A 59207-nucleotide genomic window follows, 5' to 3' on the forward strand; every position below is an offset into this window, starting at 1 on the left:
ATGCAGAGCGCAGCAGCAGTAGCCAGGGAGGAAGCGCTGTAGACAACATACCTCCCTGCGTTCCAAGCGCTGCTCTCTCACCGCCGGTCTCTTCCTCTCTGCCGCCTATACGATGATGCACACGCTGGTTCCTGTTAGCCGGAACCAGCGTGTGCATCATTGTATAGGCGGCAGAGAGGAAGAGACCGGCGGCGAGAGAGCAGCGCTTGGAACGCAGGGAGGTATGTTGTTTACAGCGCTTCCTCCCTGGCTGTTGCTGCTGCTGCGCTCTGCATCTGAGGGGGGAGCACGGAGGGCGGCCCAGGAGAGGGAGGGAGAGGTCGGGCTGCCCTCCCCGTGGCTCTGGCTCCCCCCTCCATTATGGGGGACAGCTACCTATCTAACCTACCCTGGGGGGCACCTACCTAATCTAACCTACGCTGGGGGGCACCTACCTATCTAACCTATACTGGGGGGCACCTACCTAATCTAACCTACCCTGGGGGGCACCTACCTAATCTAACCTATACTGGGGGGCACCTACCTAATCTAACCTACGCTGGGGGGCACCTACCTATCTAACCTATACTGGGGGGCACCTACCTAATCTAACCTACCCTGGGGGGGCACCTACCTAATCTAAACTACGCTGGGGGGCACCAACCTAATCTAACCTATACTGGGGGGCAGCTACCTAATCTAACCTACGCTGGGGGGCACCTACCTATCTAACCTACACTGGGGGGCACCTACCTAATCTAACCTACACTGGGGGGCACCTACTTAATCTAACCTACGCTGGGGGGCAGCTACCTAATCTAACCTATACTGGGGGGCAGCTACCTAATCTAACCTATGCTGGGGGGCACCTACCTAATCTAACCTACACTGGGGGGCACCTACCTAATCTAACCTACACTGGGGGGCACCTACTTAATCTAACCTACACTGGGGGGCACCTACTTAATCTAACCTACGCTGGGGGCCAGCTACCTAATCTAACCTACACTGGGGGGCACCTACTTAATCTAACCTACGCTGGGGGCCAGCTACCTAATCTAACCTATACTGGGGGGCAGCTACCTAATCTAACCTATACTGGGTGGCACCTACCTAATCTAACCTATACTGGGGGGCAGCTACCCATCTAACCTATACTGGGGGGCACCTACCTATCTAACCTATGCTGGGGGCAACTATTCTGGCTACCTATATTAGAGGCACCCACATAGCTAACCTGTACTGGGGCACCTACCTAACTAACTTATACCGGGGGCGCCTGCCTATCTAACCTATACTGGGGGCAACTATACTGGCTACCTATACTGGAGGCACCTACCTGGCTAACCTATAGCGGGGGCAACTATACTGGCTCACCTATGCCTGGCTACCTATACTGGGGTACCTATTCTTGGCTACCTATACTGGGGGGACCTATACTAAGTGCAACTAGACCTGGCTAACCTATACTGCGGGCACCCATACCTTGCTTGGGGGGGGGCGCAATTTTTACACACTCGCCCTGGGTGCATTTTAGCCTAGAAACTGCACTGCCGGTGTTTTGTAGTGCATGTGTACGCACTTTAAGTGTGACTGGATTAGCTGCATGCTTGTATCATGTGTTTAACTCAGACACTACTAAAGCCAAAGAGGTCAGTAGGACTGCCAAGCAACTGGAATTGGCAGCCTCCATATCTCTATATCTCTCTCGGCCCAGGTGTACTTTACAGCAGAATGCCAGGTGAAAAAACGAAAATCCTTCAGCAGACAATACTCCAGTAGATCATGTAAAGTACAAGCGTGTTGTGAGTTTGTAATCCAGCAGTAAGGTGTTACATTCCTAACAGCTCTGCAGCTTCTTCAGTGATCAGAACTATGGACTGGTAGGATAAATACATTACTTTATATACACGGAAGATCAGTATTGTGCTGCTAAATGAGTGTAGTTTTTGCCCAGTAATGGCCTTTAATATCTGTCCCTGTCAAATGCAAAAATAATCAGCCTGAGCCTGTGATGCTGGATCCACACCATACAATTTTTGGTAGATTTACTTGCCAGATCGATTATTTCCAGCATGTCCGATCGATCGTTTTTTTGAGCGATTTTCTGATCGATTTCCATTCGTTTCTATGGAAATCGATCAGAAAAATCGCTAAAAAACCCCCCACAAAAACAAAAAAAAAAAACTGATCGATTCTCAGATCAGACATACTGGAAATAATCGATCTGGCAGGTAAATCTCCCAAAACATTGTATGGTGTGGATCCAGCATCACACTGCTGGATGGTTTTCACAGTCCTCAGTAAAGAACGGATAAGAAACAACTTCTTTCTGATAGCCAACTATTTTTGCTGACAAACTGTGGCAACAGTATATTGGGCTATATCTGTTACAAGTTACAACATCTCTCTTTTCTGGGCATAGCACTGACATAATTACCAACATGTAAGCAGATAAAAGCAGCAGGATCAGATATGGAATAGTAGCAACAGTGGAAACATACTGTTTTGTCAGTTACTTCAAATTGCAGTTGTCATTTATTTAACATCAGTAGACCAAACTCCAGATGGCTGCTGCCCTTTCCATCACCCTCTTAAGGGGGCCATACACTAGGCGACCAACCAACCAACCAATCGACCATCCAATTCAATTATTATAATTGAATTGGATGAAAATTGGTGCTGCCAAGTGCATGCCCGACCGACAAAGCGACCAATTTCGAGACAGAAATTGGCCGCACAGTCGATCACGCATGTTGGTAAATTTCAGGCCGAGGTTGGGTGCATGGCAGTACAGCGGCCAATTTGCGAATGAGCGACGAAACCCCCACCGCTGCAATATATAAATGTATGTAATGTAGTGCATTTATACATTACCTGTCCGGTGTCGGCCTCCACGTGGTTTCCGTCCATCTCGCCGGGTTCCGCATACACGCCGGCGGTGCATAGCGTCTGACGTCAGACGCTCAGCGCTGCTAGCGTGTATGCGGCTTACCCGGCAAGATTGACGGTAACCGAATGGAGGCCGACACTGGACAGGTAATGTATAAATGCACTACATACATTTATACATTTTGTGGGCAGCGGCGGGGTGACGCGGCGGCTCAGCCGATTCCCAGATGATTTCATGCTGAAATCGGAAGGGAATCGGCCTGTAGTGTATGGGCAGCTTCGATTAGAGACAAATTTATCTCTAATCAGATTCGATTAGAGATAAATGTGTCTCTTGGTCCAATCTGCCCATATTCGTTCTAATGTATGGCCACCTTTAGGAAAGCAAAAAAGTACCAAAACACAATGTTAACTCATAAATCACAATTAGACATATCTAATAAAATCCTGACAATTCTTAATGAATACTTTAATAGAATAATCATACTTCTTTTCTAGGTGTGGTTACAAATTACATTAAAATGTCAACATTTCCATTGAGTTAATGAATTCTCTCCCGCAGAGTAAGCTGGATGATCTAGCATTAGCTCATATCAAATGAAGAATTCCTCTCTAGGCTGTTTGGCATTGCTATGGCATCCCTGAGATCGCTCTGTCTGAACTATCCTGCTCCTGGTGTCTGCTCCTTTGTTCTGCTTGACAACATGAGAGAATCTGGAGTCTCCTTGTACAGAGGGTAAATGATCAGCAGCTCTGAAGCCTGTTGGAGAGAAGTGACTTTGTTCAGGAGCTGGGATTTCTCGGGACAGTCTGCAAACAGAGGCAGTTTGGTGTCTGGCATTCATCATCCTATGTCCAGTGTCAACATTGGTCTCTGTCTGCTCTGGTTGTGGACTCCATCTTGGCAAAGTAATAGTGCATGATTCTCTTTGACTTGATGCAGTGCAAGTATTCTGAAGTTTTCTCTGGGGTTTGCCTTCTGGAGGCACCATCTGTTCCTCCTCCCTTGTGGTTTGGGTTCTTTGTGCCAGTGGTGATATCCGAGCAGTGAAGGGAATTGACCGGGACTTGGAAGCGCACTGTCCATCGCCAGGTGCCACCATGGAGCTACCAGTCACCTAAGAAGAAAGACAAATATATGATGTACTGTTCAAGAATAAATGGAAACCTGTATGTGGTGCAAGAAATATGGAGACTGACATTGCTACCTGCGTTCATTTCATGGTGGTGGTTTGGTTTCAGGACTTTCAGAGCCACTGACCTGAAACAGACAGGCAAGCTGTACTTATTCTGCATTAGTGATGCCTAAATAAAGGCAGGCATACATCAGGAAATTATTGATCCAATCTGAACAGAGAGGGATCTGTTGATCGCCTGTACACCACAAACCAATTTTCAGCATGAAATCTATCAGAAATTGGCCTAGAGCTGCTGCCTCAGCTGCCTTGCCTGGCTGCCCCCCACCCAGTATAAAAATGTCCCTACCGGTGCCCGTGCTCTGCAAAAATCTCACCTCTCCGCCACAACAATTCCTAGCCTCCTAGGAGCACCTGTACCACTCATGGCAACTGCGGACACGGCAATGACAGTGGAAGATGCCAGGAGTCGTGCCGGCATGAGGAAGGGGGGGACCCTTTACACTCAGGGGAGGGGCTTAGCATTAGGGTGCCTTTTTCCTCCCACCCGACCATCAGACATGCAGAGCAGAATGCATAGCGGAGTGTAATCTCTACTCTCTGGCTGGTGCCCTCCTGCCACATTTCCTCAGTACGTACTTGAGTAACATTCCGGCAGGACACGGGGACAGAGACGCCACATGGCGCCATGGAGATAGAAAGATGCCCTGAAGGAGGAAAAGTACACTCTGCTGTCCACTCTGGAACAAACCAGGGGGTCGTCTTATGCTAACTCTGCACCCCATGTTACCTCCCTTAAGGGAGCTCATACAGGCACTGGTGCCATGGGAAATTCCCCCATTTGCCCCTATACATGTGCTTATGACCTGATTCTTAAGGCTTGAGCAAACTTGCATGTTTGTGTGCTGATTTCAGCAATGCGTATCAGTATGACATCAATGTGTTGCAGAAATCAGCACATAAATTTGCGAGTCTGCTCAGGACTTTAAAAATGAAAATAATGTCCTCTCCTATCAATTAAGCAGAAGATTGTTTGCCTTGAACCAGGGCCGGGCCGAGGCATAGGCTGGAGAGGCTCCAGCCTCAGGGCACAGTGTAGGAGGGGGCGCACAATTCATTCAGCTGTCATTCCTAATTGTGTATGAAGCAGAAAGAAATAAGAAAAGGGGATACATAGCAGTGACTGCAAGCCAGATAACTAGATAGTAAGGTGTTGGGGAGGTTGTGGGCCCTGTGGCCCTCTTAGTCTAATAGCAATCCGTGTGTGACAGCTGAGGTGGGAGGGATGGAGGGGCACACTTTGGTGTCTCAGCCTTGGGTGCTGGAGGACCTTGTCCCTGCTCCGCCTTGAACATCACAACAGAGTACAGGGAGGAGGAATGTGGAATTGTGGAAGATCTGAGCAGATAGGCAATAGCTTGAGTGGGTAGGGCATTGGAGCTGAACAATAAGAAGACAGAAAGGCAAGGGGTCAGGTGTTCCCAGGAGTGGACACATTAAGGAGAAGCGCTCTGCCATCTGGTAATGAGTACAGTAAATGGCCATATACAATTCACTTTTTCTCTTAAAGGGAAGGTTCAGGCTGAGAGGGAAAAAAATTAAAATCAAAATCCACTTACCTGGGGCTTCCTCCAGCCCGTGGCAGGCAGGATGTGCCCTCTGCGCCGCTCCGCAGGCTCCCGGTGGTCTCCGGTGGCCAACCTGACCTGGCCACACCGGCTGCCAGGTCGGGCTTTTTCTGCGCTCCAATCTGCGTTTCACGTGGGTGCGATGACATCATCGGATGTCCTCCGGGCTGTACTGCGCAGGCTCAGAACTACTGAGCCTGCGCAGTACAGCCCGGAGGACATCCGATGACATCATCGCGCCCGCGTGGAACGCAGATTGGAGCGCAGAAGAAGCCTGGCCTGGCCAGGTCGGGTCGGCCACCGGAGACCACCGGGAGCCTGCGGAGCGGCGCCGAGGGCACATCCTGCCTGCCACGGGCTGGAGGAAGCCCCAGGTAAGTGGATTTTCATTTTCATTTTTTTCCCCTCAGCCTGAACCTTCCCTTTAAAGGAATACTATTTGTTTACAACTTTTTTCGATGCTCTATATTAGGGCACACATTACCACAAGTACTAGGAGCAGATTCTTTCCTCACACAGCTGCACCTCTATGTTGTAAAACCATCAGGCAGTTTTAGATACAAAAGTGCCAGGCTCTGCAGGGCTAGACCATGTTCCTGCACAGAGGGGTTGCTATCAACTATTCAGTGTATAGTTCATTAACCTCCCTGGCGGTAAGCCCGACACATTGTCGGGCTAGCTGCCGCAGGGGATTGCATGGCCCCGGGAGGATTTTTTAAAATAAAAATGGTTTTATGTGGTTAAGCTAGCACTTCGCTAGCTAACCATTCCCCCAAGTGCCTCCGGTCCCCTCTGATCGCCGCCAGTATACGTACCCCCCCCAGGGATCCCGCGATGGTGCAGCCTCCCAATCAGCACCCAGCTTCGCTATGGGGAGGATCGGAGCTGCACATGACGTCATGTCCGATCGTCACCATAGCGACGAGTGAAGCAAGTTGGGAAGCTGCGGCTCTCGCGGGATCGCGGCCGAGTGAGTGTTGCTGGCGGCAATTGGGGGCTCAGAGAGGTGCCAGGGGACTTGAGGGCCACAGTTAGCTAGCCTAGTGCTAGCTAACATTAACAAAACACTTCTAGTTTAAAAAAAATCCCTCCCGCGGACGCAGCCACCGCATCTGCATACCGCCAGGGAGGTTAATCCCCTTGCTGAAAGAAACTTATTCAGATGGTGGCAAGGGGTTAAAGATTCCAGCAATGTGTGTTCCTTATCTCCTGTTCTCTGACTGATAAAGATCCTGATAATGTCTTTGTAAACAGCATCTCTCCTTCTGAGCACAGACACCACATAGCAGCCTACAAAGTAGATGCAGCCTGGAGTGTATTATCACAAGCAAGCCAGTCAGTCAGGAATAGTGTATACACATGTCCCTGCTAGTTACATTACAGCAAAATTACAGCACACCTAGCTACGTGTTACCTCCTCAGATCAGCCTCCTCCTCCTCATGTCTCCTGCATGCTGTGACACGGTGAAGTATATTTGTAAGCTGTGTGAGGAATGAAGGGTGATTTTTAAGCAGGGAGAGAAAACTGGGTAAATAAATTAAGTGCCCCTAGCACTAGTGGTAAAGTGTAACCTAATATAGAGAATTAAAAAAAAGTTGTTTTAATTGATAGTTTTCCTTTAAGTTTTCTCCAAGTACCAAAAGTAGGTAAAAACTCTTTAGTATTTTCTTGCTTGCTGGTGGTTTAAAGGGCATGTTATTCACTAGCTGTGAAAATATCACCTAGGAGAAAACCCAAGAGAAAAAGTTAATTGCATATGGGCCACAGTACCTACATGGGAGTCTGAAACTAAACAGGCAGCACTGCTGAAGGCAACACACACATTGGCCTATATGCAATTAACTTTTTCACCTGAGTTATCTCCTAGGAGATCATTTTCATCTTCACTTTAAATTAACTTTTCAGCTTTTTACAATTAAAAAAGTACCCAAAAAAAAGTGGTTAAAAAAGTGCTATCAAATGTATTTTTGTATATTTTTGCTTGCTGGTGGTTTAAAAGGCATTTTGTGACAAGTTGTGAAAATATCATCTAGGAGAAAAAGGTAATTGCATATGGCCCATTCACTTGTGTTCCTCCATTTTCTCCTAGGTGATATTTTCGCATCACTACATTTAATAAACCACCAGCAAGCAAGAAATACTCAAAATAATTTTGATAGAATGGTTTAAGCAACTTTTGGAAACTTTTTCAATGATACAATGCTGAAAATATTATATAAAGAGAAGTTGAAAATTATCTCGTAGGAGATAACTTAGGAGAAAAAGTTAATTGCACATGGGCCATTGTATCCATACACAGGACAACAGGATGTAACAGATGCATCGTTATGTCTGCTTTCATTGTCCCTATACATGGCAGAGCATCAGCAGCATCAATATAAAAATAAAATTAACGAAACAAAACACAAGGACAAAAAGGTGTTCATCAGTATGGCTGCCTCCAAAATTGTGGAAACAGAGTGCATAGTTTATCTTTTTAGCTTGTGGTCTACATATAAGAAATTGCCCTGAGAACAAGGGATGTGCATAATCCACTACATTGGAACTTACAAGATTAAATCGTATAGTTTTTTTCTTGGAGGTTACTGTCTGACCAAACACGCTGGGGCTGATTTATAAAGACAACGCAAAGAAAAATAGAGCAAAAGCAGAGCAGCTGCCCTGAGCAATCAATCAAGAATTTAGATAGTTTTCTCTCTGCTACTTTGCAGGTGTGAGACATCCTGCACATGCGCAGTGGAGGCAGGCTTGTACATGGGCGGGAGCGCAGCCGCAAACTTGCAGAGGATACCAGCTTCCAGCAGTGGTTGAGAGAAGGACGTGTGATGCCTCTGGGAGGACCCAGAGGCTTCCCTCTACTGAGGCAAGTATCAGTATTTCTCCTCCCTTAAAATTACCCAAGGTGGGGGACCTATGGAAGCTGCCATACATATTTATTTCTCTTTAAACAATACTGGTTTCCTGGCAGTCCTGTTGAGCTTTCTGGTCAGTAGGGTCCAGATCACACACCTGAAGCAAGCATGCAGCTAATCTTGTCAGATTTGTCCTATACATCTGATCTGCAGGCTTGTTCAGGGTCTGTGGTTTAAAGTATTAGGCAGGGGATCAGCAGGGCAGCCAGGCAATGTGCATTATTTAAAAGAAAATAAATAGGTCAGCCTCCATATCCCTCTTACCCCGGGTTCCATTTAAATAGATTTTAGCATGAAACTTTCTGGCAGATTCGATCAAATCAGCCAGATATGGAGAGTAAAAGTGTATGGCCAGCTTAAAAAGGCAGCCCGAGGTGAGAGGTATATGGAGGCTGCAATATTTATTTCCTTTTTCAAACAATACCAGTTGTAAGAACTTCACGTTTCACACCTGTATTCCGGCACCAGCACCCCCTTAGAGGTGCACCTCACAGAATGTGAGCTGACTCGACTCTCCTCACAGCAGGCATTATACGAGATAGAACTTCTTTAGGCTTCCAAGTTCCAAGTTGTTTATTCAGTAAACAGATATACAGATACAGTTCGTTACATCTTAGCAAAGCAGATTCTTGCGTTGCGTTGCAGCTTCGTGATTACCTTCCTGCTGAAGGTAATCAGGTCATCTTATGTCTTTACTACGTTACATCTAGACTACCTATGTACAGCATATATTATATCAGATTACATAAATAAAGGAAAGTAATTAGGGTTCCAGTCAGTAGATAGAGAGCATGAAAGTAAGAGAGCCCTCCGTTGGTAAATCATGAACCTTAATACTGACCAGGAAAGAGTTAACTGTGTCATTATCTGAACCATCTATAATTGGTTCAGATCCCTTGTGATGTCATGACACACACCTACTCAATTAATATTCTATGAGCCCCCTTGCCCCAGTTGCAGGAATGTTATGTTTTATAAATATGGCCTATGTTGATTGTTCCCGTAGTCCATTTGTCTGGGGCAGTGTAGGCCTGTGGCCTTCCTTCAGGAACATGTTCTCAGTATCTGCTTGTATCATCTGCTTTAAGCAGACCCTGAGATGCTTCTGCCTGCATCACGAGAAACTCTATTTAAAGGTATACTCTGCGAACAAGGCTTTTACCTAAAACTCAGTCCAAATAACTGAGGCCTACTTAAATTATAACACTAGTTGCCTGGCAATACCAGCCTCCTGGTCCTGTGTCTCTAATACTTTTAGCTACATTTAGCCTGAACAAGCATGCAGCAGATCAGGTACTCTGACTCCGCTAACTCAGGTATAACTGGATTAGGCATTTGCTTATTCCAGAGTTTTGACTTAGACACTACGTATGCCAGAAGATTAACAGGGCTGCCAGGCAACTGGCATTGTGTACAAGGATATAAATATATAAATAAATATATATGACAGCCATCCATATCCCTCTCACCTTGGGTTCCCTTTAAAGAGAAGCTCCGACCAAGAATTAAGCTTTATCCCAATCAGTAGCAGATACCCCATTTTACATGAGAAATCTATTCCTTTTCACAAACAGACCACCAGGGGGCGCTGTATGACTGATATTGTGGTGAAACCCCTCCTACAAGAAACTCTGAGGACCGTAGTACTCCTGGCAGTTTCCTGTCTGAACATGTTGCATTGTGGGAAATAGCTGTTTACAGATGTTTCCAACTGCCAAAAAAACATGCAGCAGCTACATCACTTGCCAACAGTAAAAATGTCACCATGTAAAAAATGTCAGAATGTAAATCAGGGATTTAAAAGATTTTACAATGGGCAAACACTGACTAAATCATTTATACTTAATTATTGTAAAAATGAAGCACTTTTTTATTACATTATTTTCCCTGGAGTTCCTCTTTAAAGAGAATCTGTAACTTTTAAAAAGTGCCCCTCGGGGTACTTACCTCGGGAGGGGGGAGTCTCGTTAGGATCCAGAGGCTTCCCCCTCCTGAGGTAAGTAGCCCCAGAGTCTCTTTAACACTGAAGAGGAGACCAGATAATCTATACATTAAGTAGTCATTTCCTTTATGGTCAGAGGTTTTCTGGCTATAATTTTCATTTATCCAGTCTGCAAAATAGTAATGCACAAAGAAAGGATTACCAAAAGTAAGATTTTGTTGCCATCATAATCCTGGGTTTGCCATCTTGTGTCACTGATGGGCACACAAGGGTAGGGCAGCAGGGGAACCAGTTGTCCTATAGCTTGCACAGTAAACTGCAGGGCGCATGCATCTTTCACCTGCACGGATACCCCCGGGGGCAGCTGTTTCAGGGAGAACTGGATGGATGTGTGCTTGGTAGAATATAAAACAAAGAAACAGAATCCAAACTTGTGACTGGTTGCCTCCATGCCCAGAATCATCTCATAAAGCTGCACAGCATCCTCATAGTTATCACAACTACAGTACAGGGTAACTCTCAGGATCTCTGTGCCATAGTGCACTCGCCTTATTCCCCACACCGGTGTGTGCAAATCCAGGCAGAAGAAATCACCACCTGGGTGAAGGATTGAGCAGCATTGTCCTAGGTTGAAATCGGCGCTAACGTTATCCCATGGTGGTAGCTGAAAGAAACTTTGGAGAAGGGCTATCCTCTCTTCACCCAGATCTTCCCGGAGGAAGAGTGTCACCGAGATCCCGGGTATTTCACACCTCTTCTTCTGGTACTCGTATCTTTGCACTGGGGTGCCTCGTTCTGACACAAGGAACAGAGGAGTATCTAAACACAGGACCTGCAGAAGTCTGTCCATTGCTTGGTGGAACACCACAAAGTCATCTTTGCCAATAAGCAAGTGTACGGTAACAGACAATCCAGTGTGGTGAGCATCCATCTATAAAGAGCTAAAAGAAAAGAAAAAATGTAAGACTTTGTAACTGCTCTTAACTACTCCTTACTAACTACTCCCAGTTAAAAGATTTTAAAGCATTCCCAAGCATTTCCTGAGTTTGGGAAGGTTTACTTTAACTGCAGAGTGCAGTAGAAACCTGTTTATCTCTGGTTAATTGGCAAATGTAATCATTGCCGGTTGAAGCTCTATGCCTGTGTCTTCACTCTGGCCCCTCCCTGTGCTGAATAGACATATTGCTCCAGAAACAGTGGAGTCACTTCAGCAGAGGGAGGGGGGCAGAGTGAAGACACAGGTAAAGAGAGAGATTCTTACATTTGCTGATTAGCCAGAGATAAGCAATCTTCCCCGGATCTTTGCAGTTAAATTAAACTATTTTATACATGGAATGCTTTCAGATGTTCTTTTATTTAAAGAAAAACTAGCAAAAGAAACTGTTCTTATGTAAACTCCACATACCTATAGAACTTTTAGCCAGCACCACTAGGAAGCTTTTCAGAAGTCTCTCATCACATCCTGTCTGAAAAAAAAAATGCCTTGTGTACCAGCAGTTTGTAACACTTTGTGTCAGCATCGGGCTAGAGCTATACCATGTAGCTTGGTTAAACTTCTCTGTCACTATTCACAGAAGAATTATTTACTGTTTGTTTCTGCCCTGCCAGCTTTCTCACAAATCATATGAGAAAAGCTGAGGGATTTTTAGATACAGAGAAGGATCTGAAGAGAAGGAACTGTACTTTTTCCTTTCTTGGATGCCCCCCCCCCCCTCCCCCCCTGTAAATGTCATTTTCTTCACGTAAGAGCACGAAAAGATGAAAAAAAGCCTTTGTATTGCTATTTGTTAGTAATTACTGGAAATCTATGTGGCATTTAGAATTTTAGTTAAGTTTGATAGTTGTCCTAACTACAAGTAGTTACTGAAATTTTAGTTTTCCAGGTACAATATTTTATTTTTAACAAAACAGTTTTTATTGTTTTTAAGAAGAAAAAGTTGTTGCTTGAATATAGTAGCTAGTAAAAGTTATACAAGTTATATTAACTTGGGTCTTCGTATGAGGTCACCAGTACAGTCTCCTTGCAGTGATACCTGTGCTGCACACTGAAGACAATAACTAAGCATCCAGGTAGAGGGATAGGAAAAGATAAGAGAAAAAGAAAGATGGAAACAAAGTAAGAAGAAACTCTCATAGCTCAGCCTCCCTCCCCCTCTCCCCAGTTATATGGATCAAGTATATGTAAACTCTTTATGGCGTTTGTGGTGCAGTTTCACGACTGTTAAGCCAGCAAACCCATACCTTGGGCATATCTGGGCAGTATCTACTCATAAGTGAATTGGTACATAGGTAGTACCTTATTAAAGTGAACCCGACGTGAAAATAAACTAATGAAAAAGAATTGTATTTATCCTCCTACTCCTAAAAATGACTTTAAATATAAAATAATATCATGGGGCATCTAAACATTTCATAGTACAAGGAATGTTCGATTGTCACTTCTCAGTGGCAGCCTATTAAGGGTCTCTAAATGAAAATACATGACCTATTGACCCTTTTCTATCTCCCTCTGTTCCCAAAAGTTGTATTCTGCAGGGAAAACTTCTATGGTGGTAATTTGCTTATCAGTAATGTTCACTATATTCCCGACAAACTACGGACAAGACAGAAGAGGTCACTTCCATGCATAAAAGTTAACTTTCAGGAAGCAAAACAAGTAAAACAGCCTGGTTATTAATAGGTTTTGCACTGTACATACAGTACATACACATGATTATGTCATTTTGCTCGGGTACTTTAGTAATCTGCATAATTTTTTAAGCTCACATTTAGCAACTGAAATTAATCATGCTCCTGACTGCAATTGCATTCACCATCCTTTGAGGAGCTGCAGTGAAGAGGCGGTGTCATACTATGTGTACATAACGGAAGGAGTACTCTGCATCTATGTCACAAGGGCAGAGCGTGTGTCTCTGCAGGAACAGCAGTCTTTTAAGTAACTAATGTAATTCTGTGAGCCAAGGAAAACCACATTTTATTCATAGCATCGCTGCATCAATAAAGTGTAGCATGACCATTGAGGGCAAATCATTGCATTAGGTCACTTCTGTGTAAGCTCTGCAGTTCTAGAACATCTTTCAAGCAGGTCTGTGTCTGGGTAGACAACAAAAAGAGAAATCATAAAACAGGATATCAATACTGCAAGGTATAATTTTGTTTGTAATTTGAGTACATACAGTATACACCAATGATATGATTCTGCCAGTACATCAGCTGGAAGATTCTGATATCCAGTTTGCTGTGCTTCCATTCCGATTGGAAACTTTCCTGTTTAGCTACAGATCTCATAGGATCAGGAAAGGCGCTGCTTCCCTTAATTGTGTTTTGCCGACTGTAAATATTTGCAGACTAAACCTAAATTGTTAATTCTCGCGCACTATTCAGATAGACCCCCAGACATTCTCTAATAATAATAATGCGTATAGAGGAATGGTGTGCTGTAACTCACAGGATGCTGAAAGCTTTCATTCCTGCAGCTGCACTAACATGCTGCATGCTAAACACAATCACTAGAGGAGATGACTGGTCTTTACATTAGCCAATAATGAATCCCCCAAAAAATACCCATTCATCCTCCACGCACATCTTATCCAGTAAAAATGCTAACATATGACTGAAACGTGTACATGTAATAAATGCGTCTGGAAAAAAGGGTGCAGGATATTGCTGCTAGTAGAATATCGGTAAAATTACTGATACTTAACTATTCAATTCTTATAGAAAAAAACTGCTAAAGATTACCAATATTTTACTATGACCTAAGTAACCCTACTCTCACACGAACCCTCCCTCTACCGATGCCTAACCGTTCACACCTGCCCTTGTGGTGCATAACTTTTAACCCCCTATCCCCATTGGTGCCTAACCCTTAATCTGTCACCCCCCTGCCTAACCGTTCACACCTGCCCTTGTGGTGCATAACCTTTAACCCCCTATCCCCATTGGTGCCTAACCCTTAATCTGTCACCCCCCTGCCTAACCGTTCACACCTGCCCTTGTGGTGCATAACCTTTAACCCCCTATCCTCATTGGTGCCTAACCCTTAATCTGTCACCCCCCTGCCTAACCGTTCACACCCTGCCCTTGTGGTGCATAACCTTTAACCCCCTATTGATGCCTAACCCTTAATCTGTCACCCCCCTGCCTAACCGTTCACACCCTGCCCTTGTGGTGCATAACCTTTAACCCCCTATCCTCATTGGTGCCTAACCCTTAATCTGTCACCCCCCTGCCTAACCGTTCACACCCTGCCCTTGTGGTGCATAACCTTTAACCCCCTATTGATGCCTAACCCTTAATCTGTCACCCCCCTGCCTAACCGTTCACACCTGCCCTTGTGGTGCATAACTTTTAACCCCCTATCCCCATTGGTGCCTAACCCTTAATCTGTCACCAGCCTGCCTAACCGTTCACACCTGCCCTTGTGGTGCATAACCTTTAACCCCCTATCCCCATTGGTGCCTGACCCTTAATCTGTCACCCCCCTGCCTAACCGTTCACACCCTGCCCTTGTGGTGCATAACCTTTAACCCCCTATCCCCATTGGTGCCTGACCCTTAATCTGTCACCCCCCTGCCTAACCGTTCACACCTGCCCTTGTGGTGCATAACTTTTAACCCCCTATCCCCATTGGTGCCTAACCCTTAATCTGTCACCCCCCTGCCTAACCGTTCACACCCTGCCCTTGTGGTGCATAACCTTTAACCCCCTATCCCCATTGGTGCCTGACCCTTAATCTGTCACCCCCCCCCCTCCCCAATTAATTGCATTATATGGATATATGGGGGTTTGGACTGCTACCCACTGTGCAAATTGTGGCACTTTTTTCCGGTTTTGGGCTGAAACACTAGCTAATATCTTGTGTATATTTTATACGCTCATCTCTGTATTTTTTTTTTTATAATGGAACCTTTTATAAGTAATGTCAGTTTAGCGTCAAAATAATCCCAGCAAGGCAGACTATGCAAAATGCTCACTACAGTGCTGCCTCCATTATGTCTATGGGTGCACAGATACAAAAAAAAAAAGGGAAGGGGTTTTTTTTGTTTGTTTTTTTTTAAAGATTATTTCTAATAGTTTTGCATATATTAAAAAAAAAAAAAAAAAAAAAAAACATTCCACAGCTCCTTACCACATGCAGGTGGGGGAAGTGTACAACTTATGCTGGGCATACATGGCATGTTTCTGGATGCAATTATGCGCCGGATCCCCGCTCGTCCACGCGTATCGATTCCCGCTCGTCCCCGCCGGCAGCGATCGAGCGGGGAATCTATCCGACAGGTCATCGGACCTGTTGGATATTATCAATCGAGCCCATCAGCAGCTCGATTGATAAGGAAAGAAAGTGCCGTGTATGCCAAGCATTATACAATAGGAAAAGGAAGTTTAAGGTACCACTACAATACTTCCTCCTATCTGTTACATAGACACAAGTGGAGGAGACAGTCTGATCAGCAATGTGATCAACTGTGAAAGAAAAAGGCACGACTGTTTGGTATAAATACTGTATGCACAGAAGAGATGACAACATTATTGGGCATAAAGGGTGCCATTACGAAAGAAAAAATTACTTGTTATATTTCCATAGTGATGGTAATGATTACTAAAACAATGCAGATAATTGTACCAGTTGTCTAGCCTCCTTAGCGGTAATCCCCAGTCAGGCTCGGGCTGGAAATATGCAGCTCAGAGTTGTAAACCCGAGCTGGATGCATGGATGGTGTGTAATGTGCAGGGCTGCTGCAGATCTATCTAGCGGTATGATTTTTAGGATCTAAAAGTGTGTCTTCTTTCAGAACCTAAAATCTGGAAATAATCATAATGCCAGGGAGGCTAGTTTCTTTGAGAGAGCGCTGTGCATTCAGCAGTAAGCCATAGCAGCTCGCCTATCTGCTATGTATGTTAGTGGCTGGATAGTGTACTGGTTAACCACTTGCCGACCGCACGCTTATACCGTGCGTCAGCAAAGTGGCAGCTGCAGGACCAGCGATGCAGTACTGCGTCGCCAGCTGCAGGCTGATTAATCAGGAAGCAGCCGCTCGCGCGAGCATCTGCTTCCTGTCAATTCACGGCGGGGGGCTCCGTGAATAGCCTGCGGCCGCCGATCGCGGCTCGCAGGCTAAATGTAAACACAAGCGGAAATAATCCGCTTTGTTTACATTGTACGGCGCTGCTGCCAATCAGCGGCCGGGGATCACCGCCATGTGACAGGGGACGTCCTGTCACTGGCTGCACAGGACGAATAGCGTCCTGTGCAGCCCCGATCACCGGGGATGAGCAGGTAGGAGAGGGAGGGGGGAATTTCGCCGCGGAGGGGGGCTTTGAGGTGCCCCCCCCCCGCAACAAGCCTGCCCACCAGAGCGATCAGACCCCCCCTGCACACCATCCCCATAGGGGGGGAAAAGGGGGGCGATCTGATCGCTCTGCATGAAACCTGATCTGTGCTGGGGGCTGCAGAGCCCACCCAGCACAGATCACAAAAAATAACGCTGGTCCTTAAGGGGGGGGGGTAAAGGGTGGGTCCTCAAGTGGTTAAGGGCACCACCTTTGACATGGGAGACCAGGATTCAAATCCTGGTTAGGGTCAGTATCTATTCAATAAGGAGTTCAAGGCAAGACTCCCTAACACTGTAGGGTGGCCTCTTGAGCACGTCCTTAGTGGCTGCAGTTCTTGAGCATTTTGAGTCCAACAGGAGAAAAGCTCTATACAAATGTTAGGGTTATATGTACATAATTTTTGTGTTTGTTTTGCATTACAGTCAGAGTACACCAACTGTACATAGCTCACTATACTGCTATTTCACCTTCTTCAGTGCCATTTCTAGTAACAAAGGAAGTTTCCCTCCTCCCATTCTCACCGCTGGGCTACAGCCCCCCAGAACCGGGCGCAGTTCAGGAAGCGGACGTACTGCCACACCTCCGCAGCCTCAACCCCAGGAAAGCTTCTGGCCCAGATTGTGCGTCATCAGCCTCTCTAAGAACCTGTGAGGACCATCTAGCTCCTGTCCTCACTTCTATATACAGCAGGTCCCTTGCAGAGGGCAAGGTAGCCTACTGCCTCAAAAGGTCTACAATCATCCATGTTCCCAAAAAGCCAGGAAACATTGAACTTAAAAGGAAGGTTCACGGTGGAGGGGGGGGGGGGGACAAAAATAAAAATGCACATCCACTTTCCTGGGCTTTCTCCAGCCCGTGGCAGGCAGGAAGTGCCCTCGCCGCCGCTCCGCAGGCTCCCTGCGCAGTACAGCCTGGAGGACGTCCGATGACGTCAGCGCGCCCGCGTGAGGCGCATTCTGGAGCGCAGAAGAGCCCAACCTGGCAAACTGCCTGGCCAGGTCGGGTGCGCCACCGGAGGCGATCGGGAGCCTGCGGAGCGGCGGCGAGGGCACGTCCTGCCTGCCACGGGCTGGAGGAAGCCCAGGTAAGTGGATGTGCATTTTTATTTTTTTTTCCCCCACCGCGGATCTTCCCTTTAAAGGACAAATGAAGCGAGAAGAATATGGAGGCTGCCATATTTATTTCCTTTTAAACAATCCCGGTTGCCTGGCAGCCCTGATCTATTTGGCTGCAGTAGTGTCTGAATAACACCAGAAACACACATGCAGCTAATCTTGTAAGAGCTGACAATGTCAGAAACATCTGATCTGCATATGTTTATTCAGGGTCTATGGCTAATATTAGAGGCAGAGGATCAGCAGGATAGTCAAGCATCTGGTTTTGCTTAAAATGAAATAAAGATGGGAGCCTCCATATCCCTCTCACTTTAGGCATTGTTCACATAAAACGCGTTGCTGTGCGCATTTCGGCAGCGTGTATAGTAGTCGATCAGCAAGAACATCAGAAGTGCATAGAGAGCACTTCTGATGTTCAGACTATGCACGCTGCGCAATGCGCTGTCGCACGCATTTTTGCCAAACCGCATTGCTGATCCCTTTCACTATAATGAATTTGATCAGCAGCACAACACACAGCAATGCGGATGGCGGGCGATCTGTGCGCTTGCGTCCCGAACGCATGGCCATACGTGTTGCCTAATGTGAATGTGGCCTTAGTTGTCCATTAACTTCAGACCTTCCCATCTCCTGGATCGTCTTGTTCTTGCCCGCCTGCAGCAATCTACAATCTGCGCAGTATAGGTGACTAAGCATAAGAATGCATTCTTCTGTGAACTAAAACCCTGGCTTTTAATTTAGCTGTAGGGATAACAGTTGTGCCTGGATGAGTAAATCTGTGAATGCATTTGTTTGAACATTTGCATGTGAGTGTGCGAAGGGTTAATTGATTTTTTCTGTTTCTAGCCACACCCCCTTCAGCACCTCCCTTTCCCTAATAATTTATTTAATGTCCTAACTAGAGGCGATGTGCCTGGATATATGTATGTTTATTCTTATCATTGACCCCTGTGGCTAGGGTCCAATTCGGTGCACTCCCCCTTCCCCTGTATGTTTGTCAGCATGCAGACAGCTTATGCTGGTGTATGCGCATGGTGCACATGGACACATAATGTTAGCTCCCTTGAGCGATTGGTAAGATGCACGGTCTTTCCCAGGAGAGGAAGTTAGGATGTGTGCTCCTAATCCATTGATCGGTTTGATGCAATGAATGTGTTTGCATGTCTGCACTATGCATGTTACAGGGCCAGAGTTAGGACACCTATGTTTACCTGGGTACTTCTGCGCAGTATAGGTGACTAAGCATAAGAATGCATTCTTCTGTGAACTAAAACCCTGGCTTTTAATTTAGCTGTAGGGATAACAGTTGTGCCTGGATGAGTAAATCTGTGAATGCATTTGTTTGAACATTTGCATGTGAGTGTGCGAAGGGTTAATTGATTTTTTCTGTTTCTAACCACACCCCCTTCAGCACCTCCCTTTCCCTAATAATTTATTTAATGTCCTAACTAGAGGCGATGTGCCTGGATATATGTATGTTTATTTTTAGCAATCTACAAATGCCCTCCTTGACCCACATCAATTTGCATACAGAGCCAACAGGTCTGTGGTGGATACCATAAACGTCAGCCTGGCATACATTATGAAGCACCTTGACAACCCTGACTTAGTCCGTCAGGATCCTGTTCCTGGATTTTAGCTCCGCCTTCAACACCATCTGTCCGGTCATCCTTGCTCAACAACCTCAGGCATATCGGAGTTGACCCCACTCTGTGCATATAGGTCAAGGACTTTCTCTTAACCACTTGCCGACCGCGCACTCATAACGCGCGTCGGCAAAGTGGTAGCTGCAGGACCAGCGATGCACATCTGCGTCGCCGGCTGCAGGCTAATCAGGAAACAGCTGTTTCCTGTCAATTCACGGCGGGGGGCTCCGTGAATAGCCTGCGGGCTGCTGATCGCAGCTCGCAGGCTAAATGTAAACACGCGGAAATAATCCGCTTTGTTTACATTTTTACAATGCTGCTAACAGTAGCAGCGTTGTACTAGATCAACGATCCCCGGCCAATCAGCGGCCGGGGATCACTGTCACATGACAGGCAGGAGCCTGTTAGAGGCTGAACAGGACAAATCCGTTCCTGTGCAGCCTCCGATCTCCGGGGCAGGGAGGGAGAAGAGGGAGAGGGGGAATCCTGCCGTGGAGGGGGCTTTGAAGTGCCCCCCCGCCACCCACACGCATGCAGGAGCGATCAGACCCCCCCCCCAGCACATCATCCCCCTAGTGGGGAAAAAAGGGGGGTGCTCTGGTCGCTCTGCCTGGTATTTGATCTGTGCTGGGGGCTGTAGAGCCCACCCAGCACATATCTTAGAAATCAGTGCTGGTCCTTAAGGGGGGGTTAAAGGCTGAGTCCTGAAGTGGTTAAACAGAACTCCGCAAGTTAAGCTTGGCAACTGCTTCTACAATGAGAAAACCACCAACATAGGTGCCCAGCAAGGGTACGTCCTGTCCTCGCTCCTATTCTCCTTGTACACCAACAACTGTACCTTATCCAGGGACTCCGGTAAGGTAATTAAGTTCGCAGATGACAATGATCATGGGCCTCATAGACAACAATGGCGAGCACACCTACCAAATACCCCCACCTGTATCCCTGGGCATGGTCCAAATACCCCGACCTGTATCCCTGGGCATGGTCCAAATACCCCGACATGTATTCCAGGGCATGGTCCAAATAGCCCCACCTGTATCCCAGGGCATGGTCCAAATAGCCCCACCTGTATCCCAGGGCATGGTCCAAATAGCCCCACCTGTATCCCATGGCATGGTCCAAATAGCCCCACCTGTATCCCATGGCATGGTCCAAATAGCCCCACCTGTATCCCTGGGCATGGTCCAAATACCCCGACATGTATTCCAGGGCATGGTCCAAATAGCCCCACCTGTATCCCAGGGCATGGTCCAAATAGCCCCACCTGTATCCCAGGGCATGGTCCAAATAGCCCCACCTGTATCCCATGGCATGGTCCAAATACCCCCACCTGTATCCCATGGCATGGTCCAAATACCCCCACCTGTATCCCAGGGCATGGTCCAAATACCCCCACCTGTATCCCAGGGCATGGTCCAAATACCCCCACCTGTATCCCAGGGCATGGTCCAAATACCCCCACCTGTATCCCAGGGCATGGTCCAAATACCCCCACCTGTATCCCAGGGCATGGTCCAAATACCCCCACCTGTATCCCAGGGCATGGTCCAAATACCCCCACCTGTATCCCAGGGCATGGTCCAAATATCCTGACATGTATTCCAGGGCATAGTCCAAATATCCCCACCTGTATCCCAGGGCATGGTCCAAATATCCCAACATGTATTCCAGGGCATGGTCCAAATATCCCAACCTGTATCCCAGGGCATGGTCCAAATATCCCAACATGTATTCCAGGGCATGGTCCAAATATCCCCACCTGTATCCCAGGGCATGGTCCAAATATCCTGACATGTATTCCAGGGCATGGTCCAAATATCCCAACATGTATTCCAGGGCATGATCCAAATATCCCAACATGTATTCCAGGGCATGGTCCAAATACCCTGGCCTGTATCCCAGGGCATGGTATAAATCTCCCCACATGTATCCCAGGCCATGGTCCAAATACACCCCCCCCCCCTTTGTATCCCAGGGCATGGTCCAAATACCCTGACATGTATCCCAGGGCATATGTAGAGGTTATGTGAGCAGACTTTAGTTTTAAAAAAATAATAATAATAAAAACCTATCAATACTTAAAACTGATCAAAGCAGAAATATTATAGTTTTTAAAATCATGAAGAAGTCTCTGATTAGAATAGATTATGCCTCATACAAATTGCTGGTGATAAACTGATCTACACTATGGCACATGTCCTTCCCACTGTGTACTTGTATATTAGCACTTGCTGCTACAACCTGCAGCTGTTCAAAACCTAACATTTCATGAAGTGTTTGAGGCCACAGGCTTTCCTAAACTATCATGTGCCGATTACAATGTCCCTGTGCTCAGCAAGAGGAATAGAACATGAGAAGACACAGTATGCTCACTGACCTGCTGTCTCTGATGGGACGAGGCGTTCATAGTGCTCCTCTATGCAGACCTTCCGTCTTCCTCAGACTAAGCTGGAAAAGGAAGAGCCCCAACCTTTCCTGGTGTTCCTATTCTGGGATAAAGACCACCCTTCTGCATGAGCAGGGAAGCCAGTCACAGCGTCTATTGTCACACAATTTATGGCACGACCATCAGTCTTCTCCCCTTCTGCTGTGCGATTCTATAAAAGGCAAATGTACCATAATAGCACTCTGAAAGCAAAGTAATAATCAGCAAGCATCAGATCCTCTCAAAACATATTTCATCTTCTGCCAGAGCGGCTCGCTCACATTCTCTCATGTTCTATTGTTAATATGGATTTTTAGAGGAACAAAATGAGGTTTTTAAATAAATACACAAAAATATGCAAAACGGATTTACACTTTGTGTAGAATGGCAATCATGGAGCTACACAGCCTGATCAGTGTCCCTGAAGATGTCAGTTTAAAGAGGTACTGTAGTGAAAATAATGTAATGAATTAAACTGCTTATTTTTTCCAGTTTTCATTTATAAAATATTTAGTCAGTGTCAGCTCCTCCCATTCATTTGCCAAGAACTTTATAGTTACCATTCAATTGTACAGTATTGGGTCAGGGATGCGCAGCCTTCTACCTATATTTTGTTTTTATAGTTACTTGTCACACAATAATGATCTATATTTTTTTTTTTTTGCCACAAATTAGGCTTTCTTTAGGTGGTAGTTTTTGCTAAGAATTATTTTATTTCCTATGCATTTTAAAGGGGATAATAAAAAAATGAACTAAAAAAACCCCTAATTTCTCAGTTTTCAGCCATTATAGAGACCTGAGTGAGGCAAAGCACCGGCAATCCAGGGATTCGTTTCCCTGTGTGTTCCAGCACTGTAGTTCTTTCACTTGTGGATACAAGATAACGCTACACCTAATTCAGAATACAGTAAACGGTACACGTAAGTATTGAGTGTAATCGTTTTACTTTCACTTTTAGGGATGCTCACCGCGTACCGCGGAATTCATTTTTCCGCGATTCCGGCTGGAATTTGGTGATTCCTTTCCATCGCATCGGACCTATAGCGGAAATTCTGCGGAATGATGCGTAATTCCTGCGGAATGCGGAATTTTGTTAGCCAATCACAAGGAAGCCCTTAGAAGAAGTTTAAAGTAAAAACAGGATTTCTTCAAGAAAAATCGGAATTTCTGCACCAGAGGCTTACAAAAACCACCCAAACCGATTTCTGCATGAAAATTGGAATTATTTCAGCACCAATTACAGTGTTAACAAAAACCAATCAATCCTATGTTAGCATGAAAAAGAGAAGAACCGAGAGCCCAATATGGTGTAGTATGTCAAGGTAATTGGATAATTAGAAAGAGTATGAATTGAATACTCACAAACCAGGGTTACCTCCAGGCAACCACTGTATAGGCAGGTGAGGAGATTAGCCTGTCCCCACTCAGGATTAAGAAGTCGCTCTCTGTAGGCTTGAAAACAAGAAGGGGTATCCCCCTCCACCAAAGGTGGATACAATCAGTGTTATAGTAGAGAACAGAGGCGCCAAAAGGATAAAAACAATATTTAAAAGTTTTAAAAAGTTGCTTAGGAGGCAGTGGTGGACTTACCTCCCACAGGCAGACACAACAAACTGTGTATTCACAAAAGGGATATTTATTGGTATACTCCAAAAAAGATCGCAACGCGTTTCGCAGGTCAAACCCGCTTCATCAGGCAATTACAGGAAGGAGCACACAACTGGGGGAAAGAGGCAACACATTTGTACAAATCCTAAACATACCGCATAAAACTAAACAAATTTTTATGTAAGGGAATTCAATAGTGTGATTTACGTGTCATAACATTACCAGGAAGGAGTGGCTAATTGTTGTATTTTGGAGGTGGAGGAGAAAGATAGTAAAAGAGAAGAAAAGGGGAAATGGGGGGGGGGGGTATTTTAGAAAAAGGGGGGGCACAAAAAGGGGAGGGGAAAAAAGGGGAAAGTTTGTTGGAGGATGGGTGGGGGGGGGGGGGGTTGGGTCACAAATTTTCCCCAAACCCCCACCCCCCCGCACCCATCCTCCAACAAACTTTCCCCTTTTTTCCCCTCCCCCTTTTTGTGCCCCCCCCCCTTTTCTAAAATTCCCCCCCCCCCCCCCCCCCCATTTCCCCTTTTCTTCTCTTTTACTATCTTTCTCCTCCACCTCCAAAATACAACAATTAGCCACTCCTTCCTGGTAATGTTATGACACGTAAATCACACTATTGAATTCCCTTACATAAAAATTTGTTTAGTTTTATGCGGTATGTTTAGGATTTGTACAAATGTGTTGCCTCTTACCCCCAGTTGTGTGCTCCTTCCTGTAATTGCCTGATGAAGCGGGTTTGACCTGCGAAACGTGTTGCGATCTTTTTTGGAGTATACCAATAAATATCCCTTTTGTGAATACACAGTTTGTTGTGTCTGCCTGTGGGAGGTAAGTCCACCACTGCCTCCTAAGCAACTTTTTAAAACTTTTAAATATTGTTTTTATCCTTTTGGCGCCTCTGTTCTAATCCTATGTTAGCAGCCATCTCCCTAGCTATCTCACCTATCCCACCATTTTGTATAGGTCCCAAAGCTTACGCGACACCTCCTGCGGCACCAAACCACTGCCAGGTCCCAAAGCTTACGCAACACCTCCTGCGGCGCCAATACCACCGCCATGGAACCACCACCAGGTTCCAAAGCTTACGCGACCCCTCCTGCGGCGCCAAAACCGCCATGGGACCACCGCCAGGTCCAATAGCTTACGTGACACCTCCTGCGGCTCCAAAACCACCGCCATGGAAGCACCGCCAGGTCCCATAGCTTACAAGACACCTCCTGCGGCGCCAAAATGACTGCCATGGGACCACCGCTAGGTCCCATGGGCTTAAGAGACACCTCCTGCTGCTACAATAAAAGTCCCATGGGCTACCATTTAGCATAAGCAAGGTTTCATTTGCGATTACTTTTTTCTGCCGGAATGCGGAATTCTGCGGAAATTCGCAAAATTCCGCGGAAATGTAATGGCGACGAATTTAGCGCTGGCGGAATTCCGCAATTCCGGCGGAACGGAATTTGCTCTTTCCGATCATACCTATTCACTTTGTAAACGAATGCCGGCGTCTTACTGACGCCGGCTTGCATTCATCACAGGCACTGCGGTCGGTTTTGGGAACAACCTTTTCCCATTCACGGAACAGTGGGATTGTGGTGGAAACAAACGTAAGCGGCGCGGCAATCGCAAGTGGCGATGTAAATAAACAGGTATGCATATCTACCCCCTGGTTGTTAAGTGAATTATCCAAGGGTGTAGATACGCGTGTATGCATATCTACCCCCTGGTTGTTAAGTGAAGTATCCAAGGGTGTAGACACGCGCACCATCAGTGGGGAAGTAGTTAAATTTGGCACAAGTGGTGACACCTTCGCTGCAGGCAGTTGCATCACTGCAGAATGTGCGTTTACTCTGTATTCCGAAGCCAATACAAATACATGGTCTATCCATATGCTATGGGAAAATTCCACATCGCCAAATAGTCTAGGCTGTGGCAATTTAAATAGCCCAGGGCTTCACCTGTAGCTCTATATCAGGCACAGCAGCTGAAGGGAGATTAGCAGAATAACAGCCAGGGACCAAGAAGACTATGGGGGGCTGGAAGAAGTGCCATGCAAGTTAAACTGGGGACCTTAGAGTTGCTTTAGGTTCCCTTGAGGCCACTTTCACACATGGGCCCATACGCAATTCACTTTTTCTCCTGAGTTTTCTCCTGAGTGATATTTTTAAATGTGTCAATAAAATGCATTTTAAGCCATCAGAAAGCAAGAAAATGCTCAAAATAATGTTGATAGTCCTTTTTATTTACTTTAGTTGAAAAGCGCTGTAAAGTTATTTTAACCACTTGCCGACCGCCCACTACCTATGGGCGGCAGCAAGGTGGCTCCCCCAGGGCCGTGTAACGCCGATCGGCGGTGGCACCTGGGAGACTAAATTAGCCGGGGATCGCGCACAGGGATGCACGCTTCCGCCGGCATTAGGCTCCGCCCACCCGCGACGTCAACCCGCCGGACAATTAGCAGCTCCGGCGGGCTGTAAATACCCCAATCTCGTGTTACCAAGTGTATAATACACTTTGTCAAGCTAACAAAGTGTATTATACTGGCTGCATCCTCCCCTGGTGGTCCCAGTGATCGAGAGACCACCAGGGGAGGAGGCAGCTGTGTATGTAAACACACACACACACACACACACACACACACACACACACACACACACACACACACACACACACACACACACACACACACACACACACTGATCCTGTTCTCCTGCCCCCTGATCGACCACAGCACCCCTCAGACCGCAACCCCCCCCCCCCCCAGATCACCCCCTCAGACCACTGTTTGCACCCAATCACCCCCTAATCACCCATCAATCACTCTGACGCTATATTTTAGATTAGGCTCTAAGTCCTTTCAAGAGGCTTTCTAACAAAATTTTCAGCCTTATTTCTTCTATCCTATAAGTTCCTATACCTGTTCTAATGTGGTCTGTCTTACTGCAGCCTTTCCTAGTTGCACAGTGGCTGTATTATCTCAGTTATATAAACTAATCTTCTTTCCTCTGACGGCTTTGTCGGGCTCAGGCACTCTGGCAAGAATGTGCTCGTCTGCTTGTGATAGGATAGAAGCTATACACACCCTCTCCACGCCCCCTGCAGGCTCTGTATGAGTCACAGACTGAGCTCCTCTCAGCCTATCACATGCCATGTCTTGTTTGTTCACACTGCCTAAAACTGGCAATTACAAGCCAGGATTGCAGCAGGGAGTGGCAGAAACAGCACAGAGGGGCCCAGGAGAACATAATGAATAGAATGGTATGCTTTTTATTGTAAGAATTTTAAAGTACAGATTCTCTTTAAAGGGGTTTAACCACCCTGGCGTTCTGATTAAATCGCCAGGGTGGCTGCGGGAGGGTTTTTTTTAAATAAAAAAAAAACTATTTCATGCAGCCAACTGAAAGTTGGCTGCATGAAAGCCCACTAGAGGGCGCTCCGGAGGCGATCTTCCGATCGCCTCCGGCGGCAAGAGATAACACGGAAGGCCGCAATGAGCGGCCCTCCGTGTTTCGCTTCCCTCGTCGCCATGGCGACGAGCGGAGTGACGTCATGGACGTCAGCCGACGTCTTGACGTCAGCCGCCTCCGATCCAGCCCTTAGCGCTGGCCGGAACTGTTTGTTCCGGCTACGCTGGGCTCGGGCGGCTGGGGGGACCCTCTTTTCGCCGCTGCACGCGGCGGATCGCCGCGCTGCAGCGGCGATCAGGCAGCACACGCGGCTGGCAAAGTGCCGGCTGCGTGTGCTGCTTTTTATTTGGTGCAAATCGGCCCAGCAGGGCCTGAGCGGCAGCCTCTGGCGGTGTTGGACGAGCTGAGCTCGTCCAGACCGCTCAGCAGGTTAAGGCTGCAGTCCTTAAGTGGTTAATTTGAAGATAAAAAATTATCTCCTAGGAGAAAACTCAGGTGAAAAAGTGAATTGCATATGGCCCTAGGAGCGTTGCAGTACGCTCCTTATCACAGTGGCAATTAGTCTCTATAAGACTGGCCACTCTATACGCAGTGCGATGTGGCGCAAATGCTTCCAACAACGCAGACTCTGTGCATTGCCGAGCAGTACCGTGCAGCAGGCATTTGCATTGGAGTCAATAGATTGTTGTAGTGGTGGTGTGGAGCACATGTGGCAGTCAGGCGAAAATCAGTGACATACTTCCTGTCCAGCAGGAAGCACATGACTGTTCAGGGGGTGGAGCTATGCATATTACTCTGTTGCCACAGAGTAATATGCAGGGGAAAATGGTGCAGTGTGATTGTCCTTTCCCCCGGCTTTCATGATGATACATTTTCTTTCACAGGTTTATTTTTTTTTGTGTCAGAGGCAAATTTATATGCATCTTTTGTGAAGGTTTCATAATAATTCTAACATTTGTATAGTTAGTACGTTTCCCCGTCTGACTCAAAGCACTTGAGTGCTGCAGCCACTATGGGCATGCTCAATAGGCCACCCTGCAGTGTTAAGGAGTCTTGCTCAAGGATTCCTTACTGAATCCGTAGTAGCTTACTGAATAAGAAGACCTGATATTTGAACTCTGGATACCTATGTCAGAGGTGGTACCCTTAACTAGTACACTATTAACACAAGCACCATTATTAAATTCTGTATATATCTGTTAACCTTTATTCTACAGGGCTGTAACTACAAAACAGAACCCCATCGCAAAAATTATACGTTTCAGGAATTACTCAAAACAGAATAACTTTAAAAGTGTTTTCTAAGGTAGAAAATAAATTTTACATTTAAAAGTAAATTTCATTATTGCAGTGTTTCAGGAGCATTTTATGGAAGATTCAGGTACATTTTAAAATGTCCACTGTGGTATTAACAGAGCATGAGAAAACACTGGCTGTACTGTACCTTTGTATAGCCACCTCCACTTGGTCAGATTAGCCACCTGACCTTCTTTCCTTCTTCTCTCTCTCCTGGAAACCAAGGCAGCTGCAAGATGTGATATATTGAGGAGACCGACGCGATATCTAGGTTATGGCGTCACACTGCCTGGCAACGCTGCCTGCCGAGAGTCTCTCCCTCATATCACTTGTGTCTACATGAAAAGGATACTGAAAAGAGATCAATTCTGTCTTTGCAAAGGACTTGCCTCCTCTCAATACAATTGTAATAAACAAGTATTTAGTTAACTTCTCAACCATGGATAATGGGACATTTAAGGATGTGTATACATGTATGAGTTCCTGCCCTATTTTTACTTTGTGTTCTAAAAATCTCTTTAGAATGAATTTGTTGTGCATGGACAACTGTTATTTCATAATATGAAATAACTACAGTAGAATCCCTTTATAGCAAACTCCAAGGGATCTGGCAAAGTAGTTTACAATTTCAGAATTTTACTATATCAGAATTGATCATACATTGAATATTCATATAGGCTCAAGGTCGGGACTTGGGAACGGAGTTTACTAGAGACAGAGGTTTACTATATCAGACTATTAGAACGAGATTCTACTGTAGTAACAATGGCATAGTTGGAAATATATTGACAGAACACAGATAACTATAGCTGGGATAACATGGTAATAACTGGTGCATGAGGTAATGCATGAAGAGAAACTTTACTAAACATAACTATGAATAAAATTGCTTATTTTTTACCAATATTTCTTTATAAAAAAAAAAACAAAAAAACAAACAAACAAAAAAACTGTGTTTTTCTTCACTCTGATTTATTAAATTTAGCACAGGTGGTGACATCATACTGCTGTGGGATGTTGCGTTCCAAAGTGAGCAGAAACACCTGGGCCCACATACAATTAACTTTTTCTCCCGGAGACAATTTTTCATCATCTGTTCAAAATAACTTTTCAGCACTCTGCAATTGAAAAAGTATCAAAAAGGAAGTGAAAAAAGTACTGTCAAAATCATTCAGAGTATTTTCTTGCTTGTTGGTGGTTTAAAAGGCATTTTATTGGCAAGGTGTGAAAATATCACTTAGGAGAAGAGAAAAAGTTAATTGGGCCCTGGTCTCCCAGAGAGCACTGGTAGAAGGCTTCAGGACACCATATCCTAGGCATCAATGGGAGATATAGGGTTACATTCAGGGGTCTAGTCCTGGAAAAATAGGCGAGTGGATTCACCCTAAAAACCCCTGCGCCGCGCGCCCAAAAATGGCCGTAGTCAAGCATAATGTGGGCGTGGTGATGGGTGGGGCCAAATATACATGACCTTAGCAGTGATTTAAAAGGTCTGCCAGGGAAGTTTGAGCTCTGCCGTAGTGTATCCCCCAAAATGGATGTAATCTGACAGCATTTCACCAAAAAGACACAATCTGGTAGAAGTTCCTCCAAAATACAGATAATATGGCAGTGGTTCCTCCAAAATAGACAATGTGGCAGCAGCAGTTCCACCAACATACACATAATTTGGAAGCAGTTCCCCAAAATATGCAAAACCTGGCAGTGGATCACCCAAAATACACGTATCACCCAAAATACATGTAATCTGGCAGCAGTGGTCCCCCAAAAACACAATCTGGCAGCAGTTCCCCAAAATACATGTAATCTGGCAGCAGCCGTTCCCCTAACATACACAATCTGGCAGCTGTTCCCCAAAATATATAACAGCGGTTCCACAAAAATGCAGATAATCTGACAGCAGTTCCCCCAAAATAGATACCCCCAGCATAGGTAGCCAAGTCTATAGGTGTCCCCAGTATAAGTAGCCATGAGTATAGTAGTCCCCAGTATACAGTGGTGTGAAAAACTATTTGCCCCCTTCCTGATTTCTTCTTCTTTTGCATGTTTGTCACACTTAAAATGTTTCTGCTCATCAAAAACCATTAACTATTAGTCAAAGATAACATCATTGAACAGAAAATGCAGTTTTAAATGATGGTTTTTATTATTTAGTGAGAAAAAAAACTCAAAACCTACATGGCCCTGTGTGAATAAGAAATTGCCCCCTGTACCTAATAACTGGTTGGGCCACCCTTAGCAGCAATAACTGCAATCAAGTGTTTGCGATAACTTGCAACGAGTCTTTTACAGCGCTCTGGAGGAATTTTGGCCCACTCATCTTTGCAGAATTGTTGTAATTCAGCTTTATTTGAGGGTTTTCTAGCATGGACAGCCTTTTTAAGGTCATGCCACAACATCTCAATAGGATTCAGGTCAGGACTTTGACTAGGCCACTCCAAAGTCTTCATTTTGTTTTTCTTCAGCCATTCAGAGGTGGATTTGCTGGTGTGTTTTGGGTCATTGTCCTGCTGCAGCACCCAAGATAGCTTCAGCTTGAGTTGATGAACAGATGGCCGGACATTCTCCTTCAGGTTTTTTTTGGTAGACAGTAGAATAGTTCCATCTATCACAGCAAGCCTTCCAGGCCCTGAAGCAGCAAAACAACCCCAGACCATCACACTACCACCACCATATTTTACTGTTGGTACGATGTTCTTTTGCTGAAATGCTGTGTTACTTCTATGCCAGATGTAACGGGACACGCACCTTCCACAAAGTTCAACTTTTGTCTCGTCGGTCCACAAGGTATTTTCCCAAAAGTCTTGGCAATCATTGAGATGTTTTTTAGCAAAATTGAGACGAGCTTTAATGTTCTTTTTGCTTAAAAGTGGTTTGCGCCTTGGATATCTGCCATGCAGGCCGTTTTTGCCCAGTCTCTTTCTTATGGTGGAGTCGTGAACACTGATCTTAATTGAGGCAAGTGAGGCCTGCAGTTCTTTAGATGTTGTCCTGGGGTTTTTTGTGGCCTCTCGGATGAGTTTTCTCTGCGCTCTTGGGGTAATTTTGGTCGGCCGGCCACTCCTGGGAAGGTTCATCACTTTTCCATGTTTTTGCCATTTGTGGATAATGGCTCTCATTGTGGTTCACTGGAGTCCCAAAGCTTTAGAAATGGCTTTATAACCTTTACCAGACTGATAGATCGCAATTACAGTACTTTTGTTCTCATTTGTTCCTGAATTTCTTTAGATCTTGGCATGATGTCTAGCTTTTGAGGTGCTTTTGGTCTACTTCTCTGCGTCAGATAGCTCCTATTTAAGTGATTTCTTGATTGAAACAGATGTGGCAGTAATCAGGCCTGGGGGCGACTACAGAAATTGAACTCAGGTGTGATAAACCACAGTTAAGTTATTTTTTAACAAGGGGGGGCAATCACTTTTTCACACAGGGCCATGTAGATTTGGAGTTTTTTTTTCTCATAAATAATAAAAACTATCATTTAAACTGCATTTTGTGTTCAATTATGTTATCTTTGACTAATAGTTAACGGTTTTTGATGAGCAGAAACATTTAAGTGTGACAAACATGCAAAAGAATAAGAAATCAGGAAAGGGGCAAATAGTTTTTCACACCACTGTATGTAGCCAGAGGTATAGTTGCCTAGTATATGTAGCCAGGGGTATATATGCCCAGTAAATGTAGTCAGGGGTTTAGTAGTCCCCAGTATATGTAGCCAGGGGTATAGGTGCCCAGTATATGTAGTCAGGAGTATAGTAGTCCCCAGTATATGTAGTCAGGTGTATATGTGCCCTGTATATGTAGTCAGGGGTATATGTGCCCAGTATATGTAGTCAGGGGTATATGTGCCCAGTATATGTAGTCAGGGGTATATGTAGTCAGGGGTATATGTGCCCAGTATATGTAGTCGGGGGTATATGTGCCCAGTATATGTAGTCAGGGGTATATGTGCCCAGTATATGTAGTCAGGGGTTTATGTCCACAATATGTAGTCAGGGGTATAGTAGTCCCCAGTATATGTAGTCAGGTGTATAGTAGTCCCCAGTATATGTAGGCAGGGGTATAGTAGTCCTCAGTATATGTAGGCAGGGGTATAGTAGTCCCTAGTATATGTAGGCAGGTGTATATGTCCCCAGAATAGGTAGCCAGGATTATAGATGTCCCCAAAAAAGGTGGCCAGGTGTATAGATGTCCTCAGTATATGTAGCCAGGTCTATAGGTGCCCCCAGAATAGGTAGCCAGATGTCCCCACAAGGAGGGGAGGCAGCACAGAGAGAAGGGATTGGTGGGCACAGCGGGAAACATCTCCTTCCCCCCTCAGAGCTCCCCCTTTACTCCCTCTCCCCCTCCCCCTCCAGTCCAGAACTAAAATTTGCAGGTGGCTGGCAGCAGCTTGACTTACCTCTTCCTTGTTCCAAGCCGGGTAAGTAGTGATGACCGGTTCATTTGAGCGGTGTAGATGAGGGTGGTGGCGAGCATCGGGCTCGCGTGCGCGCGGACCGCCGCCGCACTTGTACATTTCGGAAGCGTGTCAGCTGACCTGTCTGGTCAGCTGCCGGCAGGCGGCTTCCTGATTGGCCAGGCTCCTGGGCGGCGCTGGTGAGTGCTCTCCAGGATTTAAGGAGCTGCCTGTCATTTGCTCCTGGTCTGCTGCTGCGAATACTTCTGTGTTAGCGCTCAGACCCTTAGGCAGTTCCTAGTGTGTTGATCTGGCAGGAACCCGGGGAGTCACACTTCGCTTAGGATTGTTTGATAGCTATAATTATAATTATTATTACTGTTTGATATTTCTGTGTATGACCCATTGCTACCTCTGACCTCGCCTCTGCCTTCTGACTTTGTACTTCTGACCATCTGATCCGTTGCCGACTCATTGCCTGATTACTGACTTAGTTTTCTTGCCGATTTTGTACCGTAACTGCCCGACCCGTTGGCGACCTTTTGCCTGCCTACTGACTATGATTTGACTTTCGATTCTGTACTGCTTCTGCCCGATCTGTTGCCAACCTTGCTTATACGACGGTTCGCCCCCTGGTGATAGCCTCAATCTTTAAGGGCTATCACTTAGGGATCTCTCCTGATTACAGTTGCACCAATCACCACACTTGTGCAATAAAGATTGTCCTACCAGTTGTTGCTATCTGCATTATTGGTGATACTGCAGATCACCATATAATCAGATATTTGTATTGCTGTTGAGCTAACACCGTTCATTACATAACAGCAGACCAAAAAAAATTATGGAGGCACAGGTCCAGGCGTTAACTGCAGCTGTTGAGCAGTTAACTGCCACTGTGGCTGCACAGCAGGCTCAGATTAATACTTTAGCCGAAGCTGTTAACCAGAGAGTGGCACCACCCTTGCCTCCCTCTCCTGTCTGGGAGCCCAAGATGGCTCTTCCCGACAAGTTTTCAGGGCAGAAGCCCGATTTTCATAATTTTAGGAACCGATGTCTTTCTTACTTTGAAATGAGGCCCGTTTCATCAGGTTCAGAACAGGGCCGGCCTTAGGTTTCACAGCGCCCCGAGCGAAACCTAATTTTGGTGCCCCCCCCAACCCTCTTCGTATGCACGCACGCACACACACAGGCCCATTGCTATTCACCTTTTCCTCCGGAGATATCTCCTAGGACAGTGGTTCCCAACCTTTTTGAAGTTGTGACACATCACGCCAAATGCTCAGATCTCCATGACACATATGTATAACAGAAAAATACTAATAATAACCACAAAATGGATGAAAACAGTCCATTATCCTGAATACACTTAAAAATTAAGCCTAGAATATTTTAGGAATATTAATAAAAACATCAGTTGGACAGTTAGGGCCCCCCAAATTTGGAATGATAGCACGGCACCAAACAATTTGCACCGCGCGTTATAGCCGCAGTGCATCCCCCACCCCAGAAAAAATGCCCTCAGACTCAGTATAGGTAGGTAGCCAAGTATAGGTGCCCCCAGTATGGGATCTCATGTGTAGATGCCCTCAATATAGGTAGCCAATCATAGGTGCCCCCAGTATAGGAAGTCAGGTGTAGTTAGAGCAGTGCTACAAGGAAATGGGCCTGGTACACACCATGCATTTTCCCATCAGATCAACAGGAACTTTCCCATCGCTCTTTAATTTGCAGCATGTCTGATCTGCTTCTGGTCGAGAAAGGGATCAGTTTTTGAGATTAGTACTGCACATTGAAAGCAGATTATACAAGCTGGAAATTATCAAACGGTGGGAAACTTCCTTGTTGACCTGACTGGAAAATTGTATGAGCTATACTCAGCCTTAAGAGTTGTAGTCGCAATTAGCTTACACAGATTATTTAAAAGATACAAATGACAGAGTGGGCTCTAGTAAGTCAGCTGTTCATTTTTCTTGATCGGAAAAAAATTTAGTGTTCATGGACGATGAAGTGGCTTCAATCAGTCATGGGGGGAAATAGCATTGCGATCACTAATGCTCAGGCATTGGGGGCCCGAAAGGATGGATCCTTAACGACCCATGATGTCCGAGCAATATACATGGTCAGCTGCTGTACACAGATAACTATAAGGGCCCGTTTCCACTGGAGCGGAAACTCTCTCGGAATCCGCGGAAACCGCTCCGAATCTGCAGTTTCCCCGCAGGCAAATCGCGCGGGGAAACTCTGCCATAGTAAACTATGGTGCCACCGGCCGAAACGCTTACCCTAGCGATTCGGCCGACACTGCCCACAGATTTTGCGCGGGAGGCTGCAAATCCCATAGCCGTGCATGGCACGGCTTCTGGGATTCGCCTGCGTTCCCGCACACCTGGAAGTGCTGACGCGTGCGGCGCAAGTGGAAACGGGCCCTAATGGTTGTCGCATGTGTGTACGCAGCTTGTGTGTCAAGCGCACAGGACCTAAGAGTGTGTGTGGTGTGCGTGTATGAAGTGTGTATATGAAGTGTGTGTGGTGTCTGTGTAGAGGGTGTGTATTACCTAACCTCGCAAGCTGCCAGCTTCTGTTTTTCAAACAAGTTCGCTGCTGTTGCTGGAAAGCTGACTGGAGTCACATAGAGTGTCTTTTACTGACTTTACTGCCAGCTGCTAGCAAATTGCCTTCAGGCTCCAGCCCTCTTCTCACATAGTGCTTTTCTTCAGCAGCCCTCTTTTCCATCCTTATCAGAGGGGGACATAGGGATTGAGACAGGCCTGGCCAGGATAAGCACACTTCACTGCAAGCCAGCCAGGGTCAAGACTTCAGGTCAGGCAAGAGACTGGGAGCTGAGCTATGGGTTCTCTCGCTGCAGAGAGAGATCACTATCTGTGCCGTTGTCTGTTTTACCAGTCCGGGTAGTGATTGCTGGAGTCACTGAAGCCAAGAGTAATCTGCGCTGCCTCTACGGGAAGCCTGGAGATCTGATCTCCAGCACCCAGCCAATAGCAAAGAGCCCTGACTCACAGGCAGCTACAGCCACGGTACAGTTTCAGGCTGGTTTGACTGAGCTGCCTGGGGCCGGGGCTGAGAGAATCGAGCAGCTGCTGTGTCGATATACATTTTTAGCTAGTCAGTTACCACTGCAGCTCTGATTGTCTGAGGTGGCGGCGACCCGGGGGAGAATGCCACACTCCAAGAGGCAGCACTGAGCGCTGCAGTAGTTTACAGGTCTTCGACCCCATCACCCCTAGCGGCACCAGGGGGCGGAGATACCATGTGACGCGAGTCGGACCTAGCCAGAGGCCACAGCAGCAGCCAGATAGATATGAAAAACCTATGCAGCCAGGGCGGCAGCCGGCAGGGCAGGAGCGCCCCCTGGAAGCCGGCGCCCTGAGCGATCGCTCAGGTCGCTCAGGTCAAAGGCCGGCCCTGGTTCAGAATTACAACGAGTAACGCTCATTAAAACACTTTTAAGTGGGGATTCACAGACTTGGGCTTACAATCTCGCTGTTGGTCACGAGGCTTTAGCCTCAGTAAAAGCTTTTTTTGATGCTATGGTGGTCATATATGACGATCCTGACGTGGCCGCCACAGCAGAAAGGAAGTTAAAGAGACTCTGGCAGGGGCATGGTACAGTCGAGGACTATGCATCTGAATTTCGGAAATGGGCGGTGTCCTCTAGGTGGGAACATTACACCCTACTAGACTGTTTTCTGTCCGGGTTACTGATATCATGCTCAGCCACCCTGAACCCAAGACACTTGACGAGGCCATTTCTTTAGCTGTCAAAATTGACCGCAGAGTACAATACCATAAACAAAATAGGTCGCACTACCTATAGAACTGTATCCTCCAGTCCTTCGACTTCAGCTGCCTCGGATAAGCAATGCAGATTGGTCATTCAAGGTTGTCAGAAGCTGAAAAAACCAAGAGGCAGAAAGAGGGGCTCTGTTTATATTGTGGGGAAAAGGGTCATTTTGTGCAGAGCTGTAGCAAGAAGGCGGAAAACTTCTCCACCTAGGGTTAGTTGGAGGTACTACCCTAGGCGAACCTGTTTTACCTTCTAAAATCCTCTTGCCATGCTCTATTTCTTGGAAAGATCAAGTTTTTCTTGCCCAGGCCTTCATTGACTCTGGCTCTGCCGCAAATTTCATTGACTATGACCTAGTCTCTAAATGGAGAATTCCAATTCTGCCCATCAAGAGACAGATTTATGTTACAGCAATTGACGATTCCCCACTACAGAATAAACAACCTCTTTCACAGGCTCCGCCTCTCACATGTCATGTTGGGGTGTTACATAAGGAAGAGTTAACATTTTTTGTGTTAAAAATGTCCACCTCTATGATAGTCTTGGGGCTTCCATGGCTGCGCCAGCACTCGCCACAGATAGATTGAAACACTGGGCAGTTATTATCCTGGTCTCTGGCCTGTCAAGTTACCTGTCTAGAAAAAATTACCCTGTGTTCCACTGAGGTACGGGTTGAGTGGGTTCCCACTCCCTATGTGGAATATTCTGATGTTTTTTGTCCCAAGGCTGCAGACAAACTGCCACCTCACAGAGTTTGACTGCCCCATAGATTTGAGACCAGGTACCATGCCTCCTCGGGGGCATGTTTACAATCTCACAGGACCAGAACAGGTGGCCATGAGAGATGACATTAAAGAGAACCTGGAAAAGGGATTCATACGTCCGTCCAAGTCTCCAGCAGGGGCAGGTTTCTTTTTTGTGCAAAAGAAAGATGGTGGTCTCAGGCCGTGTATTGACTATAGGGCTTTGAATCAGATAACCATTCCCAACCGTTACCCCCTGCCACTGATTGAGGATTTGTTCGCGCAGGTTTCTGGGGCTCAAATATTCTCCAAACTGGACTTAAGAGGGGCATACAACTTGATTAGAATTAGCCAGGGGGATGAGTGGAAGACGACCTTCAACACACCCGATGGGCATTACGAGTACTTGGTGATGCCCTTCGGGTTGTGCAATGCCTCCGCAGTTTTTCAAGATTTTGTTAATGAGATTTTCAGAGAAGTCCTGGGTCGCTTTGTTGTAGTACATCTTGACGATATACTAATCTTCTCCAAGAACCTCAGGGAGCATAGAGAGCATGTCAAATATGTTTTGGAAAAATTGAGACAGAATAGTCTACGCTAAACTTGAAAAATGCTTGTTCAAGGTGCCAGAAGTTTCTTTTCTGGGATACATCGTTTCTGTCAATATTCCTTCCATGGACCCCAAAAAAGTCGCTGCCGTTCTTGATTGGCCTCAACCTGTGGGGTTAAAGGCTTTGCAGCATTTCTTGGGATTCACAAATTATTATAGAAAATGTATTAAAGGTTTTTCCATGGTGGTGTCGCTTTTCTCACCGACCTCACTAAAAAAGGGGCAGATACTTATAATTGGTCAGAAGAAGCCAGCAGCGCATTTGTACAGCTCAAGACACTGTTTTGCGCTGCCCCCAATTTACATCATGTAGATGTGTCCCGTCCCTTCATAGTAGAGGTAGACGCCTCTGAGGTCGGGGTGGGGGCTGTGCTGTCTCAGTACTCAGGTTCACAGGGTCGATTGCACCCATGTGCGTTTTTTTCTCGTAAGTTCACACCAGCTGAAAAGAACTACAACATCGGTAACAGGGAACTCTTGGCAATAAAAATGGCATTTGAGGAGTGGAGACATTGGCTGGAGGTGGCAGAACATGTAATTACAGTGTTTACTGATCATAAAAATTTGGAATACATTGAAGGGGCCATGAGGCTCAATCCGAGGCAGGCTAGATGGGCACTGTTCGTTTCAAGATTCCGATTTATTATCACTTATAAACCGGGCCATAAAAATATCAAAGCAGACGCTTTATCTCAGTGTTTTGAGCCTGAGACAGTTCAGCCCTCACTTCCAGTCAACATCTTACCCGACAAAATAGTGGTAGCGGCCTCTGAATCCTTAGAGGATTTGACTGCCACCTTGCAGTCTTACCAGACCGATGCCCCTGAGGGTAAGCCCGAGGGGATTTTGTTTGTTCCACTACATCTACGTCTACAGATTTTGCATATGTTTCAGTCACAAGAATGCTGGCCATCCTGGTATTGGGAGGACTGAAGAGTTATTGTCGCGCAGTGTATGGTGGCCTTCGTTGAAAAACAATTGCAGGGAATTCGTAAGTTCCTGCTCAGTCTGTGCTCGAAGCAAGGTCTCGAGACAGGCGCCAGCAGGAACTTTGCAAGCCCTGCCTGTGCCCACGGAGGCATGGAGCCATATATCCATGGACTTTGTGGAGGAACTCCCTGTTTCTGATGGATGCACAGTGATTTGGGTGGTGGTCGACCGTTTTAGTAAGAGGATTCATTTCATCATACCTTTGAAAAAATTCCCTTCAGCTCAGGAGCTAGCAGATCTTATTAAACATGTCTTCCGCATTCATGGAATACCTGTTAATATTGTCTCAGATAGGGGAGTACAGTTTGTATCCAAATTTTGACGTGCTTTTTGTCAACACCTGGGTATTACCCTGTCCTTCTCCTCGGGCTATCACCCCCAGACCGATGGCCAATCTGAAAGAATGAACCAGTCCTTGGAGCAATTCCTGCACTGTTATGTGGCTGAGTCTCAACAGGAATGGGCAGAGGCGTATCTAGAGGGGTGCAGGCATGGCTCCTGCCATAGGCGCCACAGCACCATGGGCGCCATTCCTGTCCTTGTGCTGCGCCCCATGCCTGTCCCTGTGACTCAGATTTCAGATCAGATTAATTCTGTTATCTGGGAAACATGGCTACTTAGTTTATGTATGTAGGGTGCACTTGGCTTAGTGTTAGAAAAAGAGAGGACAAAGATGAAATAAGAAGAGTTACTTCAGCAATATCCCGAGCCAAAAAACATAGGCAACCATAACACATGTACGCTAGAACGGATGCTGCTTTTAGATGGGAGGGGGCTCTGACGGGGGGCCGGGGGGGGGGGGGGAGGGCGCAATTTTAGTGTTTGCCATAGGCTCTATATTACCCAGATACGCCCCTGGGAATGGGCCAGATTTCTCCCCTTTGCTGAGTTTGCTCATAATAATCTCCGGAACACCTCCTCGGGGTTTTCCCCGTTTCAGGTAGTTACGGGAAAATCTCTGAAGTTTTGTCCGTTACCTGCGTCCAATTCTCTTTTTCCTGCTTTAGAAACGTGGCAGGTAGCTTGTAAGAGAATTTGGGCTTTGGTAAAGTTCAATCTGGAAAAAGCCTTTGACATCCAGAAAAAGCAGGCCGATCGCAGGCGTTCACTAGAATGGAACTTTGCCCCAGGGGACATGGTCTGGGTCTCTACGAGACATCTCTCTGAGACAACCTTCTGTTAAACTGGGGCCTAAATACTTTGGGCCATACCCTATTGCTGAAAAAATTAACAAGGTAACTTACAGAGCAGCACTTCCAGCTACGATGAAGGGAGTAAAATCCTGTCATGTGTCTTTGATCAAGCCAGCGGTTTGGGTGGATTCCTCCCCCCCCCCCCCAGAGTATGAGATAGAAGAGATCCTTGACTCTCACAAAGTGCGAAACTCAGTACAGAATCTGGTTCATTGGAGAGGTTATGGTCCTGAGGAAAGGTCTTGGGTACCGGATCACCGTTTGCATGCAGATGACTTGAAAAGGGAGTTTCATCTTTTACAACCTGAGAAGCCATTTAGGGCATGTCCGGAGTCCATGTCTCGGGGGGGCTTAGGTTGGGTAATGTTATGCCCTTTAGTGATGCGGATAGCGGCGGATCGGCTGCTTCAGCATCAGCTACCACGGCGTCTCCGGGACTCCCATCGGCATCTGGGAGACCCGGTCTGAATGAGGGTGGTGGCGAGCATCGGGCTCGCGTGCGCGCGGACCGCCGCCGCACCTGTACATTTCGGGAGCGTGTCAGCTGACGGCAGGCAGCTTCCTGATTGGAGAAAGAAAAAGGCGGAGGGGCGCTCTGTAGTGTGTTACCTGACGAAGGCGTGGATACGCCGAAACGCGTCGTGACGCCATCCAGCACACGAGCAGCACCACGTCGGACACCACAGATCCATAACATCCACAGGATCAGGACGGTTACTGGCCATAGCTGTTCCCAGGGTCTCCGGTTTGGTTGCTGATGATACGGCTGTTCAGCCTATGTTATACGCCTGCTACAATTTGTATCTAGTAAGTGCAATTTTGTAAGCGCATTGTTTTTATTTATTAAAGGGTAACACACTACGGAGCGCCCCTCCGCCTTTTTCTTTCTCTCTTCTAATCCAGCTGTACAACCCAGCTTGGAGGAGCCGCTAGAGTGTGTAACCTGCGATCTGTCTGGCGGACTGTGCAGCGCAAGATTGCCCATCTCTTGTTCCTTTTAGCTTCCTGATTGGCCAGGCTCCTGGGCAGCGCTGGTGAGTACTTTCCAGGATTTAAGGAGCTGCCTGTCATTGGCTCCTGGTCTGCTGCTGCAAATACTTCTGTGTTAGCGCTCAGACCCTTAGGCAGTTCCTAGTGTGTTGATCCGGCAGGAACCCGGGGAGTCACACTTAGCTCAGGATTGTTTGATAGCTATAATTATAATTACTGTTTGATATTTCTGTGTATGACCCATTGCTACCTCTGCCTTTGTACTTCTGCCCATCTGATCCGTTGCCGACTCATTGCCCGATTACTGACTTAGTTTTCTTGCCGATTTTGAACCGTAACTGCCCGACCCGTTGCCTGCCTACTGACTACGATTTGACTTTCGATTCTGTACTGCTTTTGCCCGATCTGTTACCGACCTAGCTAGTACGACCGGTCGCCCCCTGGTGATAGCCTCAATCTTTAACCTCCTTGCCAGTTATCCCAAGCTCAGCGTAACCTGCGTAGGAGGATTTCTCAGGCCACGCTGCGCCGATTTTTACAATTTTTTTTTCCTACACGCAGCTAGCACTTTGCTAGCTGCGTGTGGTACGCGATCGCCGCCGCTACCCGCCGCACCGAGTCGCCCCACCCCAGACTCCTGCGCAGCCTGGCCAATCAGTGCCAGGCAGCGCTGAGGGGTGGATCGGGATTCCCTTTGACGTCACGACGTCCATCATCCCGCCCCGTCGACATGGAGACCGGGGAACCCCAGCAGGAAATCCCATTCTGAACGGGATTTCCTGCTTACTCTGATCGCCGGAGGCGATCGGAGTGGGTGGGGGGATGCCTATGCTCAGCGGCTATCATGTAGTGTTAAGGGCTATCACTTAAAGAGTAACTGTCAGGCTGCAGAAGCTAATTTAAACCTCTATTCTCCTGTGTTAAACAGTTTAGACAGAAGCCAAAAAGGCATTACTAAAGATAAAAATCTCTCTTACATTTAATGTGTGCTTATCAGCAAAGCTAAGCTCCTAAGGAGGACGCAAGCCGCATTCCATACTGCAAAGCATTCTGGGGCCCTCCCCTCGGCTGCTAAGGAGAAGACGGGATCAAGTTTCAGCAGCTTCTAACTCAGTCCAGCCACAGCACAGATAAATCTCCGGGCAGAGTACACTGCAGGAGTCCGCTATTGTTCCTAGCCACATGGCTCATTAATATTCACTGCACACTGTGTTATTCTGTACGAGCTTATCTGTGATCAGAAGCAGGCAGGACATGACGACACATTTGGCTTCACAAACATGGAACCTGCCATAGGCTGTCAGGAGCATCATTCTCTGCATATACTATATAAAAATTCTGTGAAATCCAAACGTGGACAGTGAAATGCATATGTAATGTAAGTACAGCCAATCTTTAGCTACTGATATATGTGTTTATTTTCTCTGAGACCTTATACCTAACAGCTCCTCTTTAATGATCTCTCCTGATTACAGTTGCACCAATCATCACACTTGTGCAATAAAGATTGTCCTACCCGTTGTTGCTACCTGCACCATATAATCAGAGATTTGTATTGCTGTTGAGCCAACACCGTTCATTACACATACCATACGATACGATGATGGAGCAGCAGAGGATAGACTCGATTGTAGCCGTGTAGAAGCTCGTCAACAGCTCCTGCAGCATGCCGAACTTTTTCAGTTGTCTCAGGCAGAACAATTTTTGCTGGGCTTTCTTTTGGCATTTACTCCCCATCTCAAGTCATTGGTGATAGTTGTTCCTAAAAACCGAATGCTAGATTCTCTGGCAACTTCAGTGCCTTCGATGAGGACTGGATTGAGAGGGGGAGGGTGCTTCCTGAAGTCTACAATCATCTTGACAGTCTTTGCAGCATTTCGGACTAACTTGTTGCTCTTACACCAGTTGCAGATTTGCTCAAGCTCACTCCGGTAGGCGTGTTTATACTCTCCGCTGATGAGGCCAAGGATAGTGGTGTCATCTGCGAATTTAATGACCTTAACGCAGTCTGCGGTTGAGCCGCAGCTGTTTGTATAGAGAGAACACAGAATTGGGGACAGTACACACCCTTGGGGAGCGCCAGTGTCTGTGGTTCTCTACCGGGAGGAGCAGCTACCGTGCCTTACTAATTGGTTCCTGTTGGTGAGGAACAGCAAAGTCCCAGCTGCTTACCGGTAGCCGTGTTTCGGCGAGTCCTCCAGGACGGCTGCTGCTGAGACATTGTATGTCTCCGGCGACACTGGAAACACCTGAAATAAATTAAAAATGCAAATGAAGTGTGAGCCCATAAAGGAACTCCTCCCTCCCCATGCCTTCGGTTCAAAACCGAGTACCCATGCATATAAAAATAACATATACATATACATATACATAGATACATCATATAGGGTTGGGAATTCAGGCAGCCGTCCTGGAGGACTCGCCGAAACACGGCTACCGGTAAGCAGCTGGGACTTTCTCCCATCGTCCTCCAGGACGGCTGCTGCTGAGACCAGCGAGAAATGTTTACCTTAGGGAGGGATGATGGCCTGTAAGACCTTGCGTCCAAAACTTTGGTCCTGGCTTGACAGCAGCTCCACGCGATAATGTTTGATGAACGTGGTATGAGAAGACCAGGTTGCAGCTCTGCAGATCTGTTCTAGACTTGCACCTGACCTTTCTGCCCATGAAGCTGCCAAGGATCTTGTAGAGTGGGCTGTTATTCTGGAAGGGGCTGTAATATCTGAGGATTTGTAAGCCAACACAATAACTTCCTTCACCCATCTAGAAATGGTGCCCTTTGATGCCTGTAAGCCTTTACTTGTACCTGCATAAGAGACAGGGCCGGGCCGAGGCATAGGCTGGAGAGGCTCCAGCCTCAGGGCGCAGTGTAGGAGGGGGCGCAGAATTCATTCAGCTGTCATTCCTAATTGTGTTTGAAGCATAGAGAAATAAGAAAAGGGGATACATGGCAGTGACTGCAAGCCAGATAACTAGATATTAAGGTGTTGGGGAGGCTGGGGGCCCTGTGGCGGCTCTTAGTCTAATAGCAATCAGTGTGTGACGGCTGGGGTGGGAGAGATGGGGGGGCGCACTTTGGTGTCTCAGCCTTGGGTGCTGGAGGACCTTGTCCCGGCTCTGATAAGAGACTAGTAAATGACTTGACCTCCTCCACTCCGCTGTTCGTTGGAGGTATATCAAGATCGCTCTCCTAACGTCCAGAGTGCTCCACTTTCTTTCCTGCTCATTAGTTGGACTTGCGGAAAAGGAAGGCAATATTATTTCCTGCGATCTATGGAACGCAGAAGCCACCTTAGGTAAGTATGCTGGATCTGGCCTAAAAACTATCCTGTCTGGATGTACTATCATGTATGGATCTTTAATGGATAAGGCTTGGATGTCACCTATCCACCTTGCTGTCGTGATAGCCACCAAAAAAGCTACTTTAATTGCCAAAAATTTTAACGGTACGTCTGTTAAAGGCTCAAATCTTTCCGAAGTCAGGAAATCAAGAACAAGTGACAGATCCCAAGGCGGGACTAATTTTTCCGGGATAGGCTGAGTCCTGGCTACTGAGGTAAGGAAGTTTTTAACAAAATTGTTTTTTGACAACTGTCTGTTAAGAAAAACTGATAAAGCAGACACCTGGACTCTTAGGGAACTAACCGCTAACCCTAGATCCACTCCCCTCTGCAAAAACTCCAAAATAAAGTTTAGGTCATTCGTTCTGACCTCATTTTTTTCCTTCCAAAGTAAAAAAGCTTTCCAAATTTTCTCGTATTTTTTTCTAGTTGTAAGCTTCCTACATCTAACCAACGTGGACACTACCTTTTTCGAAAACCCCCATCCTACTAGGATGCTTTCTTTAGAATCCAAGCCGTGAGGTTCAGCATTTGAGGATTGGGATGTAGTTGGCTTCCCTGGATTAACAGGTCCCCTCTGCTGCCTAAATGCCATGGACCTTTGACAGCTAGCTGTTGAACACGTGGGAACCAGCTCCTTCTGGGCCACCATGGACCTATGAATATCACACTGCAATCTGATATTTCTATCTTCCTCAGTACCCTGGGAATTAGATAAAATGGGGGAAATGCATACAGGAGGCCCATAGGCCAATCCACCATCAGGGCGTCTAATCGATTTTCCGGAACTGTGGGGTACAGGGAACAGAAGTCCTTTACCTTCGCATTTTGTGGGGTCGCAAATAAATCTATTATCGGCCACCCCCATTCCTGTACTATCTGTAAAAAGACTTCTTGATTGAGCTGCCATTCCGCCTTTATAGTCATCCCTCTGCTCAGCGAATCTGCCCACCTGTTCCTGATCCCCTGAATGTGCACTGCTGTCAGAGATATCAGGTTCGATTCCGCCCAGGACATTATTTGCAACGTGAGTTCCCGTAAATTTTCCACTCTGGTACCCCCGTTTCCTCAGGTAAGATACCGTCACTATGTTGTCTGAGTAAACCAGGACCTCCTTTCCCACTACCTGGTCCTGGAGTCGTAACAGACCCAGCTTCACTGCCATCAGCTCCTTGAAATTGGAAGAACTGTCCATTATTTCCTGACCCCAATAACCCTGAACCTGAAAGGTTGAGCAATGAGCTCCCCAACCTGTTAAACTGGCATCCTTTAAAATTTCCTCTGTTTCTGCAAGAAACAGGAAATCGTCCAAGTAGGGCAGAACCCTTACATTGTGTAGATGTAGGAAAGCACTTACCTCTGCAATCACTTTTGTGAAGATTCTCGGGGCGGATGTAATCCCGAACGGCAGAGCACGATACTGATAGTGGCAAATTGACTCTCCGATCTGCACTGCAAATCTGAGATATTTGAAGCACGACGGGTGTATTGGAATATGAAGATAAGCATCTTCTAAATCCAACGTCGCTAGAAACGCATATGGAATCATCGAATTTTTGACAGAGGCAATGCTTTCCATGCGGAATTTTTTCTCCACAATGTAAGGGTTCAAGAGTTTTAGGTTCAAAATCATCCTGAACTTTCCCGAGGGTTTGAGAACCAGGAACACTTTTGAATAAAATCCCTGAAAATGTTCCTGGGGAGGAACTCTTTCGATTACTTTTTTCTCCAACAAAGATTACTGAATCTCTCAGAGCTTGCGCTCTCTGAGGGTCCCTTGGGACTCCTGTTACTAATTTGCTGCGAGGAGGGACTGAACTGAATTTGATTCTGTAGCCTGACTGAATCAAATCCAAAATGTACGGACTCTTGGATATAGGATGCGAATCAGAGGCGCCAAAAAGAGTAAAACAATTATAGGTAAAAAACATTCGGGGGGAGCTATATTCACCACCCGTTTCACAGACCAAAAACCAACAGAGACCACAGTGTTTGGTCAAAAGAATTCACAATTTATTCGTACTCCCAGGTGCTACGCGTTTCACGGGATCAACCCGCTTCCTCAGGCAAAACAGGAGTACAAGCAGTTGGGGGTCTGGAGCAAGTATATCTCCTTCCAAGCTGGAAGAAAGAAACTCAGCCTTCCCCCCACAGCCTGATAGTCACTTTGATTGTTTATTGGGAGGGTTTGGGGGTCTGTTAAACAGAAATGAACCTCTTCCCCTACCTGCATTATATGTCCATCCTTTGGACTGAAATCCTCCCCTTGTTGTGGAATCCACCCGCGACGGGGGTTTTTTATTGACAAAGGGCTTTTTAGGAATCTTTTTCCTTCTATCCGGAAATGTTTTATTCCTATCCGAGGATCTTTCTAAAACTGAATCAAGGTCCTTCCCAAACAACAACTCGCCCTGGAACGCCATGGAACACAAGTTATGTTTCGAAGCTGAATCTCCCTCCCAAGCGTTTAACCAAACTGCTCGTCTGGAGGAGTTGACAAGCGCTGCTGCCTTTGCTGAGGCCCTTACGCTTTCTGAGGCTGCGTCAGCCAGAAACGCCACCGACTTGGAGATAACCGGCAAGGATTCGAGAATCTTCTCATGCGGAGTTCCCGCAATGAGATGATTCTGCAACCCCTCTATCCAGCTTACCAAATTTCTTGCCAAGCAGATTGAAGCAATTGCAGGCTTGAAAGAAAAAGATACTGCGTCCCACGCGCGTTTTAACAATGCCTCCGCCTTTCTATCCATGGGATCCTTTAGGGATCCAGCATCTTCAAAAGACAAATCAGAGTTCTTAGAATACTGCGCCAAAGCAGCATCCAACTTCGGACATTTAGTCCAAGGAGATTCCTCTTCCTCTTTAAAGGGGAATCTCCTTTTAAAAGATCTCGGAATAAAAAACTGTTTCTCCGGATCCCTCCACTGGGATCTTATGAGTTCCTTGATTGAATCGTGTATGGGAAAGACCTTCATCGTTTGTACAATTAGCCCCTTGTAAATGTCATCTCTAACAGATGTGACCGGTAAATCTGACTTTAACTGTTCAGAGTCATATACCGCCTTCAATAATTCATTTGTGTCCTCTGCTGAAAACAAATAACGGGACGATGCTAAAGATTTCGACTTGTCTGAAGTATCTGAATACACTGCCCCTTCCTCCCCCGAATCATCAGACAACTGAATGAGAGACTGCTGACTGGATGCTTGGATAACTGAAGACTGACCCGCTGAACCTACCTCCTGTACTACATCTGAGGTGGCTGCTGAGGGCCGAGAATCCTGCACCAGAGTCTGGCTCTGATCCTGAGTTTACAGACAGGGCAGACCTGAAAGCAGTAAACGTGTTTGAAATCTCCTCTTTACCGTATTCATTAAATCTAATAAAGCTTTAGCTGCCTGGGATCCCTCCCCCCCAGGACCCGAAGGCTGTTTTGCTTCTAAATGACAATCTCTACATATATTCTTAGTAGCTCCCTCCTGCAGCCTAGCATTACAAACTCTACATCTAATTTTTTGTTTTGCAGCCGCTTGCTGTGGAGAAAACACAAGACACAAACAGCTCTTTAGAAACTGACATTTGCAAAGAATGGGGAGAGATAGGAAGCTATTCTTCCTTACATACCCGCGGACTTGCGCTTTTTTCTCTCGGAATGGCCGCCGGGGTATTCTCGTCTGCATTGTTGGAGGACTGCATCCGCTCCATTATGCAGCTGAGCAGCGTCCCTCGTGCGCTGAAGTGCGGCTAGTATAGCCGCACTTCCTGGTATCAGGCGCCGCCCCCTGCCCTCCACCAGTCCCGGAAGTGGACATGACGCCACGCTCCTAGTCTCAACGCGCGACACTTGATCCGCCTGATCCACTTCCGGCTGCACGCTCCCCGAACGCCAGAGTAGGCGGCCATGGCAGCTTCTCCTATCCTCAGAGCCACAGGAAATCAGGTAAAACCTACCGCACAATCTCCTGCCAGGGTCGGAACATCCCGTCACCGACCCTAACCGCCATAAGGTAACCTACCTATCTACAATACAGGTGCCCCAGGCAAAATCCCGTATTTAGGAAATAAAAATAATAAACTCCCTGTCTATTCAGGTGACCAGCATGCATGGGAAACAACAAAAAACTGAAGGCATGGGGAGGGAGGAGTTCCTTTATGGGCTCACACTTCATTTGCATTTTTAATTTATTTCAGGTGTTTCCAGTGTCGCCGGAGACATACAATGTCTCAGCAGCAGCCGTCCTGGAGGACGATGGGAGAAAAACTCGGTATACAGATACGCCAGAGTAGAGTAAAAAGTTTTAAAAACAGCTTAAAAGCAGAGTGGGATTGTTAAGGTGGGCTTACCACCCTCTTACAAAAAAAGAAAACTCACTCGAGTCTCAAACCAGAATTGACAAATAATTTATTCAACTCCACAAATGCAACACGTTTCGTGGGCATGACCCCGCTTCCTCAGGCAAAAATGGGAGCACAACTCAGTGGGTCAAGCAATAGTTTTGAGCGCCTCTGACATCACATCAAAGGCGCTCAATCCTATTGCTTGACCCACTGAGTTGTGCTCCCATTTTTGCCTGAGGAAGCGGGCTCATGCCCACGAAACGCGTTGCATTTGTGGAGTTGAATAAATTATTTGTCAATTCTGTTTTGAGACTCGAGTGAGTTTTTTTTTTCTTGGTAAGAGGGAGGTAAGTTCACCCTAACACCCCCCTCTGCTTTTTAGCGGTTTTTAAACCGTTTTACTCTACTCTGGCACCTCTGTACAGTATACCAAGTTTTTGCTGATCTTCTAGTCCACCCTGGGTGGAGGGGTGCATCCCCATCTACCGAGAGCAACTTCTTAACCTGAGTGGGGTCAGATTCTAATGCTCCCCATCTGCATTTAAAGGGAATGTTCAAGCAAAATAAAAAAAATGAGTTTCACTTACCTGGGGCTTCTACCAGCCCCATGCAGCCATCCTGTGCCCTCGTAGTCACTCACTGCTGCTCCAGTCCCCCGCTGGCAGCTTGCCGACCTCGGAGGTCGGCGGGACGCATTGCATACATTTTTACGCATTCCCGCTAGTGCAGGATCATCAACACATACATTTTTACGCATTACTGGTTCAATGCGTAAAAATGTACGCATTGAACCAGTTGAACTGGCACAGATTCTCAGACAGATAGAGGAGGCACCGTCCAGACCAGTGGCCTTCCTGGGGTTCAGCTTTTGGAGGTGCCTTAGTACATCAGCCTCCTGGGCTGCTACTGGCCCTGAGAATCCATGGGCCATTTTAGAAGAGGTGGATATGGGAGGCATGCTAGGAGTGGACACCTGGGGCCCTAGGATGATTTGGTTGGCGCTCAAACCTACAATATAACTCAAGTTTTTCGAGGTTGAGGCGGGGGGGCGCATGTTGTGGAGGCGGTTTGAGGTTTGTAGCTGCTCTGAGACCTTTCCAGACGTCCCGTGAGTTGTTGGACCTGAGGCTGAGGCCCAGCTTGTTGGAGTAGTCTCTCTTGGCAACACGGAGCTCTTGTTTAAGGGTGTATCTGGCTGTCTTGAAATCCTCTGGTGTGCCGGACTTGTGTGCAGCTTCCTTGAGTTTGCGGAGCTGGCGTAGCTTGCCGTTGAACCAGGGCTTGTTAGGGTAGACCTTAAAAGTCTTTTTGGGGATGCACAACTCCTCACAGAAGCCAATATAGGAGGTGATCTCAGTCCATTTCTCAAGGCAGGGTGCCTCCAAGGCCATCCACTCAAAGCAGGCCTGTAGCTGCAGCGTAGCTTCATCGGTCCACTTGCTCACAGTGTTGAGGGCTGGTTTGGAAGTCTCAAGGAGCCTTCTGTAGGATGGTATTAGGTGGATAAGGCAGTGGTCAGAGTTGCCTAGGGCAGCCAGTCGAGTGGGTTTGTATGCATCCTTAAAGTGAACCTCCAGACTAAAAATCAACTCAGCAGCACTGAAAATGCTTGGTATTTCTTTAACAGTTTCGCAGCATCAGAACTTTGTTTCTCTTATACAAGCCTCATTTTTAGCTGCACAGAAGGAAAATGCTGTGCAAAGCATTATGGGATTTCTGATGTTGTTGCTCTCGTTCTGCTCTTTTGGTGCAAATTTTTTTTTTTTACATTTTGAATTTGACATTTGAAGCCTAGCGTGTGCAGCTGGGAGGGGTCATCAGGACACAGGACAGTTGGAACTGTGTCTCCTGCTCCTTGTCACCTCCTTTCAACCAAAATGAATCACAAACATTTGCCTGTTCTTTTAAAACAGGGTGGGTAAAAGATTATATTACCTATCTTCTAATTAACATAACTAATGTAACTTAATAACAGTAGGTTTGTTTAGGCTGAAGTTCCCCTTTAAGGACGGTGTAGCAATGGTCCAGGGTATTTTGGTTCCTGGTGGGGCACGTGATGTGTTGCTTGTAGCGAGGCATCTCTTGGCGGAGGTTCGCACTATTGAAGTCACCGCAGAAAAGGGAGTCCGGGAGAGACGTCACCCATGCTGAGATGTCGCTGAGAGTACGCAGAGCTACCTTGGTGTTGGCATCGGGAGGTATGTATACTCCTACAAGGACATAGGAGGAGAACTCTCGGTGAGTATTGGGGCCTGCAGTTGAGGAGTAGGAGCTCAACGTCCAGAGAGCAGCATTTGCCCAGGATGGTCGTGTTTGTACACCAAGCATCCTTAATGTAGAAGCAGATGCCTCCACCTTTCGGTTTGCCAGAGAGTGCGCTGTAGCGGTCTGCACGAAGAGTTTGTAACCTGGAAGTAGAATAGAGTTGATCGGGATGATGTCGTTCACCCAGGTTTCCGTGAAGCACAGGACTGGGGTGTTTGCCCCCACTGAGTGATTGCTGCTGAGTAGTATGAGCAGTTTGTTTATCTTGTTTGGGAGGGAGCGAACGTTTGCTAGCTGGATTGGGTGACCGCAGGCCTTTCTTTATAAGTCTCACTTGTACTCAAGCCCTGCACCCCCTGGGGCAGAGTTTCCTGACCTTGCTGGTGAGGAGCTCAATGTGGTCCCAGACTGCGTCGTACAGGGGAGCATGGGTCGCTACATTGTAGGCCTCCTAACGCAGAAGTTCCGCTCTGGTATAGGAGATTGAGCGCTTGGTAGACAGGAAGTGTGCCAGCTTCAAAGCCATGGTCCCAAGGTGGCACCTTCTGCAGTTGAGGAAGAGGGAGGCAGCGCATAGGCAGAGATAAGGAGTGCAGTCAGAATAAGGGGAGCAACAGTCTGCCGAAGTCAGAAGCAGGTGGCAGTGCAACAGGGCAGAATGCACCAGCAAACCAGCAGATCAAACACAGGCCCTGTAGTGTGTAGCAAAAGAAGCAGGTTCAACAGAGCATGCAGTAGAGCAAAAAGTTGGGGTAGGGAGGGCACGCAGAGTTTGTCGGCCAAAGAAGGAGTGCAGGCTTCTGGGCTATTTAGGGGGTACTTGGGGAATGCTGGCCAGGCAGTGGATGGAGAGCCGGGGTAGCAGCTGTAGCTTACTAGGCATGGCTCCCTCATCAAGGAATGCAGGCTCCGGAATCTCAGCAGCGTGCAGGACCGCCGGTAGCTGGCTGTGTCGGCTGTTAAGTAGGCAGGCGGCTGGCAGGTAGCAGGCTTCCGATGCTAGTACATCCGATCAGCGGCGGAGACCCACAGGCTGAGATGGAGGTCAGGAGCTACGTGGGTGGCCCGGCAGCAACCTCAGAGACTTGTCCGACAGGGATGGGGCTGGCACCAGAGAGCAGATGGCTGAGCTGGAGGCCAGGAGCCTCGTGGGTGGCCTAGCGGCAGCAGCAGAGACACTCATCCATCAGGGATGGGGCCAGCAGCAGAGACCTCTCCCTGGATAAAGAGTGTGCAGCAGGGGGAGAGGCGAGCAGCGGAACTCTAGAGCTGCGGCGACAGAGGCCACTGGTGGTGAAGTGGAGCATGGAACTTCTCCAGAGCTGATGGGCGCCAGGGGCCACCCACGTGGATGGCTAGGCGGCGATGGAGGATCTGTGTCGCTGGGGCCGAGGCAGGAACAGCGGCGGTGGACCACAGTGGCACAGGCAGACGGACTTCAGCGCTGCAGCACTGGGAGTTTGCTGGTCAAGATCCCCGCAGGATGGACGTTGTTGGAAGCCTGTAGGTGGCCCAGCAGTCCCAGAAGAGCGATCACGGCTCTGCACGCTGACACTTTAGGATTCTTCTCTTCATTGAGCATTCTGCACTGTGCTCTTGCAGTCATGTTTTAGGGCCCGTTTCCACTAGTGCCACACGCGGCGGCACTACCTCGTCTGCAAGAACGCTGACGAATTCCATAAGCCGTGCCATGCATGGCTATAGGAATCGCAGCCTCCTGCACAAAAACTGATGGCAATGCCGGCCGAACTGCTAAGGTAAGCGATTCGGCCGGTGGCACCATGTTTCCTATGGCAGTTTCCCCGCACGATTTGCCTGCAGGGAAACTCTGTGGATTCGGTCCAGTTTCCGCGCTAGTGGAAACGGCTTCTAAAGGATACTCCTAGGGAGAGTAGCAGCAGTGCTCAACTTTCTCCATTTATAGAACATTTACCTTACTGCGGACATATGAACTGCAAGGGTTTTGGAGATACTTTAACTACTTGCTGACCGGCTAACGCCAATGGGCGTGGCCGCGGCGGCAGCCCCAGGACCGCCTAACGCCAATTGGCGTCAAGTCCTGGGGCTCTAATTTCATTGAGATCGTGCGCACAGTGCGTGCGCATCTCATGCTCGGAGGGCGGAGCTTCTCCCCCTCTTCAGCCGCTCGGGAGACTGTTAGACAGAGTGATCGCCGTCTATTTACATAGTACAGCGCTGCGATCAGCAGCAGCGCTGTACTGGGGACAAGAGAGCGATCGGATCTCATAGGCAGAAGCCTATGACAGCCGATCTGGTTATTGGCCGGCTGGGGGGGGGAGGGAGGGGATTTCCTAGAAAGAAAAAAAGGAAGAATTAGTTCAAAACATTAAAAAAAAAAAAAAAGTACCATAAATGTTTATTAAAAAATAAATAAACACATGGGGGGGCAATCAGACCCCACCAACAGAGAGCTCTGTTGGTGGGGGGAAAATCACTCGTGTGCAGTGTTGTGCGGCCCTGCATCTTGGCCTTACAGCTGCAGTGGCCATTTTAGTTAAAATGTGCCTGGTCTTTAGGGGGGTTTACCACTGTGGTCCTTAAGTGGTTAATAACCCTTTCCAGCTTTATACAAGTCAACAATTCTTAATTATAGGTCTATTGAGAGATTTTTTTTCTGCAAGGCATCATTCACATCAGGCAATACTTGGTAAAAGCAAACCCAAAACTTTTTTTTTTAAAGGAGAGGACAACTGTAAACACCTCAAATCTCATCTCAAAGACTGGACTCCAGCTGGCTGACACCTTACTCCAATTAGTTCTTGGAGATGTCATTAGTCTAGGGCAGGCGTGGGCAAACTTGGCCCTCCAGCTGTTATGGAACTACAAGTCCCACAATGCATTACAGAAGTCTGACAGCCACAGTCATGACTCATAAAGGCAAATGCATTGTGGGACTTTTAGTTTCAGAACAGCTGGAGGGCCAAATTTGCCCATGCCTGGTCTAGGGGTTCACATACTTTTTCCACCTGCACTGTGAATGTTTACATGGTGTGCTCAATAAAAAAAAAACATGGAAACATTTAATTATTTGTGTGGTATTAGTTTAAGAAAACTGACTGTCTATTGTGACTTAGATGAAGTTCCGATCACATTTTATGACCAATTTGTGCAGAAATCCATATAATTCCAAAGGGTGCACATACTTTTCCTTGCTCCTGTATATTAAATGTAGTTCTGCCCTCCAATTAATGCTTAGCTCAGGCTGATTAGATAAGAGGCATTCTCACCCGAAGAGAATTTTTGGAGACCAGGCATTATTTTCACTAGCTTTAGAACTCTAAACAAATATTCCACAGAGATCACCTTACAGGAGTTAAAGATGTTGCCACCTGTGATGCATTTCAGAATGTAAATTAGGGGGAGGGAAGGTTTTATAATAGCTGAACACAGACTAAATGATTTATAAGTATTGTATTACAAAAAAAAAAACAAACTTTTTTTTAAATTAATTTATGTTGCGCAAGCCATTCTGAAATGTATTGCTTGACCTTTAATTCAAATGTGCAGCTAGCTAAAATTTTGTAATATAGCAAAAAACTTAAAAAAAAAAAAAAACAAAGAAAAAAAAAACTTTCTATCACTCCAATCATGACAGTACAAAACCTGAAGCAAAAAAAAAAAAAACAAAAAAAAAAAAACATAATAAATTTTATATGTAGTACAGGTAATTAATAGAACATTGGCAGCAAGGAAGAGTTTGTTATATAATTTTTTTTTTTATTTTTAACATTGCATTATTCTGTCACAGCTGCACTTTTAAAAGCGCTTTTTCCAGCTATAAAACAAAGCAGAAATAATGACCATTTGAATTGTACTGCAGTAAACCATGTCAAATGTTCTCACTGTTTTAGTGCTTTAGAAAACTGTAGCAAATTCACCACCCTAAGTTGGGTCACTAGCTCAGAGCTCTTTTGCATTAATAACAGAAGGTTTTTTGTTTTTTTACTCTTCCTGTACTGGAAAATGAGACTTTTCTGTCCTTAACACAGAACAGCAAATAAATGCAACAAGTCATCTTTCTGCTCTCCTGTAAGCCAATCTTTACCAACAGCACTGTGCAATATGGTCCATTACTCATAATGGTAAGCCTTCTCCCAGATGTTGGACAGGTGGTTACTGAAATTTGAGAAGACCGTACCAGGTACTTCTAAAATGCATTTATCCTTTATTGAATACATAACGAGAATTTTTGTAATATATTTCTAGGGTTCCATTTCAAGATTGAATTGCAAAATCTGATGCCTCCCTCCAAAGGCAGCAACACAAACATATGTAAGGTGGGCAGACATCAGAGTATGTACAAGGCTTGAAATGAACAAAAACAGAGAGCCTAATATTTTTCGCAACATGTGGTACGCGTACCCCAGGGGGCACTCAGGCTTGATATACTTAACCAAAAACAAATTTAGAGTTTTAGAAAATACTAAATCTTATTTAACCTCCTCAGCATTAAGCCCGAGCTGAGCTCAGGCTAAGCCACCGCGGAGGATTTTTCAGCCCCTGGTGGGCTGATTTGCACGCTTTTTGCTTGTTTTGTTACACACAGCTAGCACTTTGCTAGCTGCATGTACAAGCCGATCACCGCCGCTACCCGCTGCGTTAGAGGGCCAATCATGGCCAGGCTGCGCTAAGGGGTGGATCGGGACTCCTCCAGACGCCATGACGTGGATAACGTCATCCCGATCGTCGCCATGGCGATGGGGAAGCCAAACAGGAAATCCCGTTTAGGCTAGCTACAAGATTTAAAAAAATAAAAAAAAAACAATTATGTACTATGATTAAATATATTTGTCAAGGGGTACTTGTGATAATGTTTACTATGCTTGGGGAAACTTGGTGAGTACAGGGTTTTAAAAGGGGTACATACCAATAAGATGTTAAGAAACACTGGACTAGACTGATTGCAGGTAGGTAAACAGTGGCACCAAAAAGGATAAAACCATTTAAAAACCGTTTAAAAGGGGGAAGTTTGGTGAACTTGCCTCCCTTGTAGAGAAAACAGACAAGGACATTACTACAATTCACAGTAACATTTATTAGAAACTCCAAACGTGCACGTTTGGAGTATCTAATAAATGTTACTGTGAATTATAGTAACGTCTCTGTCTGTTTTCTCTACGAGGGAGGCAAGTTCACCAAACTTTCCCCTTTTAAGCAGTTTTTAAATGATTTTATCCTTTTTGGCACCTCGGTTTACCTACCTGCAATGATTATGTACAAGGCTAATGCACACGTAAAACAAAATAGGCCATTCTGACATGGCTTAGAGTTGACTAACCATGTAAGAATTTACAGGGTGTGCATGCATCTTGCAGTGCTGACACTTGGTGGGAAGTCTGCTTAGGACTACTGGCACTTTGTGAATTGTAATTCCATGTCAGGCATAAAGAAGATCGGTGTTTTTAATCATCCTCTGAATCAAAACACTAAAAACGTAATCCCATCATCAGCCATGGATAACAGACTGCTACTGAAGTATTCTACTTCCAAAAAGGAAAAAATAATGTAATCCAGTGCAGAAATAGTTGGACATTGAGGCGACATGTTACATGATTATGTTGCCATAGTCTGCACTTTTTGATGAAGGGGACCCTCTGTGGTCCCGAAACAATAGTCAGTCTATGTGTTGGCTTATGATGTGAAGAATAAATACTTCTGAATTTACAATTGGTGTGCTAACCAACCTTGGACTCCGCATCGGGTGTGGCTTGACACCCAGGTTATGCACCCACTCACTCAAGCGGCAAGAAGTGCCACTCCAAACCTACTACCTTATGTTACAGGATGAGAAACAGGTTTATGGAGAGGGCAAAACATTAATAACCAGGCTGTTTTACTGGTTTTACTTTGCTGCCTAAAAAAAAAAAAGTTAATTTTCAGGCATGGAAGTGACAGCTTCAGTCATTTGTCAGAAATATAGTAAGCCTTAATGATAAGCTAATTACAGCCATAAAAGTTTTCCTGGCAGAATTCAACTTCGTGCAGGGAGAGAGAAAAAAAATAATAAAAAGGTCAATAGTTCATGTATTTTCATTCAGGGACTCCGCATGGGCTGCCTGGAGCAGACAAAAAAACCCCAAAACATTCTATCTACTTTGTAAAGGTTTAAATATAAAAAACATGGGATACCTAAAAAAAAAAAAAAAAAAAAAGGGGGGGGGGGGATAAATATAATTTATCTCATTTTACTTTCCCCTCAGGTTCACTTTAAGAATAAGGATGATTATTTCTGTTATGCTTTGCAGTAAAATTGTAGCTACATTAATCAGTTTTTATCAAACTGATTATTGTAAGGAAGAAAGAAGCAGGCACACATGAATGAGCAACACCACCAGAGACACCCAGGGATTACCTAAAGCCATAATAGTAACCTGGCCTTACGGGAAAGAGTGATCATTTACCATCAACCTCCCACCACCTTTCCCATCTGGTTGGGTATCTGGAATGAGGATTTTCACACCCAGCCTTCTTGTTAGCCATCTGTGGGCTTTCTGGCCAAGCACACCATGTCAGAATGCCATAATTAAAAGGAATGTACAATATTAGTAGTCATGATCTATTTATTGTACAGAAATTCAACTTGTAGGATTGTAGGTAATTCATGGGAAAGCATTTGCACTGTTGGTGGGCCTTGAGGACATAGTTAGGAAACACTGTCTTAGGCTTTGTGCACACCAAAACCACTAGCAGATCTTCAAAACGCTAGCGGTTTTTGGAGCAGAGCCGATATTCGGCCGGGTGCATACCGAGCAGATTTTGTATGCGATCCGCCGGCCGCATCAGCCAGTGAAAACGCTTGGCTATTGTAGTTCAATGTGTGGTGCACACCGTCGGTTTGAGGTTTTTTAGCAAACCGCAAACGTGCACCAGGAGGCACATTTGCGGTTTGCTAAAAACCTCAAACCGCCGGTGTGCACCACACATTGAACTACATTAGCCAAGCGGATTTGCAGGTGGAACGCATCCAAATCCGCTCAGTGTGCCCCATGCCTCAGTGGAAATCAATGCACTATAAAATGTAGTTTAGGTCAGGGGGACACCTGCATCCTTGTTGGATCTTTTTATTGAGACAGCCCCGACCTGCTTAGATTATGAGCTGCTGTGAGGGACAGTTTTTACCATAACATACTCGCATGTGTCTCCATAAATTATCCTTGAGAACATTTGTAGAATAAACTGATCCCCTATTCCATCAGTTTTCCTGAAACATGGAATGCAGATGATCCAAGTGCGAGTACACACTTCCAATTTTGATTGGTCAATTTTACCACCTCCATGACAGCTTACCTACACAAATTTGTTCACAGTATTTAAAATATGTTGACCCTCATACTAAATGGAAGTGTTAAAATGGCCAACAAAAATTGAATGTGTGTACGCACCCCTAAAGCCGGGTACATGCCTTCAATTAGGATTGGGCAATCACTGACCAATTTTACCACTTCCATGTAGCATTAGGGTACCTATTCTCATAATATTAATTATCTGTTGACCATTATATGGAGGTCTTAAAAATTGGTCAGTGATTGGCCCATCCTAATTGAATGAGCTCACCAGGCTTCACTCATAAGTAAGACTACATAGTTCTAGCAACAAATTCTTGCGCGTGCCCATTTAATGGTCGGTTCCATTTAAATCTCTCATTTCATAAATGCATTGCAATAAATGGGCAGAGCAGTGGTAAGTTGTAGCATCCAATGTCACCCGCTAATCACACATGTGATAAAACAAACCGCTACACAATAGAGTTGTATTTATTCTGTTTTGGTTTGGAGGCTCAGTCTTCCTGATGCTTTAATTAAATATACATTAAATAGTACAAATAACCCTTAAGTGAATTTAAGTGTCAGCTACTCTAAAACTAAAATCTACTATAAAACTTGGAAAAAAAAAAAAAAAACAAACAAAAAAAACCCTCCTTTCTCCCTGCCAAGTTATACAAATAAAAAAAGTGCAATTGTCAGTTGCACCCAATTAACCCCCCCCCCCCCCACCCACACCCCTGCCCAGAAATCTGGATTATGGTGTAAACACAGCAGAGTGAAAACCCTGTTTATTGCAAACTTTGCAGGCTATCATTACCATAAATATACAGCATAAAATGGTCTTTCAAAAGAAAATATGTAACAAGGAAAAATATATGTACAAAAGCAAACGCTGCTGTGCGAGAACTGTTTGTTTTTCAACTGTGG

The 59207-nt window shown here is 46.2% G+C and overlaps 1 protein-coding gene across 3 annotated transcripts; it reads right to left on the reverse strand.

The window, feature by feature from the left end:
• Window positions 1-3225: 3225 nt before the first annotated feature.
• On the reverse strand, window positions 3226-33538 carry FAM124B (family with sequence similarity 124 member B). 3 transcript variants are annotated; one of them, XM_068279225.1, is made up of 6 exons: window positions 32723-33538; window positions 28472-28674; window positions 21968-22187; window positions 11896-11956; window positions 10693-11431; window positions 3226-3989 (listed from the first exon to the last, which is right to left on the reverse strand). In XM_068279225.1, exons 5-6 carry the CDS (start codon window positions 11419-11421, stop codon window positions 3465-3467), a joined length of 1254 nt encoding a protein of 417 aa, XP_068135326.1. In that variant the 5' UTR covers window positions 11422-11431; window positions 11896-11956; window positions 21968-22187; window positions 28472-28674; window positions 32723-33538; the 3' UTR covers window positions 3226-3464. The 3 variants fall into 3 exon arrangements, with proteins under 3 accessions (XP_068135326.1, XP_068135325.1, XP_068135324.1); XM_068279224.1 differs by lacking the exon at window positions 11896-11956 and having other exon boundaries at window positions 28472-28658; XM_068279223.1 differs by lacking the exon at window positions 11896-11956.
• Window positions 33539-59207: the final 25669 nt, after the last annotated feature.

This window comes from Hyperolius riggenbachi, chromosome 4 (genome assembly GCF_040937935.1).
Source record: "Hyperolius riggenbachi isolate aHypRig1 chromosome 4, aHypRig1.pri, whole genome shotgun sequence".
Classification (NCBI taxonomy): domain Eukaryota; kingdom Metazoa; phylum Chordata; class Amphibia; order Anura; family Hyperoliidae; genus Hyperolius; species Hyperolius riggenbachi.

What these genes read in the sequence shown, in the direction of transcription:
- FAM124B (XM_068279224.1), bottom strand. Translation starts at nt 11,421, where the DNA reads ATGGATGCTCACCACACTGGATTGTCTGTTACCGTACACTTGCTTATT. An exon ending in GCAACAAAATCTTACTTTTG is followed by an intron (nt 3,990 to 10,692) that starts GTAATCCTTTCT and finishes CTTTCTTCTTAG; the next exon opens with GTGACTGGTAGCTCCATGGT.